This window comes from Bubalus bubalis, chromosome 3, assembly GCF_019923935.1.
Source record: "Bubalus bubalis isolate 160015118507 breed Murrah chromosome 3, NDDB_SH_1, whole genome shotgun sequence".
In the NCBI taxonomy this organism is placed as follows: Eukaryota; Metazoa; Chordata; class Mammalia; order Artiodactyla; family Bovidae; genus Bubalus; species Bubalus bubalis.
In genome coordinates this window covers 165,793,312-165,865,400 of record NC_059159.1, presented here as the reverse complement: position 1 = coordinate 165,865,400, position 72,089 = coordinate 165,793,312, and the positions used below count along the sequence as shown (strand labels likewise).

The following is a 72,089-nucleotide window of genomic DNA, read 5'->3' as shown; positions in this document are numbered from 1 at the left end:
GTCGTGTCTAGCGACCCCATGGACTGCAGCGCACCAGGCTCCTCCATCCATGGGAGTTTCCAGGCAAGAGTACTGGAGTGGGGTGCCATTGCCTTCTCCCTGTCTCTCTCTAGAGCCTGCCTTTCTCTTCAGCACCACAGCTTTATACCCACCTCCCACCTCCTACATCCTCTGCTCAAGTGACACTGAACTTCTCCCAATTCCTCAAACCTTCTGTGTTCAGCCTTCCCACCAAGTATTTGCATATGTTTTTTCCTTCTTCCTGAAATGCTCATTTCACTCTCTTTTACTTGATTAACTCCTATCATTGTTCTGAGCTCCTTAACAAAGTCCTTCTGGCTCTTCTGGCCTCACCTAGTCCCCTGCTGTACACTCTCACTCTCGCACCATCCTTAGCTGCATGACACTTTACTGTCCACCCTGGTTCTCCCTATAGCTCCTCTCCACATCCAAAGTCCTCAACAGCAGGGACCCCGTCAGTCTTACTCAGTGTTCAGTCCTCATAGTCTAGCACAGTTTCCGATATATCGGACAACTGTTCCATAGCTATATTTCTTAAATAAGTAACCAAAGAAAATCTCTTCAAACATGGGCCCTATTCTAGAGAAAAAATACCAAATAAGCTACCAAAAATTAAAAATTAAAAAGACTGAAAGCCATCTTCTCTTACAAATGTTTCACAGCACTCAAGAGGGTCAAGAATGTTGATTAAAGAGAGGGCAAATTTTCAAAAGACAAAATCCACCCCTGCCATTAGAGAATTTGGAAAAAGACAAGCCCTGACTTGTTTCATTAAACCTTTTCTATAAGTCAGATGTAATATTTGCTATATAATCCATCTCTTCAGTTCAATTCATTTCAGTTGCTCAGTTGTGTCCGACTCTTTGCAACCCCATGGACTGCAGCATGCCAGGCTTCCCTATCCATCACCAACTCCCAGAGCTTGCTCAAATTCATGTCCATGGAGTCGGTGATGCCATCCAGCCATCTCATCATCTGTCATCCCCTTCTTCTCCCATCTTCAATCTTTTCCAGCATCAGGGTCTTTTACAATGAGTCGGTTCTTTCCATCAGGTGGTCAAAGTATTGGAGTTTCAGCTTAAGCATCAGTCCTTCCAGTGAATATTCAGGACTGATTTCCTTTAGGATGGACTGGTTGGATCTCCTTGCAGTCCAAGGGACTCTCAAGAGTCTTCTCCAGCACCACAGTTCAAAACCATCAGCTCTTCGGTGCTCAGCTTTCTTTATAGCCCAACTCTCACATCCATACATGATCACTGGAAAAACCATAGCTTTGACTAGAGGGACATTTGTCAGCCAAGTAATGTCTCTGCTTCTTAATATGCTCTCTAGGTTGGTCATAGTTTTTCTTCCAAGGAGCAACTGTCTTTTAATTTCACAGCTGCAATCACCACCTGCCAATGATTTTGGGGCCCCTCAAAATAAAGTCTCTCACTGTTTCCATTATTTCCCCATCTAGTTGCCATGAAGTGATGGGACCGGATGCCATGATCTTAGTTTTCTGAATGTTAAGTTTTAAGCCAACTTTTTCACTCTCCTCTTTCACTTTCATCAAGAGGCTTTTTAGTTCTTCATTGCTTTCTGCCATAAGGGTGGTGTCATCTGCTTATCTGAGGTTATTGATATATCTCCCAGAAATCTTGATTCCAGCTTGTGCTTCATCCAGCCTGGCATTTCACATGAGGTACTCTGCATATAAGTTAAATAAGCACGGTGACAATATACAGCCTTGACGTACTCCTTTCCCAATTTAGAACCAGTCTGTTGTTCCATGTTCAGTTCTCACTGTTGCTTCTTGACCTGCATACAGATGTCTCAGAAGGCAAGCAAGGTGGCCTGGTATTCCCATCTCTTGAAGAAGTTTCCACAGTTTATTGTGATCCACACAGTCAAAGGCTTTGGCATAGTCAATAAAGCAGAAGTAGATATTTTTCTGGAACTCTCTCGCTTTTTCAATGATCCAGTGGATGTTGGCAATTTGATCTCTGGTTCCTCTGTCTTTTCTAAATCCAGCTTGAACATCTGGAAGTTCACAGTTCACGTACTGTTGAAGCCTGGCTTGGAGAATTTTAAGCATTACTTTGCTAGCATGTGAGATGAACGCAATTGTGTGGTAGTTTGAAAATTTGGGGCACTGCCTTTCTTTGGGATTGAAATGCAAACTGACCTTTTCCAGTCCTGTGGCCACTGCTGAGTTTTTCAAATTTGCTGGCATATTGAGTGAAGGACTTTCACAGCATCATCTTTTAGGACTTGAAATAGCTCAGCTGGAATTCCATCACCTCCAGTAGCCTTGTTTGTAGTTATGCTTCATAAGGCCCACTTGACTTAGCATTCCAGGATGTCTGGCTCTAGGTGAGTGATCACACCATCGTGGTTATCTAGGTCATGAAGATCTTTTTTGTATAGTTCTTCTGTGTATTCTTGCCACCTCTTCTTAATATCTTCTGCTTCTGTTAGGTCCATACCATTTCTGTCCTTTATTGTACCCATCTTTGCATAAAATGTTCCCTTGTTATCTCTAATTTTCTTGAAGAGATCTCTAGTCTTTCCCATTCTGTTGCTTTCTTCTATTTCTTTGCATTGATCACTGAGGAAGGCTTTCTTATCTCTTCTTGCTATTCTCTTACTATCTCTATAAGACTATTTGCTATTGGAATCCTGTCATAGCTGGAGACACTCTCCCTAGAGAGTTTATATCAAATTTCAGAGCACCTTAGAGCCAACTGAAAGACTTCTTAAACTCCTCATGCCCAAGCCACATCTCATATCTGTTAAATTAGAATCTCTAGGGTTAGGCCCCAGACCCCAGGATTGAGCTCCCACAATGTAAACTAAGTTTAAAAGTCAGTGGTTTAAATCCATGGTATCCATATTGTGCCCTGGACTAGCAACCTCAGCATCACAAGATAGTTACTAAAATGCAGATTTTCACACTCAACCAGACCTATTAAAACAGAATGTGCATTTTAATAAGATCCGAAAGAGATTGACAGGCACCTAATAGTTTGAGCAACACTGGTTTCCATGACTTTCCCCGGTCAGTGGAGAATACCCTGAACCCATTATGCTCCCCAGTTTCCCCCAAATTGCTTTTGGGAAATGAACTCTCCCTTCCCTTCTGCTGTATATACAAATGTGAGGGTCTGGACACTGCCAAGGGCATCGTTAAGCCACTATGACGGTATTCATTTGAAATGACTATCACTGAGTTTTTCAAATTTGCTTTTCTGGCCCAGCTCTCTCCCCTGAGAATCTTAGGCAAGAGCTGGGACAAAGTTCCGGCCAATATGTCGAAAGCTTTGGCCATGGTAGAGAGACGGGGATGTACCGTACTTTCCCTGTAGCCAAGAAACACAGAAAACAAGTCTGAGGTCAGCAGGTGAGAAGGGCAGCTTAGAAACCTGAGTTTGAATCCTGGCTCAGGCCATCATTGACATGAGGAGCTCCATGAGTTACAAACACTCTTTAAACTGAAATTTCCTCCACTGAAAAATAAGAAGCATAATCCTTCCCAAAGCTATGGGAGGACAAACACACCACAAGCTTGAAAAGCACACAAATGTGAAATAATTGTATTGTATTTCACAGTCACAGGGGAGTCTGACGGTGGGGAGAGGAAATGCTTAAGGGGGAATGAAGGTGAATGAAGGTTCCTCAAACTCACCGAAGCCATCTCTCATCTGTGGCCAGAAAAACTAGCCATTGACCAGCAAAGGTGTCCGTGAGACAGACACCCGGGGGGTGCTTTTATACTTTGGGGCAGGGGTTCCCAATCTCCAGGCTACATACCAGTACCTTCTGTCAGATCAGCGACAGCATTAGATTAAAAATAAAGTCCACAATACACATTTTGCACTTGAATCATTCCCAAACCTTCCTCCCACCCCCAGTCCATGGAAAAACCATCTCTCATGAAATCAGTCCCTGGTGCCAAAAAGGTTGTGGACCGCTGCTTCAGGAAAACTGGCCTGCATAAGCCAAAGGAATACTTGGAGACAGCGTATTGGGGGTCCTTTCCCTGGTCTCCCTCATGGCAGCACTGGACTACTGGTGTTGGCGTGTCTTTTTCCCCACTGAGTGTAGAATGTCTGGAAGGCCAGACTCCTTTTCTGAACCCCCAGTACCTAGATCTGTGTCTGGCACAAAGCCAGCACTCAGAAAAGTAGATTTCACCTGCAGCAAGACAGGGAGTCAGCGGATGAGGCTATCAGTGCAGCTGGTTTGAAGCAGGAAAATGCTGAATCGAAGCTTTATGCCTCTTGCCACTGGGAGGCTCCAAGGGAAAACCAGCTTAAGTATTTCAACATTCCGTTCCCTCCACCAGGGGCACAGGCACTGGAGACAGAACTGCCGTGACCTGACTCTGCCTTCTGCTCTCACAGTTAGTTTCCTTGTACCAGCTGGCCTGATGCACACAGCACTGGGTACAGAAGATGACAAGGGAAGAAAGGGCACCCGTCATGCGGCTGACCCAGCAAGATGAGGAAAATCAAGAAAACGCTGAAGGAGGCTTAATTTCAACGGCCGAAGTTACATTCTTACCCTCGAATACACAGTCTCAATTGGACCTGATTTGTCCATTCTCCTTGTTCACACCTAGCTTAATGAATCTATGTAATTGACAGGAAAAGGCAATGGCAACCCACTCCAGTACTTTTGCCTGGAAAATCCCATGGACGGAGAAGCCTGGTGGGCTGCAGTCCATGGGGTCTCAGTCGGACACGACTGAGCGACTTCACTTTCACTTTTCACTTTCACTTTTCACTTTCATGCATTGGAGAAGGAAATGGCAACCCACTCCAGTGTTCTTGCCTGGAGAATCCCAGGGACAGGGGAGCCTGGTGGGCTGCCATCTCTGGGGTCACACAGAGTCAGACACGACTGAAGTGACTTAGCAGTAGCAGCAGCATGTAATTGACAACACTTTCTGAATGCTTCTTTACCAGGTTCTGGACATCATATTGAAGCCTTCAAAGACTGTAGGCTCTTACATTCTCACACCATCTTATGAGAGACTGCCAGTCCCATGTTACAGATGAGGAGACTGAGACTCGAAGAAATGCATCAGCAAGTCCAGGGTTAAGCAGGTCAGGATATACATGCCCAAAGTCTGACTCGAGAACCACATCCCAAAGGACACTACACTGCTCTACTGTGAAGCCACTTGACTTCACACATGGGATTTCTTTCTCTACAAGGTCTGTGCCCTTCCTTTTTATCTTGGTTTGCTGACATCATTCATACAATCTCAACCCAAGCATTATTTCTCAAGAACCATTCCCAGGCTAAGTTAGGCATTCCAACCTGGGCCTTGGTAATCTCATCTTCATCAAAAACACTTATCATCTTGTACTATAACTATAATTATGTGTTTGCTTCACTTGTCAAGCCTGTAGGCTTCTTAATAAGATAAGGCTTAAACAGAGTACATGCCCCCTGCCCGAGTCTACAAAATAAAGTGATTTTTGCTTCCAAATTAATTTGGCATGGTCCTCCACCATTCATACCCTACTTTGGATTCTTGAAGCTTGTCACTCTACATCACTGAAACTTTATGGTTCATTCTGGCTGTTCTAGAAACTTTGGCTGCTTCTCCTCTTGGTCACTGTCACTGCTAAGTGGAGAACCATGAACCTGAAGATACCAGTCATTCTAGGCCTCACTCTGCAGTCAGGCAACGTCTCACTCCCCATTACCAGAATTATCCAGGCCTTTTCGTGACTGAGAGTCCTAACCTAACTTTTTCTGGACCCAGAGAGAGATAGAGAAAAGTGTGACCACCCCCAACCCAAAGTGCCAACTCATTTCCTGCCCAAAATTAACCACTTCCCAAAAACGAATGACTCTCTGGACATCCATTCCCTTCAGGGGAAAACCCCACCCCCACCTACCAGGCTGTCATCTTACCCTGTGACCCCAACCTGACAAACACCTAACAGCTCAATATCAGTACCCCCCCCAAAGTTTATGTGACTCATCCTTATCTACTAGCACCTTGTTGTTCTAGGATAGATTTTCTTTTTTTTTTTTCTGTTTTGGGGATAGTTTTTATTAGACATGGGAGTCAATTGGAAAAAACTGAAGCTAGAACAACTTGAGCATCCAAAAGGTTATTAAACCTTTGGAGAAAGCGCACTAGCGAAGGTAATATTTATGTACATATTATGCATATATTTCAACCTGGAGGGGATGAATACATGGGTGTATTCACTTTAAAATTTTGCTGAGCTGTACACTGATGATTTATGCACATTACTAAATTCGAGGAGAGTTCTTGATGCACAATGGGCATATGATAGATATTTGATGAATAAATGAAAGGTTTGTTGAATACCATCTTAGATGTCTGTACAGTACTTTCGAATTTACAAAACCACTCTTTCAAGTCACAGTTGAGGGAACTAACTTATGCACTCAGCTGGTAAGGGACAGAGTAGGGGGCCCCTGGTATTCTAATTTCTTGCCCAGATTATACTATATTCTGTCGTCAGCAAACAATAGCTTTGGGGCAGTTGCATGTTTTGTAGATAAAGTTTTATTGGAAAACAGCTGTGTCCACTCATTTACATACAGTCTATTACTATTACTGCTTTTGTACTACAATGATTACACAATGAGTAGTTATGACAGGGGCAGAGTAAATGGACAAAGTAGGTGATTAAACAGTTAATCCCACTAGGGGATTTTTAAAATATGGGAGACCCCTGTAAATTAATGATTACTCAAGAAAGTGGCTTTGTTTTAAGCCACAGTCATCAAGACAGTATGGTACTGGCACAAAGACAGAAATATAGATCAATGGAACAAAATAGAAAGCCCAGAGATAAATCCACGCACATATGGACACCTTATCTTTGACAAAGGAGGCAAGAATATACAATGGATTAAAGACAATCTCTTTAACAAGTGGTGCTGGGAACTCTGGTCAACCACTTGTAAAAGAATGAAACTAGAACACTTTCTAACACCATACACAAAAATAAACTCAAAATGGATTAAAGATCTAAACGTAAGACCAGAAACTATAAAACTCCTAGAGGAGAACATAGGCAAAACACTCTCTGACATACATCACAGCAGGATCCTCTATGACCCACCTCCCAGAATATTGGAAATAAAAGCAAAAATAAACAAATGGGACCTAATTAACCTTAAAAGCTTCTGCACAACAAAGGAAACTATTAGCAAGGTGAAAAGACAGCCTTCAGAATGGGAGAAGATAATAGCAAATGAAGCAACTGACAAACAACTAATCTCGAGAATATAAAAGCAACTCCTACAGCTCAACTCCAGAAAAATAAATGACCCAATCAAAAAATGGGCCAAAGAACTAAATAGACATTTCTCCAAAGAAGACATACAGATGGCTAACAAACACATGAAAAGATGCTCAACATCACTCATTATCAGAGAAATGCAAATCAAAACCACTATGAGGTACCATTTCACGCCAGTCAGAATGGCTGCGATCCAAAAGTCTACAAGTAATAAATGCTGGAGAGGGTGTGGAGAAAAGGGAACCCTCTTACACTGTTGGTGGGAATGCAAACTAGTACAGCCACTATGGAGAACAGTGTGGAGATTCCTTAAAAAACTGGAAATAGAACTGCCTTATGATCCAGCAATCCCACTGCTAGGCATACACACTGAGGAAACCAGAAGGGAAAGAGAGACGTGTACCCCAATGTTCATCGCAGCACTGTTTATAATAGCCAGGACGTGGAAGCAACCTAGATGTCCATCAGCAGATGAATGGATAAGAAAGCTGTGGTACATATACACAATGGAGTATTACTCAGCCATTAAAAAGAATACATTTGAATCAGTTCTAATGAGGTGGATGAAACTAGAGCCTATTATACAGAGTGAAGTAAGCCAGAAAGAAAAACACCGATACAGTATACTAACGCATATATATGGAATTTAGAAAGATGGTAACAATAACCCTGTGTACGAGACAGCAAAAGAGACACTGATGTATAGAACAGTCTTATGGACTCTGTGGGAGAGGGAGAGAGTGGGAAGATTTGGGAGAATGGCATTGAAACATGTAAAATATCATGTATGAAATGAGTTGCCAGTCCAGGTTCGATGCATGATACTGGATGCTTGGGGCTGGTGCACTGGGACGACCCAGAGGGATGGTATGGGGAGGGAGGAGGGAGGAGGGTTCAGGATGGGGAACACATGTATACCTGTGGCGGATTCATTTTGATATTTGGCAAAACTAATACAATTATGTAAAGTTTAAAAATAAAATTAAGTTAAAAAAAAAAAAAAAAGAAGAAGAAAGTGGCTTTGTTTAATCACAAAACCAAAGAGGCTTGCTTAGCCACAAAACTATGCAACAAAAGCAAGAGACATGCCCCAAGACAATAAAACAATGGGGCATAAGACCTACACGCTGCCCAGTGAGCTCAGTGAGTTCATGATCCCTAGGATGTGCTCTCTGCACAGGTTAAAAAAAAAAGAAAAAGAAACAATAATTTGTGGACCATAATTCTTGTCCCTACATAAGGGACAAGAAAACTCCTCTGCTGAACTTGGAGGAGGAGCTGATGATGGAAGCATGAAGTCTGCTCAAGAAAGACAAAGAACTTCTTCTCCCCCCTCCACTTTTCCTTTGATTATGGAAGTGTATACCAGTAAGTGGCATTTCTTACCTGCCCGCTTGTAAACCTCAGGCGTGTCCTATTCTAATAAATCACTCTTATCTATCACTTTGCCTCTCGCTGAATTCTTTTCTACACTGAGACATAAAGGACTATGGTATCAGAGGTCTGCAGAGCCCCTGAAATGACACCAATTGGTTTCAGTTAAGCTAGGATGTAAGAGAGGTTCTATGGCCTGCTAACCTGAAATATTCACTATTTGGCACTTTATAGAAAATGTTTGCCAACTCTGCCATATACTACAGGTGACTCCATATCTATTCAGATGTACATATTTACATACCACACACATACTTTTTAAATTCACTCACAAAGAGAACCATTTGGCCACTGTGTCTATCTGAACTTGTCAATACTGTTAGCTGTGGGAAGGGACTATCAAGTCTGCTGGAATCCTGTATAGAATACTTCTGGGCCAGTTCATGAGCTTTGACCATGGCAGTATCCTAACTTTATGAGCCACAAAGTATAAGAAAAAAAGGTTTGAGGCAAGTCTATCAAAAACAATGAGAAGAAATAACTTCCAGTAAGAGGAGACAAAATCATTAAAAAAGAGAAGAATTTTAAAATCACAACTAAGAGTGGAGAGTGAAAAAGTTGGATTAAAGCTCAACATTCAGAAAACGAAGATCATGGCATCTGGTCCCACCACTTCATGGGAAATAGATGGGGAAACAGTGGAAACAGTGTCAGACTTTATTTTTCTGGGCTCCAAAATCACTACAGATGGTGACTGCAGCCATGAAATTAAAAGACACTTACTCCTTGGAAGGAAAGTTATGACCAACCTAGATAGCATATTGAAAAGCAGAGACATTACTTTGCCAACAAAGGTTCATCTAGTGTGGTTTTTCCTGTGGTCATGTATGGATGTGAGAGTTGGACTGTGAAGAAAGCTGAGCGCTGAAGAATTGATGCTTTGAACTGTGGTGTTGGAGAAGACTCTTGAGAGTCCCTTGGGCTGCAAGGAGATCCAACCAGTCCATTCTGAAGGAGATCAGCCCTGGGATTTCTTTGGAAGGAATGATGCTAAAGCTGAAACTCCAGTACTTTGGCCACCTCATGCGAAGAGTTGACTCATTGGAAAAGACTCTGATGCTGGGAGGGATTGGGGGCAGGAGGGGAAGGGGACGACAGAGGATGAGATGGCTGGATGGCATCACTGAGTTGATGGCCATGAGTCTGGGTGAACTCCGGGAGTTGGTGATGGACAGGGAGGCCTGGCGTGCTGCGATTCAGGGGTCGCAAAGAGTCGGACACGACTGAGCGACTGATCTGATCTGATCTGAGACCTCTTTAGCTCACAGTTTTGTGAAAACCCTACACAGTCTTATAAGTGACCAACCCAGTTCAGTCTTGTATTAACATGATGGCTGATTCTGAAAATATTATTCTTATTTATTATTAATCTTGATGACTTCAGTTAGGAATAAAACCTGCCAGGAGCTTTCTAAATCAAGAACCTGAATTAATCTTTGAGGATGATGAGTTTTTTGTTTTGGGAAAAACACATTTGATGGTAACTTTTAGTTATGCAAACTGTTGTTTGTTGTTCAATCGCTTAGGCTCCTCTGTCTATGAGATTTTCCAGGCAAGAATACTGGAGCGGGTTGCCATTTCCTTCTCCAGTGGATCTTCCTGACCCAGGGATCGAACCTGTGTCTTCTGCAAATCTCCTGCATTGTAGGTGGATTCTCTACTGTTGAGCCACCAGGGAAGCCCATGAGATGATTAGATAGCATTACCAACTGAATGGACACGAATGTGAGCAAACGCCAGAAGATAGAGGGGACAGAGCAGCCTGGCGTGCTGCAATCCATGGGGTAGCAAAGAGCCAGACACAACTTAAGTAGCAACCGAACAACAACAACAATTTAATTTGCAAAACAAAGCAAAGATCTTTTTCTAAGTAAAAGAAGACTGAGATGCGAAGATTTTAAGTTCTTTATAATAATGAAAAGATTTTTTTTTTTAGTAGAAAAGAGTTGTATTTGAGCCAAACTGAGGACTTGTCTGGACACCTTCTTCCCAGATTAATCTGAGAAACTGCTCCAGAAAATCATGGTTCTCAACACAGTTTTATACCTTGTCAGAATAAAGAACACTAAACAAGTCAGGGATACATTTCTTAAAAAGACTTTTTAATGTCTCTTTCTAAAATAGGGATTCAGAATGCACCTTTCTAGGAAAATTATTGTTTGCTCTTAGGTACACGTGTATGTTTTTCTTCAATCAGCTACCAAGGGGGAGTTTGGATACAGATGAAGGAGGAAACAGACAGAACAGGCTCCATCTTGAAAGCAGGACTCCATCTTGGGGCTGGACTGTGGACTTTGAGCTATATGCCCAATATCTGTGGAGACGACATACCAACTGGAAAACCAGACCCCCCAGATGGAAGAACCCCAGGGCTCATACCTAGACTCTCCACTGCCTAAAAGAATAGCCAGCATCACCGACTCGATGGACGTGAACTCCGGGAGTTGGTGATGGACAGGGAGGCCTGGCGTGCTACAATTCATGGAGTTGCAGAGTCGGACACGACTGAGCGAATGAACTGAACTGAACTGAATTATCTGTGTAACCGAATAGAATCATACATTCTATTATGCTTATGGGGGTATGACCACAGACCTATTGATAATTGTCCACTGTTAACTACCTAGGCCTAAGGCATATGAATCATGGGTTAACTTTGATTGTAACTTTCTCTTCCTTTGTTCAGACTAGTTTCAGGGAATTTGGGGAGGTGGGTTTGGGCACGTACACTTAGGGTATATAAGGTTTTCACAAAAACTGGTTGGGGTCCTTGGCTAAGACGAGACTCTGCCTTGGGCCCGCCAGTGTAATCAACTGCACTCCACTATCTGCATTGTCCTTCTGAGTGAGTTTGTTTCCCAGAACACGTGGCTACAACACAGAGACTAGATGTAACTAGTAACTGGTAACTGGAGGGACAGAAGAACATACCTTCAACTCACACTAGTAAAGTGGACTTTACTGAATTCTATGTGAATTATGGAAACTCATATATAGCTATTTTCTTGACTGAATTATCCAGATTTCCAGAAATAAAGTATCAGACATAAGATCCTACTCAAACACGGGGCCAAACCCAACACTGTGGGTAGTGGAACATTACTGGTACCAATATGAGAGTCCCTTGGACTGCAAGGAGATCAAACCAGTAAATCCTAAAGGAAATCAACTCTGAATATTCATTAAAAGAATTGATACTGAAGCTGCAATACTTTGGCCATCTGATACAAAGAGTCAACTCACTGGAAAAGACCCTGGTGCAGGGAAAGATTGAAGGCAAAAGGAGTAGGGGGCAGCAGAGGATAAGATGGTCAGATGGCATCACTGACTCAATGGACATGAGTTTGAGCAAACTCACAGAGATGGTGAAGGACAGGGAAGCCTGGCATACTGAACTCCAAGGGGTCGCAAAGAGCTGAGCATGATTTAGCAACTGAACAACAGCAACAACAAGAGACAAGTATCATTATTGCTCCTCTTTGAATCACATGGCAGGTACTTATGAAGTATTTATTGACTGGAATAGAAGCTGAAATCACCTTAAAAAAACTTCCTATATGGAATTTTTTCAATTTTTTTCTATTCAATCTCTTTTAAACTGAAAATATTCTATCCAAAAACTCATTAAGTAAGCTCTATATTCATATTTTTTTTAAATAATTAACTTAAGGCTCCTTTTAAATAAAGGATTGACAAATATAGCCTTCTACTTCAGAAAACATGAGGTATAGGAAAAAATTATGAAAGATTTAAATTTAGTGAAATTAAAACTAGCTTCTAAATTTGAATTATTTCAAGCTTTTGTTGTCTCTGATATTTTTACAACCCCTAAAGCTGCAGAAAAATGACAGTAATGCAAATAATTCTTGTCCATAAAAATGCAAATTATGCTCCATGCAATGCAACTGATTATCATTCTGTGGAAATGTATGTATGTATATGAAACCCTTTTGGGTGTCATTTGGAGAGGGGGCTCTGAAGAGCCCCAGTACTATAGTCCTTTATATCTCAGCGTAGAAAAGAATTCAAGAGAGACAAAGTGACAGATAAGAAGTAATTTATTAGAACAGAATGCATGTGAGGTTTACAAGTGGGCAGGTGAGAAACACCATCCCCTGAAAACGTACTGGGATATAGTTTTATAATCAAATGAAAAGTGGAGAGGGGGAGAAGGTCTTCGTCTTTCTTGAGTAGACTTCATGCTTCCATCATCAGCTCCTCCTCCAGGCTGAGCAGGGGAGTTTTCTTGTCCCTACATGGTCAAGCTAGGTCTACCATAAAAAAAATTATGTTTTTATGTTTACAGAGAGTGTGTCCTAACTTACTGAGATCACTGGGCAATATGTGAGTCTCATGCCAATATTTTTTATTCTTTTGGGGCATGTCTCCTTCCTTTGTCACATGGTTTTGCTGCTAAGCAAGCCTGCTTGGGTTTGTGTTTAAAAAACCTGCTATCTTGGGTAATCATTAATTTACAGGAATCTCTCATATTTTTCTATTTATAATCCTCTAGTGGGATTAATTATTTAATCACCTACTTTGTCCCTTTATTATGTCCCTATCATATATATATATGAATACACATATATTCATAAATATACATATATATATGAACATATACATTCATTATATATATTCATATAATATATACATGAATATACCTATATCTTAGAATGTGAAGTCAAGTGGGCCTTTGAAAGCATCACTACCAACAAAGCTAGTGGGGGTTCTGGAATTCCAGTTGAGCTATTTCAAATCCTAAAAGATGATGCTGTGAAAGTGCTGCACTCAATATGCCAGCAAATTTGGAAAACTCAGCAGTGGCCACAGGACTGGAAAAGGTCACTTTGCATGCCAATACCAAAGAAAAGCAATGCCAAAGAATGCTCAAACTACTGCATAATTGCACTCATCTCACACGCTAGTAAAGTAATGCTCAAAATTCTCCAAGCCAGGCTTCAGCACTACGTGAACTGTGAACTTTCAGATGTTCAAGCTGGATTTAGAAAAGGCAGAGGAACCAGAGATCAAATTGCCAACATCTGCTGGATCATCGAAAAAGCAAGAGAGGTCCAGAAAAACATCTACTTCTGCTTTATTGACTATGCCAAAGCCTTTGTGTGGATCACAAGAAACTGTGGAAAATTCTGAAAGAGATGGGAATACCAGACCACCTGACCTGCCTCTTGATAAACCTGTATCCAGGTCAGGAAGCAACAGTTAGAACTGGACATGGAACAACAGACTTGTTCCAAATAGGAAAAGGAGTACATCAAGACTATATTGTCACCCTGCTTATTTAACTTCTATGCAGAGTACATAATGAGAAACGCTGAGCTGGAAGAACCACAAGCTGGAATCAAGATTGCCGGGAGAAATATCAATAACCTCAGATATGCAGATGACACCACCCTTATGGCAGAAAGTGAAGAGGAGCTAAAAAGCCTCTTGATGAGAGTGAAAGAGGAGAGTGAAAAAGTTGGCTTAAAGCTCAACATTCAGAAAACTAAGATCATGGCATCTAGTCCCATTACTTCATGGGAAATAGATGGGGAAACAGTGGAAACAGTGTCAGACTTTATTTTTTTTGGCTCCAAAATCACTGCAGATGATTGCAGCCATGAAATTAAAAGACGCTTACTCCTTGGAAGGAAAGTTATGACCAACCTAGATAGCATATTCAAAAGCAGAGACATTACTTTGCCAACAAAGGTCCATCTAGTCAAGTCTACGGTTTTTCCTGTGGTCATATATGGATGTGAGAGTTGGACTGTGAAGAAAGCTGAGCGCTGAAGAATTGATGCTTTGAACTGTGGTGTTGGAGAAGACTCTTGAGAGTCTCTTGGACTGCAAGGAGATCTAACCAGTCCATGCTAAAGGAGATCAGCCCTGGGTGTTCTTTGGAAGGACTGATGCTGAAGCTGAAACTCCAGTACTTTGGCCACCTCATGCGAAGAGTTGACTCATTGGAAAAGACTCTGATGCTGGGAGGGATTGGGGGCAGGAGGAGAAGGGGACAACAGAGGATGAGATGGCTGGATGGCATCACCGACTCGATGGCCGTGAGTTTGGGTGAACTCCGGGAGTTGGTGATGGACAGGGAGGCCTGGCGTGCTGTTGTTCATGGGGTCACAAAGAGTCGGACACGACTGGGCGACTGAACTACATATATTAATACATGTATGTCTCATACTTAAATGCATACATGTGCTAGTGATGGTGGTACAGATTCATAGCATTCTTGTAGTCCAGCTATTTTTAAATAGTATTTTTGTTCAATAAATAAGATTTTTGCTATTCTTAATCTGAACATTAAAATATAGAGAAAAGGTAAATGCTGCATTGAAAAGTAGGCCTTATTGTCCCTATTTCACTAAGAATCAGAGATGAAAATCACTTAGCTAATAAATACTAAGTAGAAAAACCAGGACTCTAACTCAGATTTTTAGGAATCAAATTAGTTCTTATGCTATTTCTTAAGAGAAGCTTTCTTCATCTTCTTCTCTGAATACTTAAAGAAGTAAAATCTCCACATAATAGAGACACATCCATTATTCCCAAAATATCACCACTTCAAAAAGGATCAGGCTAACGGTATTTTAAAAATACAGGTGGAAAAGAAGTACTGAAATCCCCATACGACCATTTTGCTATTCTATTACAGACACTAAATTTGACTAGCACAAAGAAATGTAAGAAAAGTACAAGACTCAGATGTGCTTTTATAGAGCTTAAGAAAATTAATTTGGAAAATAAGTTATACGTACCCCAAACATCCAGACAGAAGTAAAAGATGGTATATTAAAAAGCCCAACGAATGTGATAATATCAGCTAATAATAATATCTAATTTCTAATGAGAGCACACGGAGTCAGACATTCGTAGAAGTGGTCTGCATCCAAATAACTCTTTAAACCTCACAGGTATCCTATGACAATCGCCAATTTAAGATATGGAAATGAAGCCCTGAGAGGTTAGTTTACTTCAGGGCCTTTTTTGGGGTAGAATTTCTGTGATAACTGCGGGATGTGACTTTGCAGGGCCTTGACTTTGCAGGCCCATGGGGAAGAAGGCAATCCACAAGATAAATCAGCTGCACAGGTGTGGTGGCACTGAGGGAGAAACCAAGGGCTTCAAGCGGGAAACAGTGTTGGGACTTCCCTGGTGGTCCGTTGGTTAAGAATCCACCTTGCAATGCTGAGGATGCAGGTTCGATCCCTGGTTGGGGAACTAAGATCCCACATGCTGAAGGGCAACTAAGCCCAGGAGTCACAAGTAGAGAGAAGTTCACGAGCTGCAACAAAGATTCCTTGCTGTAACTAAAACCGATGCAGCCAAGAAAAAAAAAAGAAAGGAGGGAAGGGTGTTGAGCAGCTTTCTGTCTGAGGCTGAAACTGGACCAAAGCACAGCAGGAAGACTGTGGAGCAGGAAAGGGGAAGGCAAAAGGGCCGGGATAAGCAAAATAGGAAGGATGCTCAAATGGCTCATGAAGATCAGACCTTGAAAACATCCTGCCTTAACAGATTTTTTTTTAATTCTTCATGACAAACTTGTTGTATTTAAAAATAGTGTAGGCTTCCTTGGTGGTTCAGTAGTAAAGAATCCACCTGCCAGTGTAAGAGACACAGGTTCAATCCCTGATCTGGGAAGATCCCACATGCTTCGGAGCAGCTAAGTTCATGCACCACAACTATTGAACCTGGGCTCTAAACCCCGGAAGCCACAACTACTGAGCCCACATAACCACTGAAGTCCTCACGTCCAAGAGCCCATGCTCCACCACATGAGACGCCCCCATAAAGCGAAGCCCAGGCTCTGCAATGAAGAGTAGCCCCCAATCGCTGCACCTAGAGAAAAGTCTGTGCAGCAACAAAGACCCAACACAGTCAAAAATAAACAAATAAAATTCTAAAAAATATAAAAATAATGCAACAAGTACCAGAATCCTTTGATGGTCCTGTCCAAGTTTCAGGGGTGAGAGGAGACAGGAAATAGCAAGACCTTTCTTTTTGCACCCAGACTCTGGGACAAACAGAAAATTTAAGAAAAAATTAAGGCAGTTGGGAAATTAAAATATCAACTCTGTTACTGTGAAAGGCCAAGTCAGATAATGTCACTTGGCTTCAGAGTCAAGTACACCATCTCTTCTAGCTAAATTCCTTATCTAAAGAAAACTGCCTGTTTTTGCATGCCTGAACCCTGGAGAAGAACATGGGTCTGCCAAGAGGAAGATAAAGAGAGTATTTGAGACGAACTTGTTCACTATATTCTTCTCAGATTTACAAAGCATATAAAGCCTCTCCTTTGCTCCTGTGGCAGAATGAACCAAAGAGCAAAAACAGCTGTTACACTGTGAGCTTCCTGCATGTGAAAGAAACATCTGGAAAAGAGAAGTGCTCCCTATAAACACTCATCATTATTTTTAAAACTTCATATTAAGAAACAAAAGAATTATATTTACAAAAGCTTACAGTTAAAACCATACTCAGCGGTGAAATACTGACCATTTGTTCCCTGGTTGGCAATAAGACAGGTATGTCCATTACTACCACTTTTTGCAACACTGGACCTGCAGTCCTAGCCAGAGCAGTAGGGGAAGAAAAACCAATACGCTGTGCAAAGATCAGATAAGAAGTGAGCCTATCTTAATTAATAGATAATATAAATATTATAATTTTAAAATTGCAAATAATCTATAAACAAACTTAGCAACGTTGCTGGATAAAAAAGTCAACATAAAAATCAATTATATTTCTATAAACTATCAATAATTAGAAAACAAAATTCACAAAAATACACCCTTTCTAGCAGTACCCCGAAATATCAAATATATAGGAGTAAATCTAATGCAAGATGTATAAGACCTCTGCATTAGACATTATAAAATATTGCTAAGAGAAATTAGACTTAAAAGGAGAGATATTTCTGGTATATGAATTGGAAGACTCAATATATGATGATGCAAATTCTCCTCAAATGGACCTATAAGAATAAATTTTACCCTCATTAAGATGCCTGGAGGTATTTTATGTATGGAAATTAGCAGATTGTGAAATTTATTTGGAAGTGCAAAGAGCCTAGAATAGACAAGACAGTCTTGAAGAAAATGAGCATGTTGCAAGACTTACACTATCAGACTTCAATTTGCTATATGGTTAAGGTAATCAAAGAAGCAGCATCTAACAATAGATCTACACATACACGGTCATTTGAATTGTGACAAAAGGCTCAGTGGAGGAACAATGTCCTTTTTAATAAATGATGCTGAAACAATGGTATTAAAAATAAATGTTTTACCCCCTGCCTTGCACTGTACATAAAAGTTTATTTGAGATGGACCATGGCCCTAGATGTAAATAATAAAACATTAAACTTCTGCAATAAAATATAGGAGAATATTCTCACGATTTTGAGGTAGGCAAAAACATCTTATATAGGGTATGAAAGACACAACCATAGAGGATTGATATATTGGTGTTCATTTAAATTAGGAACTTCTTTTCATCAAAAGACAACATTATAAAAGTGAATAGAAATGCCACATAGATTTGGGGAGACATTTGCTACATATGGGTTCGATTCCTGGGTTGGGAAGATCCCCTGGAGAAGGGAACAGTTACCCACTCCAGAATTCCATGGACTGTATAGCCCACAGGGTCACAAAGAGTCAGACATGACTGAGTGACTTTCACTTTCACTTGTTGCTACATATATATGACAAAGAATTCACATCCACAATACATAAAACTCCTATAAATCAATTGAAAAGACAAACCAATCTAACTTTTAAATAGGCAAAAAATTGAACAAGACTTCAAAAAAAGAGAAAATCCAAACCACCAATAAGGATATGAAAAGGTGTTTTGATCATTAGTGGTCAGGGATATGAAAATTAAAACCACAATGAGATACCACACGCATCAGAATTGCTAAAATTAAGAAGACTGACGATATTAGGTGTCAGTGAGGGTGCAGATCAACTGGAAATCTCATAAATTGCTAGGAGAAGTGAAACGGGTACAAGCACTTTGGAAAACTGTTCTGCAATTCCTACTAAAGCCAAGCATATGCTTTTCCTATGACTTAACCATTATACTCATAGCCCTAATCTTAAGAGAACTAAGGTCATAGTCTACAGAAAGACAGGTAGAAGAATGCAGCACCTTTATTCATAAGTCCCAAAATGAAAAGAATTCAGATTTCCACCAACAGAAGAATGGATAAATAAATAGTGGTATATTCATACAATGTACTTAGGCAGCAAAAAAATGGTGTGTGGTGGAAGCTGCTGCCATGTACAGCAATATGAATGCATCTCAGACATTTTATTAAGCAAAAGAAGACAGATACAAAAGAATCCATTCCATTTCATTGGACGAATGTAATACATTCATATATCATTATATTTATTGGGTTGGCCAAATATATAAAGTTCAGAACAGCCAAATCTATCTGTTGATAGAAGTTGAACATTTATGGTGGTGGGGTGATTGAATGATGAAAATACCTAAATCTGATCTGAGTGATGGTTACACAGGTTATATACATCCCTAAAAACTCATCAAACTGTTTACTTTGTTTACTTAAGATCTGGGCATTTTTAATCATTTGGAAATTTAAATTTAGAAATATTTTAAAGAAGAAAAACGAAAAACACCCACTTGCTGTTATTTAAATTCTCCCTAAACATAACCTTTAGTAACTATTTGATGTGTATCTTTTTTCCTACGTGCATATATTTTTATCTTCCCTTCTCTCTGTTCGTCTATTTATCTACCATATTTTGTCATGCCTAGGTCTCTGTTGATTGTAAAATGCATCATTAGTTTCTGTACCACCAAGAAAGAGAGAAAAAAAATACTATTGGTAAACTGTAACACACCACATGTTATAAGACACATCTTGATTTCAGAGATTTGAAAATACGAAAAAATGTAAGCCTTAGAGTTGGTGAAATACACACACACACATATGATACACACACACACATATATTTTCTTTTACAAAAAGTGCAATCATTATATATATATATATATATATATATATATACACACACACACACACACACACCCCTATATACATATATAGGTCTGCAATTTACATATTTCTTTAATAATACACCAAAGACATCCTTTGCTCAAGTCATTGCCTACAGATCTGTATTTTTTTAATTTTACATTTATTTTTTAATTAACTTACTTTTTATTGAAGGATAATTGCTTTACAGAATTTTGTTTTCTGTCAAACCTCAACATGAATCAGCCATAGGTATACATATATCCCTTCCATTCTGAACCTCCCTCTCATATCCCTCCCCATCCCACCCCTCTAGATTGATACAGAGCCCCTGTATGAGTTTCCTGAGCCATACACAAATTCCTGTTGGCTGTCTATTTTACATACGGTAATCCAAGTGTCCATGTTACTCTTTCCACACATCTCACCCTCTCCTCCCCTCTCCCCATGTCCGTAAGTCTGTTCTCTATGTCTTTTTCTCCACTGTTGCCCTGTAAACAAATTCTTCAGTACCATTTTTCTGGATTCCATATATATGTGTTAGAATACGATATTTATCTTTCTCCTTCTGACTTACCTCACTCTGTGTAATAGGCTCTAGGTTCATCCACCTCATCAGAACTGACTCAAATGTGTTCCTTTTATGGCTGAGTAATATTTCATTGTGTATATGTACCACAACTTCTTTATCCATTCATCTGTTGATGGACATCTATGTTGCTTCCATGTTCTAGATTGTAAATAGTGCAGCAATGAACATTGGGATACATGTGTCTTTTTCAATTTTGGTATCCTCAGGGCATATGCCTAGGGAAGGGATTGTTGCATCATATGGTGGTTTTATTCCCAGTTTTTTAAGGAATCTTCATACCATCTTCCATAGTGGCTGTATCAATTTACATTCCAGATCTGTCTTTGTTGTTGTTTTTCTTCAATCTTTTAAATGACTGTCTAGTATTTTATAAAGAGGTAATTTTCAAACCACTTCTCCATTGATAAACAGATTGAAGTTTATTGCTGTTTCAACAGTATTACAATCAACACCCCTAAAAAGTGCCTAAGATATGTGCCTTTAAGTGCCTAAGATACAGTGAGAAATTTGTATAGATTAGAATCCTAGAAGTAAATTTAACGTCACCAGATATGAACATTTAAGATTTTAACTTACATCATAAATTATCACCCCTAAGTATTGAACTAGTTCACTATTCCCCTAACAGTGTATAGTGGTGCCCACCTCTTACACTCACGCCATCATGGGTCCTACCAATCTTAAATATTTTGGCTAATCTAAGGGGGATTAGATGACACTTCATTGACATTTTCTTTGGCATTTAAAAATTACCACATATCTATGATAGAAACTGCCAACACTAATATGAACTGGATTCTAGAAATCCTATCATATTAATTTAACATGTTTAAAAATAAGTTATTAACCATGCTATTCAGAAGACTACTGTTCTGAAAAGGGGTTGGGATTGGTTACAGTTTTGTACAGGAATTTACTGCCCTCAGAGCATCTGCCCTGTCCTACCAGCCTTTGCGGAGAAAAGTTGGTAGCGTCTCAGCACAAGAAGCTGCACTCTGTAGCCACGTCTGTATGACCTGACTTCAGACAGTTTGACCAGGGATAGGTTACCCCTGGGCAAGCCTACAGACTGGTCAGTCACCTATGAATGAACCTGGATAGCAGACTGCGCTCTACAGAGACAATGGGGAACAAATGGGTGCAGACCTCTGTGCTGCTCTCCATACCCCGTAATTTAAGCCAATCCCTCCCCAACAAACCCTTGCACTGTTACCCACTGGAAATCTCATTCTGGGGTCAGCAAACATCTACAAACTATCAGCTGTTCTTGGTGAGCCCTTTAAATCTTTTTGTTTTGTTGAAACATGGCTGTTCTCTGAGACACCATTCCTCCTGTGGCCCTCACAGTAGAGATGTGTTGTTCTCCTACACCCCATGCCATCTGTGCCCTGAGATTGGGTGGGTGTCTTGCTCATCCCTCATTTCTTCTCCCACACCCTTCCTCCCCCTTATTCTTATAAAACACTTAGGCTCTTGGGAGCTCACACCTTTTCCTTATAGCTATAGTCTACTGACCTCCTGACCACTTAGTCCTGAATGACCTGAGCTCCTGGCTCAGTTTTCCTCTTCACCCCAAGGTCTGCATCATGTCCACTGGGCTCAGGTCCTTCACCTGTTCTTGCACTCTATCTCAGCTACCCATTCTCAGCTACATCCTGGATCTCCCCAAAAGAAACCACGTACCATTTGTGAAATGTCAACTGAAACAACCCATACTCTGAACACACCTCCCATTGCTTCAAATCACAGCCTCCTGAACAGCAACCCCCCCCCCAATACACACACACACAAACAATTCTTTGACCTTATCCTTCAGTTCCCATCAGGTTCATCACTTAGTCTCCTTTGACTTCACTTCCCTTCTTACCCATCCTAGATTTCCTGGGTTTCATTTAAATTACTTCCTAGAAAATGCCCTCAACTTCCTCCCCATAACCCTCTCCTTCATCCTTGCCTGCACACACCAGCCATCTCTCCTCTCTTTTCTTGGCCCCAGCCTCGCTCCCTGCCTCCCCATCCACCCATCTAGGTCATCATAGAACACCAAGCTAAGCTCCCAGTACCATGCAGCAGCTTCCCAGTAGCTATCTGTTTTACACATGGTAGTGTATATATAAGAGTGCTATTCTCTCAATGAGTGAAAGTCACTCAGTTGCATCTGACTCTTTGAGATTTCTCCAGGCCAGAATACTGGAATGGTTAGCCTTTCCCTTCTCTAGGGGATCGTCCCAACTTAGGGATCGAACCCAGGTCTCTCACACTGCAGGCAGCTTCTTTACCAGCTGAGCCACAAGGGAAGCCCAAAATGAGAGTAAGAGAGATCTAAAGTATAAACCCACAGGATGAGGGGAGTGGCAGAAGAGACAGCAACAGGCATATGATGTCACCAGAATCTTGATTGGTGAGAAGTGTGGGGTGGTGGAGTGACAGCTGAGGCAACAGAACAGAGGAAGCCTCAGGGGATGGAGTCGCTCAGAGGCTGGTTGATGAATGCTGCAGAGTCCAGCAAGCTCAGGAATGGAATGCACGCAATAGCAAAGATGCCTTTGAAGGCCCGTGTGGGGCATGGTTGAACGAAGGTTTGTTTAAAACTTTGTATGGTGCAGAACATAATAAGAAGAGGTGACAAGAATACACAGAAGAACTGTACAAAAAACATCTTCATGACCCACATAACCACGATGGTGTGATCACTCACCTAGAGCCAGACATCCTGGAATGTGAAGTCAAGTGGGCCGTAGGAAGTATCACCTTCAACAAAGCTAGTGGAGGTGATGGAATTCCAGTTCAGCTATTTCAGATCCTAAAAGATGATGCTGTGAAAGTGCTGCACTCAATATGCCAGCAAATTTGGAAAACTCAGCAGTGGCCACAGGACTGGAAAAGATCAGTTTTCATTCCAATCCCAAAGAAAGGCAATGCCAAAGAATGTTCAAACTACCGCACAATTGCACTCATCTCACAGGCTAGCAAAGTAATACTCAAAATTCTTCAAGCCAGGTTTCAATAGTATGTGAACCATGAAATTCCAGATGTTCAAGCTGGATTTAGAAAAGGCAGAGGAACCAGAGATCAAACTGCCAACATCTGTTGAATCGTCAAAAAAGCAAAGGAGTTCCAGAAAAACATCTACTTCTACTTTATTGACTACGCCAAAGCCTTTGACTGTGTGGATCACAATAAACTCTGGAAAATTCTCAAAGAGATGGGAATACCAGACCACCTGACCTGCCTGTTCTCTAGACCTCCTCAAAAAAGTGTCATCCCATCAACTCGATGGCTCAAACCAGAAATCACCCTTTCACTGGTGTCCAACATCCAAGTAACCAGTAACACTCTCTCATGTTTTTTCTCTTTTCTTCATTTCTACTCTCAGCACTGTAATCCAAGCTACCATACTCACCTGGATTTCTGGAATCTGTCCCTCCTGTTCTCATCACTTGCTTGCTGCCTCCTCCACAACCCTGATGCATTCTCCATCCATGAAAATGGATCTTATTGAAGTAAAACTTCAATCACATTGGTGTATTGGTCTAGCACACTCCACCCCCACCACACACACACACACACACACTTTAGGGTCTACCACTCGTTCATTACATTTGGAATCCCCAGAACATAATTCCATATTGGCACATAAGTGGAAGACCACAAATATTGGTTAAATAAATTAATGAAGTGGACCTATGGGGAATTCCAGGATCATTTGTAATCCAGGCAGGGCAAGCTGAGAAATTATTAACAGAGTTGGAAGGAAGCCAGAGCACACATGTAAAGGGAGGCAAAATAATAGCCAAGAAGTAGTAGGCAACTTGAAAAAAAAGAAAACTCATCATAGTTGGAAAGTGTCTGGCATAGGGCCTGACCCTTAAAGGCATGACTATTATTAGAGTGATTTGGTGGTGGTAGTTGAAACTGTGGTAGTATTCGGTAGTGTTCTGGGGAAGCCCTGAGCCTTCTGGCACCCCCAAGATCAGCCAATCTTTTGGGGATCAAGCTGTGTGACTGGGAAGAAGTAGAAGGCTGGTATCTTCTTACTCCTCAGTTCAGTTCAGTTCAGTCGCTCAGTCGTGTCAGATTCTTTGAGACCCCATGAATCGAAGCATGCCAGGCCTCCCTGTCCATCACCAACTCTTGGAGTTTACCCAAACTCATGTCCATTGAGTCGGTGATGCCATCCAGCCATCTCATCCTCTGTCGTCCCCTTCTCCTCCTGCCCTCAATCTTTCCCAACATCAGGGTCTTTTCCAATGAGTCAATTCTTCACATGAGGTGGCCAAAGTATTGGAGTTTCAGCTTCAGCATCAGTCCTTCCAATGAACACCCAGGACTGATCTCCTTTAGGATGGACTGGTTGGATCTCCTTGCAGTCCAAGGGACTCTCAAGAGTCTTCTCCAACACCACAGTTCAAAAGCATCAATTCTTCGGCGCTCAGCCTTCTTCACAGTCCAACTCTCACATCCAAACATGACCACTGGAAAAACCATAGCCTTGACTAGACGAACCTTTGTTGTCAAAGTAATGTCTCTGCTTTTGAATATGCTATCTAGGTTGGTCATAACTTTCCTTCCAAGGAGTAAGCGTCTTTTAATTTCATGGCTGCAATCACCATCTCCATCTGCAGTGATTTTGGAGCCAAAAAAAATAAATAAAGTCTGACACTGTTTCCACTCATTCCCCATCTATTTCCTATGAAGTGACGGGACCAGATGCCATGATCTTAGTTTTCTGGATGTTGAGCTTTAAGCTAACTTTTTCACTTTCCTTTTTCACTCTCATCAAGAAGCTTTTTAGTTCCTCTTCACTTTCTGCCATAAGGGTGGTGTCATCTGCATATCTGAGGTTATTGATATTTCTCCTGGCAATCTTGATTCCAATTTGTGCTTCTTCCAGCCCAGCGTTTCTCATGCACATATCTTTATGGCAGGTTGAGGGATCTCCTGATTTCCCTGGAATTTGGGTTGTTTATTCAAGTAGTTCTCTAATACTGAACATATGCTGAGCTGACATGGGATGGTCTCTGTTCTTACAAATGGAAAAATAACACAGCTATCACACATTCATATGGCTCCTCTTAGGGTTATTGTTTTGTTGTTTGCAAATCTGGCCCTGGTTCTGGCACACAGTAGAAGTCTGAAAAGTCTATCTTGAAATGAATTCAACTGATAAGAATGCCCTAAGAAATGGATTAATTCTAGATTTTTTTATGATTCCCACTCTACCTTTCTTTTAAAACAAATTAAATTCTGGTGATGTCTATTTTTTAGCAAATGCAGCTGCGGCTGCAAAGTGTCCAAAGTCATTTCTAGAGCAGTACTTGGATAGACAACCCAGACTCCAGGAAATTTTTAATAGAACACATGTCAGGAACGTCCCATACATGAGACTGCATGCTACATCATGATGGACAGAAGGGGCCTTTTCTGGAAGGCACCAGTAATGCAACCATATGCCTTGAAAACTGGCCTGGCCCAAAGCACCTTTCATTGCTACCTTCCAAAAAAGGACTGTAAACAATGACCTATTTTTTTCAAGTTCTAAACCTTCTTGTTTTGGTACAGCCAATTAACAGTGTTGTGGCAGTTTCAGGTGAAAGCAAAGGGACACAGCCATACGTGTACATGTATCCATTCTTCTCCAAACTGTCCTCTCATCCAGGCTGGCACATAATACTGAGTAGAGAGAGTTCCGTGTGCTATACAATAGGTCCTTGTTGGTTATCCATTTGGAATGTAGCAGTGTGTACACGACATTCCCAAACTCCCTATCCTTTCCCCTCCCCCAGGGAACCATAAGTTTGTTTTCTAGGTCTATGAGTCTCTTTCTGTTTTGAAAGTAAGTTCATTTGTATCATTTGTTTTTAGATCCTGCATATAAGGAATGTCATATCATATTCCTCCTGTCTGACTTACTTCACTCAGTATGACACTCTCCAGGTTCATCCATGTTGCTGCATATGGCATTATTTCATTCTGCTTAATGGCTGAGTAATATTTCGTCGTATATATGTACCACATCTTCTTATCCATTCCTCTGTTAATAGAGATTTAGGCTGCTTCCATGTCTTGGCTACTATAAACAGTGCTACAGTGAACACTGGGATGCATGCATTCTTTCAGATCATGTTTGTCTCCAGATACACGCCCAGGACTGAGACTGCAGGGTCATAATGGTAGCTGTTTTCAGTTTTTTAGGGAACCTCCATATTGTTCTCCATGGTGGCTGTACCAGTTTACATTCCCACCAGCAGTGCAGGAGGGTTCCCTTCTCTCCACAATTCTCCAGCACTTGTTGTTTGTGGATTTTTTGATGAAAGCCCTGCTGACCGACGTGAGGTGATATTGCCCGGTAGTTTTTATTTGCATTTCTCTAATATCTACTGATGTGAACACCTTTTCATGGGCTTCTTGGCCATCTGTGTGCCCTTTTTAGAGAAATGTCTATTCAGTTCTTCTGCCTATTTTCTGAGTGGGCCTTTTTATTTATTTATTTTTTTTTTGATGCTGTTAAGTATCACAAGCTGTTTGTAAATTTTAGAAACTAGTCCCTTATTGGTCACATCATTTGCAAATATTTTCTGCTAATCTGTGGCTTGTCTTCTTGATTTGGTTTTTGTTTCCCTTGCTATGCAAAAGCTTTTGAGTTAAGTTTAAGTAGGTCTTATTGGTTTATTTTTGCTTTTTTTTTCCCCCCATTATTCTGGGAGATGCGCCAAAAAAGATGTTGCTGTGATTTATGCCAGTGTTCTACCTATGCTTTCCTCTAGGTGTTTTATAGTGTCTGGTCTCATGTTTAGGTCTATAATCCATTTTGGGCTTATCTTTGTGGATGGAGTTAAAAGATTATCTAATTTCATTATTTTACATATGGTTGTCCAGTTTTCCCAGAACCATTTGTTGAAGAGGCTGTCTTTCCAACCTTATGTAGTCTTGCCTCCTCTGTTATAGATTAATTGACCATAGGTGCATGGGCATAGTTTTGAGTTTTCTATCCTGTTCCAACAATCACCTATTTTTGTTTCTTTGTCTGATAAAGGAGGAGACTGAAGTTCCTAAACCTAAACCAAGGAATACCAACCAAATAAAAGTGAATCAATGGTTTGGACTTTTCAATTCTCTCACATCTGAAGTCCTATCCCATAACTCATGGACTCCAAACCATGCAGATGAACATTCTGTGAAATCAACCGTGACGAACTGGAAACACCGTGGGCATTAGAGCCAGAACTCCAATCACACCTCTCTACTGTTTTGAGTCCTTGAAAAAGATGCTTAACCTAGCTAAGTCTGTCTAATCACCTGAAAAATGGGTATAATTATGCCAATCTTGCAGTGTGTTTGAAAGGTTTTGAGATAATGTTCATGAGACCCTGCTGTTTGACTCACAGGAGACACTTAATACTGAGAACAACCAGACAAGCATTGTACACTGGCAGCCTTCTTTCTCTGGACCACAAGACCCCTGAAGAATGTAGTTGCATTTTCCTGATTTTTTGAGTTGACTGTTTTTCATTTATTTCCACTTTTGCTTATTTAATAATGAAAATAATTAGGGCTCCTACTTTTCTTTTGGGTAAATCCCATATATTTTGATATAAATTATTTTTATCCTCCAAATTTACTTCATGAAATGTTATGACATTGTAAGTTTGGCCTAAAAAGATCTTTGATATTTTTTAAAATTTTTATTGAAGGCAGAAAGATTTTTATATTATTATTGTACTTTACGGTTCATCCTTTATCACACTGTGCAAAATAAATATGGCCTATACAAGTATTAAACAATAAAAATATAATGCAAGCCACAAATGTGAGTCACATATATAGTTTAAAATATTCTAGTATTGACACTAGAAAAGGTAAAAAGAAACGGGTAAAATTAATTTTAACAATATTTTTATTTAACTCAATATATAAAACATTTGAATATTATTCAATATCAAAATTTTAATGATATATTTAACATTACTTTTTCTGGTACTAAGTCATTGAAATCTGTTGTGTGTTTTATACTCACATCCCATCTCCATTAAAACTACCCACATCTCAAGTGCTCAATGGCCAGATGTGAACTGTGGCTACCATATTGGATTTTTTTTTAGGTTGCTGTTAGTAGCTCATCAAGTGGTGTCCGACTTTTTGAGAGCCCATGAACTGTAGCCTGCCAGGCTTCTCTGTCCATAGATTTCTCCTGGCAAGAATACTAGAATGTGTAGCCATTCCCTTCTTCACAGGATCTTCCTGACCCAGGAATTGAACCCAGGTCTCCTGCATTGCAGGTAGATTCTTTACTGTCTGAGTCACCAAGGAAGCCACATTTCTGGTGCTCAATGGCCAGATGTGAATTGTGGTTAACATATTGGATCAGTTCAGTTCAGTTCAGTCGCTCAGTCATGTCCGACTCTTTTTGACCCCATGAATCGCAGCACACCAGGCCTCCCTGTCCATCACCAACTCCTGGAGTTCACTCAGACTCACGGCCATCGACTCAGTGATGCCATCCAGCCATCTCATCCTCTGTCGTCCCCTTCTCCTCCTGCCCCCAATCCCTCCCAGCATCAGAGTCTTTTCCAATGAGTCAACTCTTCGCATGAGGTGGACAAAGTTTTGGAGCTTCAGCTTTAGCATCATTCCTTCCCAAGAAATCCCAGAGCTGATCTCCTTCAGAATGGACAGGCTGGATCTCCTTGCAGTCCAAGGGACTCTCAAGAGTCTTCTCCAACACCACAGTTCAAAAGCATCAATTCTTCGGCACTCAGCTTTCTTCACAGTCCAACTCTCACATCCATACATGACCACTGGAAAAACCATAGCCTTGACTAGACGGACCTTTGTTGGCAAAGTAACGTGTCTGCTTTTTAACATGCTGTCTAGTTTGGTTATAACTTTTCTTCCAAGGAGTAAGCGTCTTTTAATTTCATGGCTGCAGTCACCATCTGTAGTGATTTTGGAGCCCCCAAAAATAAAGTCTGACACTGTTTCCACTGTTTCCCTATCTATTTCCCATGAAGTAATGGGACCAGATGCCATGATCTTCTTTTTCTGAATGTTGAGTTTTAAGCCAACTTTTTCACTCTCCTCTTTCACCTTAATCAAGAGGCTTTTTAGTTCCTCTTCACTTTCTGCCATAAGGGTGGTGTCATCTGCATATCTGAGGTTATTGATCTTTCTCCCAGCAATCCTGATTCCAGCTTGTGCTTCTTCCAGACGAGCATTTCTCATGATGTACTCTGCATATAAGTTAGCTTAGGTCAATATTATTTGTTTTTTAAAGAAATTATTAGGAGGAGCCAAGATGGCAGAGGAGTAGGACGGGGAGAACACTTTCTCCCCCACAAATGCATCAAAAGAGCATTTAAACATCGAGTAAATTCCACAAAACAACTTCTGAATGCCGGCAGAGGACATCAGGCACCCAGAAAAGCAACCCAACTCTTCGAAAGGAGGTAGGAAAAAATATAAAAGACAAAAAAAGAGACAAAAGAGGGAGGGACGGAGTTCCGTCCCGGGAAGGGAGTCTTAAAAAGAGAGAAGTTTCCAAACACCAGGAAACCTTCTCACTGCCGAATCTGTGCCGAGCTTTGGAAGCACAGAGGGCAACATAACGGGGAGAAAAAAAAAATAAAAAATTAAAACTCACAGATTGCAAGCCCTATGGTAACTCCCCCAGCGGAGAAGCAGCGCAGACGCCTGCACACGCCATTAGCAAGCGGGGGCTGGGCAGGGAGGCGCAGCGCGGGCTGCATCGCTTAGAGTAAAAATCTGGCCTAAATACCCTGAGCGCTATCTGAGCGAAATAATTTGGGCTAGCAAACCAGACTGTGGGATATCTACCACGCGAAAAGCCAGCGCTAACCTAAGACACCGCCAGGCCTGCGCACGGAACAAAGGACTGAACAGAGATAGCTGGCTGCATACCTTCTCCCTCTGGTGACAGGCAGCCAGAGCCGGAAGGGGGCAATCGCAGCCCCAGAGAGACATCATCTATAAAACTGTAAGCAGGCGTCTTTGCTAACTAAAACTTCTTGGGGGTCTGGACGGTCAACATCTGCCTGAGAAGGTGCGCCGGTTTTACACCCAGATAACCGAGTGGCGGGGAGGCGATAAGTTGCAGCACTGGCGCTCGCCAAACACCCCATCACCTGAGCTGCTTGGACCTGGGAAGAGCACAAAACGCAGGCCCAACTGAGTCTGCGCCTCTGAGGACTACCGGAGTGCCTGAACCTGAGCGGCTTGGACCTGGGAGGTGCATGCTGCCCAGGGCCAGCCTCGGATTGTTCCCAGCGGAACAACCTAGAGCCTGAACAGCGTGGGCAGGGAGGCTACACGCACCGTGAGCGGGGGCAGACCCAGTGTGGCTGAGGCACTGCGAGCGCACACCAATGTTATTTGTTTGCAGCATCCCTCCCTCCTTCCCCACAGCGTGGCTGAACAAGTGAGACTGAAAAAATAAAAAAATAAAAATAAGTGTCCTCCACTGACCCCTTTGTGTCAGGGCGGAAACCAGACACTGAAGAGACCAGCAAACAGAAGAAGCTATAACAGAGGGAAACACCTTGAAAGCTACAGGCAATAGATTAAAACCCTGTGGTTACTACGGACTACATAGGAAGGGGCCTATAGATCTTGAGAAATATAAGACGGACCAAGGAACTAGCCAAAAATGAACTGAACCCACAATACTCACAACAAAACCAGAGAAAGTCCTAGATATATTTTTACTATTTTTACGATCATTCTTTCTTTCTTTCTTTCTTTTTTAAATTTTTTTAAAAAAATTTTAAGTCCTCTATTGTTCCTTTAATTTTCATTTTTATAACCTATTTGCAAAAAAAAAAAAGACCCTATTTTTTTCTTCTTCAGCAAACTTCATATATATATATATTTTATAATTTTTTGACCTTGTTTTTTTTCTTCTTCTTCTTTTCTTTAACATTGTAGTTTTGAAATTCCAAGCTCTACTCTAGATTTTTAATTTTAGCTTTTTGGTATATGTTATCAATTTTGTACCTATAGTTTTTTTTATAATTTCTGTGACTTTTTTTTTCTCTGTTTCTTTCTCTTCTTCTTTTATATAACATTGTATATCTGAAATTCCAAACTCTACTCTGGATTTTTAATTTATGCTTTTTGATATTTGATATCAATTTTGTACCTGTATTTTCTTTATAATTTTTGCGACATTGTTTTTGTTTGTTTGTTTGTTTTCTCTCTTTATTTTTCTTCTTCTTCTTCTTTTTTTTTAACATTGTATTTTTGAAATTCCAAACTCTACTCTAGATTTTTAATTTTTGCTTTTTGGTATTAGTTATCAATTTTGTACCTGTATTTTCTTTATAATTTTCGCGACCTTGTTTGTTTTTCTTTGTTCGTTTTTTCTCTCTTTCTTTTCCTTCTTCTTTTCTTTAACATCGTATTTTTGAAATTCCAAACTCTACTCTAGATTTTTAATTTTTGCTTTTATGTATTTGTTACCAATTTTGTACCTTTAAGAACCCAATCTTCAGGACCCATTTTTCACTAGGGAGCGAGATTACTGGCTTGACTGCTCTCTGTCCCTTTGGACTCTCCTTTTTCTCCACCAGGTCGCCTGTGTCTCCTCCCTAACCCCTCTCTACTCTACCCAACTCTGTGAATTTCTGTGTGTTCCAGATGGTTGAGAACACTTAGGGAACTGATTACTGGCTGGATCTGTCTCCCTCCTCTTTCATTCCCCCCTTTTATCCTCCTGGCCACCTCTGTCTCCTTCCTCCTCCTTCTCTCCTCTGTATAACTCTGTGAACATCTCTGAGCAGTCCAGTTGTGGAGTGCACATAAGGAAGTGACTACTGGCTAGCCCACTCTCTCCACTATTGATTCCACCTCATCTCATTTGAGTCACCTCTAACTCCCTCCTCCCTCTTCTCTTCTCCCTGTAATGCTGTGAACCTCTCTGAGTGACCCTCACAGTAGAGAAACTTTTCATCTTTAACGTAGATGTTTTATCAATGGTGCTGTATAGAAGGAGAAGTTTTGAAACTACTGTAAGAATAAGACCGATAACTGGAAGCAGGAGGCTTAAGTCCAAACCCTGACTCCAGGGAACTCCTGACTCCAAGGAACATTAATTGACAGGAGCTCATCAAATGCCTCCATACCGACACTGAAACCAAGCGCCACACAAGGGCCAACAAGTTCCAGGGCAAGACATACCAAGCAAATTCTCCAGCAACAAAGGAACACAGCCCTGAGCTTCAAGATACAGGCTGCCCAAAGTCACCCCAAAACCATAGACATCTCATAACTCATTACTGGACATTTCATTGCACTCCAGAGAGAAGAAATCCAGCTCCACCCACCAGAACACCGACACAAGCTTCCCTAACCAGGAAACCTTGACAAGCCACCTGTACAAACCCACACAGAGCGAGGAAACGCCACAATAAAGAGAACTCCACAAACTGCCAGAATACAGAAAGGACACCCCAAACTCAGCAATTTAAACAAGATGAAGAGACAGAGGAATACCCAGCAGATAAAGGAACAGGATAAATGCCCACCAAACCAAACAAAAGAGGAAGAGATAGGGAATCTACCTGATAAAGAATTCTGAATAATGATAGTGAAATTGATCCAAAATCTTGAAATTAAAATGGAATCACAGATAAATAGCCTGGAGACAAGGATTGAGAAGATGCAAGAAAGGTTTAACAAGGACCTAGAAGAAATAAAAAAGAGTCAATATATAATGAATAATGCAATAAATGAAATTAAAAACACTCTGGAGGCAACAAATAGTAGAATAACAGAGGCAGAAGATAGAATTAGTGAATTAGAAGATAGAATGGTAGAAATAAATGAATCAGAGAGGATAAAAGAAAAACGAATTAAAAGAAATGAGGACAATCTCAGAGACCTCCAGGACAATATTAAACGCTACAACATTCGAATCATAGGGGTCCCAGAAGAAGAAGACAAAAAGAAAGACCATGAGAGAATACTTGAGGAGATAATAGTTGAAAACTTCCCTAAAATGGGGAAGGAAATAATCACTCAAGTCCAAGAAACCCAGAGAGTCCCAAACAGGATAAACCCAAGGTGAAACACCCCAAGACACATATTAATCAAATTAACAAAGATCAAACACAAAGAACAAATATTAAAAGCAGCAAGGGAAAAACAACAAATAACACACAAGGGAATTCCCATAAGGATAACAGCTGATTTTTCAATAGAAACTCTTCAAGCCAGGAGGGAATGGCAAGACATACTTAAAGTGATGAAAGAAAATAACCTACAGCCCAGATTATTGTACCCAGCAAGGATCTCATTCAAGTATGAAGGAGAAATCAAAAGCTTTTCAGACAAGCAAAAGCTGAGAGAATTCTGCACCACCAAACCAACTCTCCAACAAATACTTAAGGATATTCTCTAGACAGGAAACAGAAAAATGGTGTATAAATTCGAACCTAAAACAATAAAGTAAATGGCAACAGGATCATACTTATCAGTAATTACCTTAAACGTAAATGGGTTGAATGCCCCAACCAAAAGACAAAGACTGGCTGAATGGATACAAAAACAAGACCCCTACATATGTTGTCTACAAGAGACCCACCTCAAAACAGGGGACACATACAGACTGAAAGTGAAGGGCTGGAAAAAGATTTCCCATGCAAATAGGGACCAAAAGAAAGCAGGCGTAGCAGTACTCATATCAGATAAAATAGACTTTAAAACAAAGGCTGTGAAAAGAGACAAAGAAGGTCACTACATAATGATCAAAGGATCAATCCAAGAAGAAGATATAACAATTATAAATATATATGCACCCAACACGGGAGCACCGCAGTATGTAAGACAAATGCTAACAAGTATGAAAGGAGAAATTAACAATAACACAATAATAGTGGGAGACTTTAATATCCCACTCACACCTATGGATAGATCAACTAAACAGAAAATTCACAAGGAAACACAAACTTTAAACGATATAATAGACCAGTTAGACCTAATTGATATCTATAGGTCATTTCATCCCAAAACAATGAATTTCACCTTCTTCTCAAGCGCACATGGAACCTTCTCCAGGATAGATCACATCCTGGGCCATAAAGCTAGCCTTGGTAAATTCAAAAAAATAGAAATCATTCCAAGCATCTTTTCTGACCACAATGCAGTAAGATTAGATCTCAATTACAAGAGAAAAACTATTAAAAATTCCAACATATGGAGGCTGAACAACACGCTGCTGAATAACCAACAAATCACAGAAGAAATCAAAAAAGAAATCAAAATTTGCATAGAAACAAATGAAAATGAAAACACAACAACCCAAAAACTGTGGGACACGGTAAAAGCAGTCCTAAGGAGAAAGTTCATAGCAATACAGGCACACCTCAAGAAACAAGAAAAAAGTCAAATAAATAACCTAACTCTACACCTAAAGCAACTAGAAAAGGAAGAAATGAAGAACCCCAGGGTTAGTAGAAGGAAATAAATCTTAAAAATTAGAGCAGAAATAAATGCAAAAGAAACAAAAGAGACCATAGCAAAAATCAACAAAGCCAAAAGCTGGTTCTTTGAAAGGATAAATAAAATTGACAAACCATTAGCCAGACTCATCAAGAAACAAAGGGAGAAAAATCAAATCAATAAAATTAGAAATGAAAATGGAGAGATCACAACAGACATCACAGAAATACAAAGGATCATAAGAGACTACTATCAACAATTATATGGCAATAAAATGGACAACGTGGAAGAAATGGACAAATTCTTAGAAAAGTACAACTTTCCAAAACTCGAACAGGAAGAAATAGAAAATCTTAACAGACCCATCACAAGCAGGGAAATTGAAACTGTAATCAAAAATCTTCCAGCAAACAAAAGCCCAGGTCCAGATGGCTTCACAGCTGAATTCTACCAAAAATTTAGAGAAGAGCTAACACCCATCCTGCTCAAACTCTTCCAGAAAATTGCAGAGGAAGGTAAGCTTCCAAACTCATTCTATGAGGCCACCATCACCCTAATACCAAAACCTGACAAAGATCCCACAAAAAAAGAAAACTACAGGCCAATATCACTGATGAACATAGATGCAAAAATCCTTAACAAAATTCTAGCAATCAGAATCCAACAACACATTAAAAAGATCATACACCATGACCAAGTGGGCTTTATCCCAGGGATGCAAGGATTCTTCAATATCTGCAAATCAATCAATGTAATACACCACATTAACAAATTGAAAAATAAAAACCATATGATTATCTCAATAGATGCAGAGAAAGCCTTTGACAAAATTCAACATCCATTTATGATAAAAACTCTCCAGAAAGCAGGAATAGAAAGAACATACCTCAACATAATAAAAGCTATATATGACAAACCCACAGCAAACATTATCCTCAATGGTGAAAAACTGAAAGCATTTCCTCTAAAGTCAGGAACAAGACAAGGGTGCCCACTTTCACCATTACTATTCAACATAGTTTTGGAAGTTTGGGCCACAGCAATCAGAGCAGAAAAAGAAATAAAAGGAATCCAAATTGGAAAAGAAGAAGTAAAACTCTCACTATTTGCAGATGACATGATCCTCTACATAGAAAACCCTAAAGACTCCACCAGAAAATTACTAGAACTAATCAATGACTATAGTAAAGTTGCAGAATATAAAATTAACACACAGAAATCCCTTGCATTCCTATACACTAATAATGAGAAAACAGAAAGAGAAATTAAGGAAACAATTCCATTCACCATTGCAACGGAAAGAATAAAATACTTAGGAATATATCTACCTAAAGAAACTAAAGACCTATATATAGAAAACTATAAAACACTGGTGAAAGAGATCAAAGAGGACACTAACAGATGGAGAAATATACCATGTTCATGGATTGGAAGAATCAATATAGTGAAAATGAGTATACTACCCAAAGCAATTTACAGATTCAATGCAATCCCTATCAAGCTACCAACAGTATTCTTCACAGAGCTAGAACAAATAATTTCACAATTTGTATGGAAATACAAAAGACTTCGAATAGCCAAAGCGATCTTGAGAAAGAAGAATGGAACTGGAGGAATCAACCTACCTGACTTCAGGCTCTACTACAAAGCCACAGTTCTCAAGACAGTATGGTACTGGCACAAAGACAGAAATATAGATCAATGGAACAAAATAGAAAGCCCAGAGATAAATCCACGCACATATGGACACCTTATCTTTGACAAAGGAGGCAAGAATATACAATGGATTAAAGACAATCTCTTTAACAAGTGGTGCTGGGAATCTGGTCAACCACTTGTAAAAGAATGAAACTAGAACACTTTCTAACACCATACACAAAAATAAACTCAAAATGGATTAAAGATCTCAACGTAAAACCAGAAACTATAAAACTCCTAGAGGAGAACATAGGCAAAACACTCTCTGACATACATCACAGCAGGATCCTCTATGACCCACCTCCCAGAATATTGGAAATAAAAGCAAAAATAAACAAATGGGACCTAATTAACCTTAAAAGCTTCTGCACATCAAAGGAAACTATTAGCAAGGTGAAAAGACAGCCTTCAGAATGGGAGAAGATAATAGCAAATGAAGCAACTGACAAACAACTAATCTCGAGAATATACAAGCAACTCCTACAGCTCAACTCCAGAAAAATAAATGACCCAATCAAAAAATGGGCCAAAGAATAAATAGACATTTCTCCAAAGAAGACATACAAATGGCTAACAAACACATGAAAAGATGCTCAACATCACTCATTATCAGAGAAATGCAAATCAAAACCACTATAAGGTACCATTTCACACCAGTCAGAATGGCTGTGATCCAAAAGTCTACAAGTAATAAATGCTGGAGAGGGTGTGGAGAAAAGGGAACCCTCTTACACTGTTGGTGGGAATGCAAACTAGTACAGCCACTATGGAGAACAGTGTGGAGATTCCTTAAAAAACTGGAAATAGAACCGCCTTATGATCCAGCAATCCCACTGCTGGGCATACACACTGAGGAAACCAGAAGGGAAAGAGAGACGTGTACCCCAATGTTCATCGCAGCACTGTTTATAATAGCCAGGACATGGAAGCAACCTAGATGTCCATCAGCAGATGAATGGATAAGAAAGCTGTGGTACATATACACAATGGAGTATTATTCAGCCATTAAAAAGAATACATTTGAATCAGTTCTAATGAGGTGGATGAAACTGGAGCCTATTATACAGAGTGAAGTAAGCCAGAAAGAAAAACACCGATACAGTATACTAACGCATATATATGGAATTTAGAAAGATGGTAACAATAACCCTGTGTACGAGACAGCAAAAGAGACACTGATGTATAGAACAGTCTTATGGACTCTGTGGGAGAGGGAGAGGGTGGGAAGATTTGGGAGAATTGCATTGAAACATGTAAAATATCATGTATGCAACGAGTTGCCAGTCCGGGTTTGATGCATGATACTGGATGCTTGGGGCTAGTGCACTGGGACGACCCAGAGGGATGGTATGGGGAGGGAGGAGGGAGGAGGGTTCAGGGTGGGGCACACATGTATACCTGTGGCAGATTCATTTTGATATTTGGCAAAACTAATACAATTATGTAAAGTTTAAAAATAAAATAAAATTTATAAAGTACAAAAAAAAAAGAAATTATTAGAGTATTTTTAGGCTTAGAGTATGGTAGAATTTTGTTCCATAGGTGCTTTAAAAAAAAGGTTTATTCTTTGTAGGTCTCAATGTATTTCTACTAGAAATAGCTTTTAGATTGCCTTTATGCCCTCTTTATCTTAACTCTTGTATCTACTGGATCTGCCAAAGTATAACAAATGTTCCCACTACAAATTTGATTCCATCAGGGTTTTTGCTCTTGCTATTTATATTGATGTTTTCTGATGATTTCACTTTCTGTATTTTAGTACTATGTTTATTGATGCTTATATTCATGCCAGTATATTCCATTACAGCATGGAATTCACATACTCCATCATTATAAAAGGTTCTTTTTGACCTGTTTAGCATTTTTTGCCTTGAGTTCTAATTTCCTGATATTAACACTGAGATCTCTCTGGATTCTTTGGGGTTTCCTTGGCCTGTATACCTCTGCCCAGTATTACACTTTCAACTCTCTATGTTGCTTCATTTTACATCTAGTCTCTAAATAGCTTTAGTAAGCTCAGTAGTGAATCTGTGGGCTTACAGACTCCGATTAAAGAACCATCTCTCTTCTACAGCCACTGTAACTATCAAGCCTTGGAGAACCACAAAGCTCTTTAGCCTATTCTTCTTAATAACATTAATTCCCTATAGCACACTGCAGTCTGAAAAATCACTTTCTTATCTATTATCTGCTTAATCTTCACAACTACCTTTGAAGTAGAAAGAGCAGATACTGTCACTCATGGTGAATCTGAACATACAGTGCAAGCTGCTCAAGTATTATAGTCCCAGGTGTAAGTTAGCTCAGGTGCTTCAGAAACTAATTTAGTGGAAAGAATGTGGGTCAGCAAACATGCAGATGGGGGAAACAGGGTGACTCCTGGAGTGTTGCATCTTTCTTGTTTTTTCTTAGGTACAGAGAGGTTTAGTCTTCTGTTCATTCAGAAAACAGTTATTGACTATACTGTATATGAAGAACTTTGTCAGGCAATGGGAACACAAAGTTGAATAAGACATCATTCCCGGGGCTTCCCTGGTGATGCAGCGGATAAGAATCTGCCTGTCAATGCAGGAGACACGGCTTTGATCCCTGGTCGGGAAGATCCCACATGCTGTGGAGCAACTCAGCCAGTGAACCACAACTACTGAGCCTGTGCTCTGGAGCCTGGGAGTGGCAACTACTGACCCCACATGCCCTGGAGCTTGCGCTCCACAACAGAGATGCTGCCATAAGAAGAAGCCCACACGCTGCAGCTAGAGAGCAGCACCCACTCACTACAATTAGACAAGAGCCCGTGCAGCAACAGAGACCCAGCACAGCCAAAAATAAAGAAATAAACTTTAAAACCATAAAGGACATCATCTCTGCTCCATGGCACTCACAGTATAGTTTAATGATTCTCAAATTTGGCTGATCGTCAAAACTGACTAGAAACAAACATTTTTGATTAAGGAGTCCCTTGGTATCCCTCAAGATATTCTGAAGAACCACATGGCTAAGGCCCAGAAATCTGTTTCAAGTTTCACAGTCCCACACAGAATGCTGAAGACTGGCCATTCAAGGGAAACAACGAACTACTGGTATGTTTAGGAATTCTGACCACAGTTTTCCTTACACTATGGCATTCAGTCTCACAGTGACGCAGAAGTGGGTTATCTTCACTCACAAAGGTCAGAATGAGAAGCAAAGGGATTTCCCAAACCCATAGCCAGTGAATGGTGAAGTGGAGCCCGGAACTGAGCGGAGTTCATTTCTCTAAGTCCTGCAGTCTTTACTCTCCACACACACGTCACGAAACCAAAGAAAGGAACGTGTGCGTGAGCTGCTCTCTTCAACCCCATGGAATGTAGACCAGAATGGTAGTACATAAACAAAGAGTAGAGGAGGAAAGAGAGAAATTCCTAGCCTTATTACTAAGAGACTGGCCAAGAGCCTACCACAGTATCTGGCTTATAATAAGAGCTCACTCAATAAACATTTTTCAACTGAATTGAAAGACTTGTGCTGACTACCAATGGAAAAGGGCCAAGCTAGATGAACGCTGTAATTCCCCAAGTCGAGAACTCAAGCCCTGGGATGATGCTAATAGCCAGTCAGTCAGTTCACCCAGAGAAGGCAATGGCACCCCACTCCAGTACTCTTGCCTGGAAAATCCCATGGATGGAGGAGCCTGCTGAGCTGCAGTTCATGGGGTCACACAGAGTCGGACACGACTGAAATGACTTAGCAGCAGCAGCAGCAGCAGTTAGCTCACCAAATGCCAGGTACTGTTAAAATGTTACATTAAATATATATGTTACATCTATACATGTAAAATAAAAGTTAATCCTTACAATAACTGTATGAGGAGGGAATCATTATTAAACCTATTTTCTAGATGAGAAAACTGAGGGACAGAGACGTTAACTAATTTATTCAAGGCCACAAAGCTAAAAACTGTTGGAGGCAGAATTTGAATGCAGCCAGTCTTGCCCCAGATACCATGCTTTTAACCACTCCATACAGTGACTCTGTAATATATTGGATTTCCAGCCTTCACCATTTTCATGGTCAAATAAATTATGGTAGTTTTAGGGTCTACATTTTTTTTTTTCCAGCTGTACCATATTCTCCACAGCCCCAAAACTCAGCTAGGAAAATTACATTTAGTCACTTCGCCTTTGACTTGGCCTGATTTTAGCATACATCAGGCTACCTTATGCTTTTCTGCCTCAGGGACTTCTCCAAAACCATGGAAACCTGCTTAGCCTTAATTCAAGTACAGCCTGCTGGTTTGAAGATGTTCACACTCCCAGAGGCAGCCTTCATCCAGAGGCGGTGAGGGTTGATGAGTAGATGTCATTATCCATAAGAGGAACAGTTCTGAGACAGGTTTCTCAACATCAGCACCATTGACATTTGGGGCTGAACTATTCCTTGTTGTGGGGGGTTGTCCTGTGTATTGTAGGATATTTATCAGCAACCTGGATCCCAGTAGCCCTCCCCAGTTGTGATATCCATAAATATCTCCATACACTGCCAAATGCCACTGAGAAAAATCACTTGGTTAGAAACCACTGAACTATATGGATTGACAGAGGGTGCCCAAGGCATTAAGCCCAGCTGCCCACAACAGTGACTACTTCAGTGACATAGCCTTTACTGGTTTTTCTCCCATCCCTTCTTTCCACTTCCTGGGGTCACCTTCCATATAAACATCTCACCTAAAACCTTGCCTTGGGCTTTGTTTTCAGAGGAACTCAAATTCAGATATTAGATTAACAAATAGTCCTTAATTATACTGATATAAAAGATCATAACTTATGAAAATTTATGTCACTAATCTTCTAAAAAGACAAAGTGGTGAAGAATTAGTCCCTTGGACAGCAAGGAGATCAAAGCAGTCAATCCTAAAGGAAATCAACCCTGAATGTTCATTGGAAGGTCTGATGCTGAAGCTCCAATACTTTGGCCACCTGATGCAAAGAGCTGACTCGCTTGAAAAGACCCTGATGCTGGGAAAGATTGAGGGCAGGAGGAGAAGGGGACAACAGAGGATGAGATGGTTGGATGGCATCATTGATTTGACGGACACAAGTCTGAGCAAACTCCAGGAGATAGTGAAGGACAGGGAAGCCTGACATCTGCAGTTCATAGGGTCGCAAAGAGTTGGACATGACTCAGTGACTGAACAACAGCAAATCTAAAAGCAAAGGAAAGACTCACACATGATTCTGTCTGAGACTTTCAGACAAACCCTCATGGCTCACAGGAGTTCACACTTCCAAAACCACGGACTGGATGACAACCCTGTGCAAGAGGAAACTTGCTTGAATTCTCTCACTTCCATTAGGAGGGTGAGTCATGAATGGAGGACATCTAGGGTTTTACAGGTTCAGGAGCAATGGCTTTCAACTCATCTTCGACTTTCCTGAACCAGGATCCCTGAGGTGTCTGAACTTGTTGTATTTTTAATAAAATTAGGTAGTCCCGATGCATGGAACATAACATCTGTTCCAACAAACCCATTCACAGGTACAGATTCTGAGTGAGGTTGAGGGGGCAAGCAACTCACGCAAGGACCCACAGAGAATATGAAGCTGACTTTCAGGACCAGCTCTTTTGCAGCCGTGAACTTCTTACCGTCATTGTTCCATTCCCCGGGACGGGGGCCAGGAAGATAAGAGGCAGACTAAGGGGGCAGGAAGGTCTTGACTGTTTGCTCTGCTCTGGAAGCTGCCCTTCGTGAGGACCCAGATGTTCTCTGATTCATGCCAATGGTTTGCATAGAAAGTTCTTGCTCCGGAAATGAAGGTCAAAAGGCACAGTGCTAGGAAGCAATCCCTCACCCAGAGATCTGTTACCTTTTCCAAATTTTGCACTCTATTTCTGTCTCCATTAAATACAGGTAATTTTTCACCTTCTTTGAATTTTACCATCCAGGTATATTATTTGTTCTTTAAAACTTCACTTCATAAAAAGCATTTCCTTTCTTCTTTCCTTAGGTGAACCAAGCCAAAATAATTATAGAGTAGAAAGAATAAAGATGCATTAACAAAACTAAGCTGGAACACTACCAAGGGACACAAGACAGAAAGGAGAAAGCACCCACTGCAACCACAATTATAAGAGGAAAATACTGACAGCTAGTTTTTATTGAGATACTAAGCATATCGTTTTATCTACCTGTCAGAACAACTTCATGAGGTGGGTATCACAGTTATCAACCCTATTTTATGAATGAAGAAAACAGATCCCATAGAGAACAAGCTCAGGACTATCCAACCTAGCAGGAAGATGAACCAAGAAGGTCAAGCTTCAGACGCTTCTTTTCTTCCGAATTTCAGATATGCCTTCCTGACTACTCAGACTGTTTTCTAAGTCCCTGCACAGACCCTCTTCCACTGGACCACATTACAAGCATAGTTCTTTATAGGTGCAGTTTAACCCTTTGGCTCTATAAACTACATTTTCTTTTTCTAAAAAGGAGCCAGAGAAATGTCATAAGTGAGGTTTATACTTTTCCAAAAATGCATCTGGAAGGGCTCAACAGAGCACATCTTTCTTCAAACAGATAGGGAAGCTGAGGCCCAGACGGGGCAAGGTGTTTGCTCAAGGTCACACAGCAAGCCAGTAGCCAGAGGCAGCTCAGAGTTCACGTCTCCTGGTGCCTGGTCCAGCGAATGAGGAAGAGCAGAGAGAGATAGTAAGCAGTAAAGACAAGTGGCCTCTCACATTTTTCTGACTCCGTGACATCCCAAAACTTAGAGTCCCTGATTTCATAAATGGAAAAACAAACATTTTCTAAGTAAAATGAAACTGATTTTCCTGTGGGATCAAGTGGCACATACGTCACAATTATGCAAAAAGTTCTCAGGAATAATGAGGCCCTGGTATGACTTTGTTTCTCTCCTTCCTTCCAAAGTTTCCAGTTAAGTGAAGCCAGGGGATTACTTCCTGTGGGGCCTCAAGCAGATGCTATCAACTTCTGCTGTGATCTGAACAAACACTGGTAGCCCGAAGCAACAGTAAATGTTCTTTTATTCTTCTTCAAAGCAAGTGACCTCCACCCCACCAATAAACACACCCTGTCTGCACTGCTGGATTCTTGGCATCTTGAAACTAGATAAACACTGTTATCTGACACAGATATGATATTCCTAACTGATTCCTAGACTGTCAGAAACACAGTGCAACTGATGAAAAATTACTAAAACCCCTGCTAATTTTACTCAAATTATCATTAGTCAACGTTTACTTTCATCACTTTGTTGTCATTGATTATGTCACTGTGGGTAGGGCCTAAGCAGTGGCATTTTTCTAAAGTTTCCCTGTGTGCACCATTAAGGCTGGAATCACTGGAAATGGGGCAAGTTACATTTCCCAAACTTGCATATAATTAAAAAAAAAAGAAAATCACCTAGTATGACTGATAAAGACACAGAACACGAGGCCCCTCTCCAGATTAGTACATCTTGGATGAAGCCCTGGAATCTATGACCTTAACAAGTCCTTACAGATAATTCTGTTATTTGGGAAAGTTTGGGGTCTTGCAAGTTTGGGAAACACTGAATGATGGCACAATTGCACTCATCTCACACGCTAGTAAAGTAATGCTCAAAACTCTCTGAGCCAGGCTTCAGCAATATGTGAACCATGAACTTCCAGATGTTCAAGCTGGTTTTGGAAAAGGCAGAGGAACCAGAGATCAAATTGCCAACATCTGCTGGATAATCGAAAAAGCAAGAGAGTTCCAGAAAAAACATCTATTTCTGATTTATTGACTATGCCAAAGCCTTTGTGTGGATCACAATAAATTGGAAAATTCTGAAAGAGATGGGAATACCAGACCACCTGATCTGCCTCTTGAGAAATCTGTACGCAGGTCAGGAAGCAACAGTTAGAACTGGACATGGAACAATAGACTGGTTCCAAATAAGAAAAGGAGCACGTCAAGGCTGTATATTGTCACCCTGCTTATTTAACTTATATGCAGAGTACATCATGCGAAATGCTGGGCTGGAAGAAGCACAAGCTGGAATCAAGATTGCCGGGAGAAATATCAATAACCTCAGATATGCAGATGATACCACTCATAAGTGGCAGAAAGCGAAGAGGAACTAAAGAGCCTCTTGATTAAAGTGAAAGAGGAGAGTGAAAAAGTTGGCTCAACATTCAGAAAACTAAGATCATGGCATCTGATCCCATCACTTCATGGGAAATAGATGGGGAAATAGTGGAAACAGTGGCTGACTTTATTTTGGGGGGCTTCAAAATCACTGCAGATGGTGATTATAGCCATGAAATTAAGATGCTTACTCCTTGGAAGGAAAGTTATGACCCACCTAGACAGAGTATTCAAAAGCAGACATTACTTTGCCAACAATCCCCATCTAGTCAAGGCTATGGTTTTTCCAGTAGTCATGTATGAATGTGAGAGTTGGACTATAAAGAAAGCTGAGTGCCAAAGAATTGATGCTTTTGAACTGTGGTGTTGGAGAAGACTCTTGAGAGTCCCTTGGACTGCAAGGAGATCCAACCAGTCCATTCTGAAGGAGATCAGCCCTGGGTGTTCATTGGAAGGACTGATGCTGAAGCTGAAACTCCAATACTTTGTCCACCTGATGCGAAGAGCTGACTCATTTGAAAAGACCCTGATGCTGGGAAAGATTGAGGGCAGGAGGAGAAGGCGACGACAGAGGATGAGATGGTTGGATGGTGTCACCGGCTCAATGGACATCAGCTTGAGTGGACTCCGGGAATTTGTGATGGACAGGGAGGCCTGGTGTGCTGCAGTTCATGGGGTTGCAAAGAGTCAGACACGACTGTGCGACTGAACTAAACTGAACTAAATGATGGCACAGATTTGTAATCACATCCAGGAGACCCATCACAGCAGATGACCAGCATCTTAGAAGACATAAGGAGGTTTCCATCAACCTCAGAAGAAAACCCAGGAGTTCCCCTCCGTGAGACTCTTCCATGAGGCAGGCCTCTTTCCATCCCTATATGCTGGACAGTGACAGTGATTCACCTCCACAAATCTGCTCACTTATTCCCCCACCCAGCCTGGCCCCTTCCTCTCAAACTGGGCTCTCTTAAGCCTGACTGTCCTTCGGGGTTGAAGTCCAGTTCCAGAATTCCTTATCATACCAATCCACACTGATTTCTCCCTTGTCTGAGCTCCTATATCATGAGAGCTGCTAATGATGATGTAACTATATTCATCCTGATTTGCTTAAGCATTCCACACAGGTGTCTTGCCTCCCTGGATTATAAATCCTTTGGGGGCTCTGCTAAGACTAGAGCAGATCCTGGGTATCACTGGTAAAGGAAAAGCTGCATGAATGAATGTCAAGGTTAAGCTCAGGGAGGAAAGGCTGTCTTGCTCCCCACTGTACTCTCAATGGTCCATGCAGCACCGGCACACAGCAAGCATTCAACAAATAGCCACTGAATCTGTGAATAACTAAATGAATACACTTCAAGCATTAAATAAATATTCAGCACATACAGAGATGAAATCATGATCTAAGAGTATAACCTAAATATAACTCATGACTTAGATCTTAGTCTATATCCATGGTTCTCACACTTTATGGTCTCAGAATCTTCTTTCACTCCTAAATTGATTGAGAATCTTAAAGAGCTTTTGCTTACATGGGTCATACCTACTGATATGGAGTGTATTATGAATTCAGTTCAGTTCAGTTGTGCCCGACTCTTTGTGACCCCATGGACTGCAGCACTCCAGACCTCCCTGTCCATCAGCAACTCCTGGAATTTACCAAAACTCATGTCCATTGAGTCGGTGATGCCATCCAACCATCTCATCCTGTGTCATCCCCTTCTCTTCCTGCCTTCAGTCTTTCCCAGCATCGGGGTCTTTTCAAATGAGTCAGCTCTTTGCATTAGGTGACCAAAGTATCATGAATTAAAACTGATCATTTGAGAATATTTATTTTAAAACAACAGGAATAAATCCATTACATTGTAATGGGTTAACACAAACAACATATTTTTATGAAAGTATTTTTCAAAAGGGCTTCCTTGATATCTCAGTTGGTAAATAATCCATCTGCAATGCAGGAGACCCCAGTTCGATTCCTGGGTTGGGAAGATTCACCAGAGAAGAGATAGGCTACCCACTCCAGTATTCTTGGGCCTCCCTCATGGCTCAGCTAGTAGAGAATCCACCTGCAATGTGGGAGACCTGGATTCAATCCCTGGGTTAGGAAGATCCCCTGAAGAAGGGAACAGCTACCCACTCCAGTATTCTGGCTTGGAGAATTTCATGCATTGTAGTCCATGGGGTTGCAAAGAGCAAAAACAAAAATAACTTACTGTGAAAAGTCGCACTTTTTTTTTTTTTTTTCATTTTGGAGATCTCTTTAATGTTTGGCTTAAGAAAAGCCAAAAGTTTTTCAGGTCTGCTTCTGCATTCAACTTGCTGCCTCTGGAAAACTCCACTGTGCACTTGTGAGAGGATGAGTGTGAAAAATTTCTATAATATCGCAGTATCACTATGAAAATAGTCTTGGCCTCATGGACTCCTTGAAAGGGTCCAAGGGACCCCTAAGGATCCCCAGACTACACTTTGAGAATCACTGCTAAGCGTATTTCATAATACATGTTCTACAGACAGCAGGGAAAATAAATCAAAGGATTTATTTTTCTTTTTTCAAAAGAGATTTACAGTTTTATCCCATTAGGATAAATCCTTTTATTCTAGGATGCCATTGGTAGAGAAATTGGCAGGCACATTCTCATTAAATGATTAAAATACCATCAAGAAGGTAGTTCCGGTTCCAGCGTGGGGCATTCTCGTTGCTGGTGGTCAGTTGTTGCGGTTGGTGGGTAGTAACTGAGCCAAGATGCTACGGAATCTTCTGGCTCTCCGTCAGATTGCTAAGAGGACCATAAATACTTCTTCACGCAGGCAGTTTGAAAATAAGGTTCCAGAGAAACAAAAGCTGTTTCAGGAGGATAATGGAATTCCAGTGCATCTGAAGGGTGGGATGGCTGATGCCCTCCTGTATAGAGCCACCATGGTTCTTACAGTTGGTGGAACGGCATATGCCATGTATGAACTGGCTGTGGCTTCATTTCCCAAGAAGCAGGATTGACTTGAGTTTATCCTCCCAGCAATCAGTTGATTCAATTCCATTCAGCTGTCTGTGGACCAGTAATCTGATACATAACTGAGTTCTTTGGGGATCAATATTTATTGACTTGTATTAGCTGCCACCAATAAAGCAGTCTTTACCATGAAAAAAAATAAATAAATAAAATACCATCAGTTCAGTTCAGTAGCTCAGTCGTGTCCAACTCTTTGCGACCCCATGGACTGTAGCCTACCATGCTCCTCCATCCATGGGATTTTCCAGGCAAGAGTACTGGAGTGGGTTGCCATTTCCTGCTCCAGAGGATCTTCCTGACCCAGGGATAGAATCCGGCTCTCCCACATTGTAGGCAGACATTGTGACTTTACTGTCTGAGCCACCAGGGAAGTAATATCATAGTTGTTAAAATCTACAAAAAGCTTATCTTCGCAAAACAGAAAATTCATCACAGCAGCACAAAACTGCAGTTTCTGTAATGTTCCTTCTAACTTACCTCCCATCATCTCTCTGCATTCTTAACTGGGCCTTCCAGATCATCAGGAGTTCTAGCAAGAAAACCAAGAGTAATGTGAGATGGCAGAAGAATAAAGCTTTTAATTCTTATAACTGGAGACGTAGCCCAAAAGTTTCCCCACCCAAGTCTTTTCCTTTTTGTCCTCCTGTCCCTGAAAACTTAAGGTTGCTTAAAAAGTAATTTACATTGAATGGCTTTGAAAGAACTACTTATCTCCTTGGTGGTCAGTGAAAATACAACTCAGAGTTCATTTCACTGTGCAAGTTGAGAAATCCAACTACTTGGATTTAAATCCTGGTTCCTCTACTTAATAGCTTTGTGACTTAAAGCAAGTTTCTGAAACTCTCTGGCCTCAGTTTCCCATATCTAAGATGAAAATGATCACTGTACCTATCTCTTAAAAGTATGATAAGGATTAAATTAATTCACATATGTAGAGTACTTAACGGAGAAGGCAATGGCACCCCACTCCAGTACTCCTGCCTGGAAAATCCCATGGATGGAGGAGCCTGGTAGGCTGCAGTCCATGGGGTAGTGAAGAGTCGGACACGACTGAGCAACTTCACTTTCACTTTTCACTTTCATGCACTGGAGAAGGAAATGGCAACCCACTCCAGTGTTCTTGCCTGGAGAATCCCAGGGACGGGGGAGCCTGCTGCGCTGCCATCTACGGGGTCACACAGAGTCAGACACGACTGAAATGACTTAGCAGTAGCAGCAGAGTACTTAAAATAGTGCATGATGTGTAGCAAATTGTCAATAACTACTGGCTATTATATATCTTTTAAAGTTTATTAAGAGGAACTAGAAATGTACATTTCTACAATTGATTCCATTCCCCATAATTTAGCATGACTTATAAAGATTTGTTTGTAGTTGCAATTTCAAGGCTGAATTCACTTAAAATAGCTAAAAGGGTTGATTGATTGAAGTACCATCATGGAGTCATCTGCTAACAAATCAAAACTGAGGCTTGAAAATCCATACTACAAAGAGACTGTGGAAAACACCTCCTTTCCCAAAAGTGTTTTTGTATGTAGTGGTTATCAGCCTTGCTCCAGCAAGTGCTAAATGGCAATCAAATTTAAGTTGACCCCCAGGTTAATTGCACACCAAGAGGAATTGTTATGGTCAGGCATTTATTGAGCACTAACAGATTCAGCAACTCACACTGAGCATCCCTCCACATAAACTCTAGGAGGTGATGAGGGCTGTGGAGAGCCCCACATGCATGGGACAGTGAGTGATACAAGTAAGACATCCTAAACACTCAAACACAGGCAGTAAATAAAAATGCTTACAAAAGAGGAAAGAGAAGGTCATTCTGACTTGAGGCACCTGGGAGGACTTTGCTAAGGTGGTAGCTCTGAGGTGGGTGTTGAGAAATGGGTGAGATTTCACCATAAGGGCATGAGAGAAAGCAAGAAAGGACATGGCAGAGAGCAGGATTCGGCACAGTAGACTGCTCTCATAGGAGCAGAAGGCAACAGTGAGAAAGGATGTTTGGAACAGAACAGAGCACATTTTACATTCTAGGCTTAGAAGTCTAGAGGCCACTGAGCAAGCCAGAGGGCAGCCTTAGTCACAAAGGCTGTGAAGCTGTGTTATCCACACCTTAGTGTTTGTCACTGATATACTGCAGGATGGATGAAAGAGAGGGCACTGGAGGGAGGAAAACTTTTGTGAGACCATGGCGACGTCCAAAGAGAGCCATAGTTGGGGCATCTGCAATTGGAAGAGGAAAAGAGGATGCGACATTTATTCTAAAAGAATACAGTAGACTGGGGACTGATGAGATGTTTGGTGGGAAACTGTTCTGCACTAGACCAGGGATGAGTCTGTTATAAAGGAAAGAATTTTGGCAACAGCTCCAAGAAGGTAAATTTGGAAAGTATATGGGACTGAAGGAAAAGAAAGAACTCACGATTGCCTGATCCAGAGCAAAGGAATGGGGAAGGAAATAACAGGACCACTAGAAAAATAATAAACAAAGAACTCTTACAATTTGATAAGAAAAATGAATATGCCAGGAGAAAAATAGGCCATGGATATAGACAAGAAAATTATAAAATAAAAATTTTAAATGGCCAAGAAATACGGAAGAAATGCCCAACTGAATTAAAAAGCAAACATAAACAAAAATATGAGATATCACATTTTGTGTCTAAGATTGGAAAAAAAAAAAAAATACAAAGATTGGTGAGGCAGACACTTGGTTGTCTACCCAACAGCATTTTTCCTTGCTAGCAGAACTCTGGATTTGTTGAGTTATCCAGACTCTTCTGACTGGCTTCATTTTTCTAGATCCCAGTCCCACCCTATCCCAGTAAGGAAGAACTTGGATTAGAATGAGCTTCCATTCGTATCAGTGACTGACTTGGGAAGGGATATATGCTCCCATTCTGGCTAATGATATTTGACAGAAACATATTGAGAAAGATGAGAAAGCCTTTAGGAGCAGTTTCATAAATCTTGAAAGCTCAAGGTATTTCAATACTCTCTGTACCCCTAGATACATGAGGATACAATGAGCTGCTTCAGCTCTGTTGAGAAAATGAGGGGACCCAACCAACACGCTGAAAATGGAACAGAGGAAAGGCAGAAATAAGCTGGTATCTGATGTCATTTGGCAGCTGAATTAACCTATTTTGAAATCTTCCTATCTTGGGACATCTTGTTACGTAAGATTTTTTTAAGTCTTATTATGTACATGAGTTTATAGAGAGCCTTATTTTCCTGAAGAGCTTTCAATACATTTCATTTCGGTTAATTATGAGAACAATTTGTATCTACACAGTAGGTGCTTAATAAATATTTGACGAATGAATGAATAAATGAGGGTGATAATGGGGCATGCCCGGAAGGACCATAAACTTCAAGTTGGAAAGGACCTCAGAGATCCTGTTGAATCTGAGTATGTTCACCAGTATGGAAATGGAAAGTGGAACAGGGTTTGGACTTCCCCTGACCAGACTCCGTCTAACTCACCACTTTCCCCCAGAACTGTGGCTCCCAAGGTCCAGTTTCCATTTGGCATTGGTTCAGCCAAATAAGGTTCAGGAGTCAAGATCTGCCATCATGGGTCACAGGACTGGCTATTTGCCAAAGGCCCTGGTTGCACTAATCATGAGAGAGGATGGATCTCCACCCAGGAAAATTGAGAAAGTGCCCAAACTTGGTATGTAGAGGAGAATCCCTTCCTTCATTTTTTCCTGGGGGTTGCAGCAGAATATGGTGGCAGAAATCCAACTGGGAGAGTATGCTGGGAGTGGCCCTGTGAGTTCCTCTTTCATCACATGAATTTGTTCAAACCGGTTCTGTTAAAAGTTGTGGATCCCACTGGTGAGATGACGAGCACAGACACTTTCTCTCACAGAAGCAGTTCTCCTTGTGTCATCCTCAGTATTCCCTCCAGATGAGGAATTTTCTCTTTTTATTGTTGCATAATTCATGTTCTTGGATTCTGAAATTGGACATGAAATATGCCCTGTCTTCCCTTGAAATTTAAAATTCAAATGTAAGTGAACTACAGAGAAAAAATTTTATGCCATAAAGTAAAAATAAATTCCATGGATTTAAAATTTTAGATCTTAAAAAACTATAAAAGTTGTAAGGAAAACATAAATCAATATTCATAACATCTTGTAGTAGTGATATGCTTTATATATAGCACTTAAGGTAGAAGTCATAGTCCAAAAAAAAAAAATGAATGGATTCAGCTATAATTTTTTTTTAACTCTTGGAGTGGAAACCTGAAGCCTGGGAACCAAGAGTGGGAAGGTGACTAACTTGTCACTAAGCTGTTTTTATGCCTGGAGATTAGCTCTTCTCTTTTTTTTTTTAAGATAATGTTTTTAATTAATTTTTAATTTTTTATGTATTTATTTTTGTCTGTGCTGGTCTCTGTTGCTATGCGGGCAGCAAGTGGGGGCTACTCTGTAGTTGTGGTGCATGGGCTTCTCTGGTTTCAGAGCTTGGGCTCTAAGGTGTGTGGACTTCCACAATTATGCCACACAGGCTTAGTTGCTCCACAGCATGTGGAATCTTTTCGGATCAGGGATTGAGCCCACCTCCCCTGCATTGGAAGGTGGTTTAACCACTGGATACCAGAGAAGTCCCTAGATGAGCTTTTCAAATAATAAAATAATAATGCAAAAATTTAAACTTCCATAGTCAAAAAATGAAAGACAAATTATATTCCAGAAAGAAAACATATTTGCAACATCTATCACAGAATAAGCTACTATATTTATTTCATGAACTAATAAATAACACCACTTTGCAGACAGACAAATCAAATCAGCTCCAAGACTCCCTCTTGCCAAATGCAAGACTGAGGCCATGTTCTCTCTTTGCCTCAGTTTCTTTCTCTGCAAAATGAAGATAATACCTCTTAGAGTACAACAAGTAAAATATCTGATCTTTGTCCCCAGGTCCTGGTACAGAGCTCCTTAAGCCCTGAGTTATAAGGGTGTGAGAAGCGTGACTTGTTCTAACCAGTGGCTCTTGGTGGGCCCCTCAGAGAGGATGGGGATGGTCACTAGAAAGACCAACACTTGATTAGAGATTTGTTACTTTCAGTCCTGTCCCCCAGTCTCTATGAAGAATGAGGATGGAGACTAAGTTAATCACCAATGGCCAGTGATTTAATATACCATGCTCAATGATTAATGAATGAAGTCTCCATGAAAACTTCCAAACCACAGAGTTTCGAGAGATTGAGAGTTGGTAAACACGAGGTCTGTCCATGGGAACAGAGGCTCCTGCACCCAAGACCCTTCTGGACTTCACTCTTTGGACCTCTTCATCTGGCTGTTCACTTACATCTTTCATAATAGACCTGTAACAGTAAGCACAGTGCTATTCTGAGCTGTGAGCCAGTTTGGTGATCCATCAAACCTGAGAATGGGGTTGTGGGAACCCCAATTTACAGCCAGTCTCTCAGTCACCTGATACTTGTAATTAGCATCTGAACTGAAGGCAGTCTTGTGAAACTGAGCCCTTAAACCTGTGACTGATGCTAACTCTGGGTAGTTAGTGTCAGAACTGATGCCTAGTTGGTGTCACAGGTAGAAATGGGATCTTGGAAAAAACATCACACGTTCAACGTCAGGAGGAAAAATGTCCCTTACGTCCTCACAGAGTAACCATGTGAATTAGATGAGATAATTGAGGCAAGACATTTAGCAAACAGTGGACCTCAATAAAATATTAGTATTATCATTGCTACTAGGGAAAAAAAAGATGAACCCAGAAGTTGGAAAATATATGAAGGTCATTACAGGTAGGTAATTCATGAAAGAAGAAAAATAAATCATCAATTAACAAATAGGATGCTGAACCTCATCAGTCATCAAAGAAATGCATCTTCAAATAAGATATCATTCTCTCCTTGCTTAATTGCCAAGTATTAAAACTAATGGCAATGCCTAGTGCCAGGGGTTCACTTCAGTGGTGTATATAACATCTGCTACGGCAAAGAGGTAATGTGTGTCAAAATCTTAAACACACACTCTTTGACTCCAGAATTTTATTTCTGAGAATGTATCCTAAAGCAGGAAAGTAAAACATAAATTTGCACAAATATTTAACTGCAAGAATGCTCATTATGGCACTAGTCGTAATAGCAAAGAAAAAAACAAAGCCATCTAAACGGCCTGCTTCCAGGCAAACCATTAAGCAAAGTGTGATTCATAGAAGAGTATCATGCAGCTATTACAACAAAAATACTTAATAGCAAGAAAGAGTTTCATGATATAGAAAGTGATTAAAGAAAGGTTATAGAACATATAATATTTAGAATTATATATATATTTGATAAACTATAAAGGTATATATCAAAATATTATAAAATTATGGCAAAATTGTAGGAGGCTGTACTTTGTGCCTTACTGGTAAATTCTGAAATATTTACAATAAACAGTTACTTTTGAAATGCTTTTTTTAAATTATGTTTATAATTCAATCTTTACTAAGATATTATTAACATAAAGAGTGAAAATGTATCAAGACTATTCTAAAAAACTAAGATAAAACAATTATTCAGGTGGGTTTTTCTCAGCCTACTCTCAGTTTTTCTTTTTTACTAATTTGGTTCTTTATATATCACACCTTCTGTATCCATTCATCCATTAACGGATACTTAGACCATTTCCGTATCTTCGCCACTGTAAATCATGCTGCAGTGAACAGGTGGGCACAAACATCTGTTCAGATTAGTTTTGTTTTTTTTTTCTGATAAATATCCAAGAGTATGGTGACTGTAAAGAAATAGCCAGAAAAGCTGATTTGGTCAAAAGCTGGTTAGGCATTTTTCTTAATTTATAAAGAGAAGTAATGAAGTTTTAGTGAGTTCCTGCTATCCTATTCATGTTTGTGTGTAGGAGATTAATACTAACTCCATACCCAGTGGTCTAACCCTAAGGCCCTGAACTCATGGCCCCAAACACCCTCAGAGGAGAGCCATGGGGGCCTCAGTAGTCTGAATCTCAGTTGGCACTGGCCATGGGGAGGCGGTGTCTTAGTCCATCTGGGCTGTTGGACAACCTACCACAGACCGAATGACTTATAACCAGCAGTTACTTATTTCTCAAATTTTGACAGTCCAAGATCAGTGTGCCAGCAGTAGACGTCTGAGGACAGTCCTCTTCTGGATTTCAGAATTACTGCATCCTCCCATGGCAGATGGAGATGGAAATGGCCACCCACTCCAGTATTCTTGCCTGGAGAACCCCAGGGACAGAGGAGCCTGGCAGGCTACAGTCCATCCGGTCGCAAGAGTTGGACACAACTTAGCGACTAGATCACCTGTGGCAGAAAGAGGGCACCAGCTCTCCAGGGTCCTGTTATAAGGGTCCTTTCACAGTCATGACCTAATCACCTCCCAAACGCCCCACCTCCTAATGCTGTCGCATTGGGGGTTAGGATTTCAACATAAGAATTTTGGAGGGACACAAGCATTCAGTCCATTGCAAGCAGGTTCTCTCTCCAGATTTTCTCCTAGTTAAAGACACAAAATTTTCTATCTTGTTAAACATTCTACATACCCAGAGTCAGCCAATTAACTGAAAAGCTGAAAACAACAAGTAGAATTTTTAGCAGAGCAGTACTTTAATAAATGAAAAAAAAAAAAAAAAAGAATTGCCTAATGCTCCTTCTTACCACCATCATTTCCAGTATGCACACTTCTATTTTAGGGGAAAAAAAAATTCTGAGGAAAGGGGATGAAAATTGGAACAAGAACTGAGAGTAGCCTTCAAGGACACGTCTGACCCTGTGACCAAAACCTAGAGAATAATCTCCCTTCACCTCTATGCCTAGCCCTTGACTACCAGGATCATTCTAGGCCCCCTGCCTAGCCAAGGCTTTCTCCCAGGGAAGTTCAGGAAACCCTCACTCCCTGCAGCAAACAGTGGCTACTGATCAGTGCATTAACAATTTAAAGGTAATGAACAATCAAATCTGCCTCTCTCTGAGCTCTCTCTAGATGCCAAACAACGTGCTGGATTGTCCGCCCGCTAATCTCATTTGGCTCACAACAATGCTAAGGAGCAGGGTCCATAACTGCTGTTGTCTGTTGTCTCTGTTTTAAGGCAGAAAAAAAACTGAGGCTTAGAGATCTCAAATAATTCATCCAAGATCTCAAGGCTACTGAGTGGTGGACCTGAGACTCTTGTCACCTTCCCACCTCCCCTCTCTCTGTACCCACCTCTCTCTAATCTATTTTCTGGTCTGGCTGAGCTGGTTGTAGTTCACCTGAAGGCACCAGGCATTTCATGTCTTCTGCACCTTTGCTGAAGCTGTGGTTGTGGTCCCTGTTCAGAGAGTCCTGGCCTCCCACCCCCTTGATTGGCTGGCTGACTCCCACCCATCATGTAAGAGCAGGTTGACAGTTCTGCATCTACGAAACCCTCCTAAACCAAACTCTCAGATTAAATCATTCTTGACCTCTGGGCATGCCACAACCATGCTTATCTCTAGGTTTCATAGATATGATTTTCCCTCCACCAAAACAGTCTTTATTTACATGCACAGACGAATACATGTACATGGGTGCTCATATGCATGCACATAAATGCCTCTTTCCCCTAATCCTACTTCTCCTTCAGGTATCCTGCAAGTCCAGCATTCTGAGAAATCTTCCCTGAGCCATGCCCACAGCCGCACACATGGGACTTCTTTCCTATCACACCATCCATACCGGTTTGTCATTGTTTCTACAAAACAACTGAACTCCTTCAAGGCAGTGACCATCTCACCATCCTTGGGTAAGAGTCAGGCACATAACAGGTGTTTAATAAATGTTACTTGAATAAGTGAATGCTCCCTCTATCTGCTTCTTCTTGTTTGTGCCCCTAAACTATGGAAACAGAGAATTATGTGTCCCAATATCGTGCTTCCACTTGGTTGAGTTGTCATTGAAACCAGAGGTCCCACGCTTTTATGGTAGGAAATGAAGAATCCTGAAATTCTTCCCAGGACTTCTTTTGAGAATGAAACACTCTGAGGTAGACAATATCATTTTTCCAAAGACTAGAAGCAACCTGGATGGGGGAAGGTGGAGAGCAATAGTCAAGAGGAAGAAAGATCTTACTGAAAATTAAAGCTGCTATTATATATCCAATAATCATGAAAAGGAGCTTATTTCCAGGAAATATGAGATATCCTCACATATATGTATTTGCATATTTAATATATCTCATATAAGAGATACTCCTTCAACAGCAATGGTTCATGGTGATATAATTTTACCTTGACATTAAGATGCTTTCTTTGTTTGTTTGCTTTGGGGAATTGTATTTACTCACCTTGTATTTGTCACGCGAAATTAAACTTATTTAATATGTTTGTAGGGCTTCCCTAGTGGCTCAGATGGTAAAGAATCTGCCTACAGTGTAGAAGACCTGGGTTCAATCCCTGGGTCAGAAAGATCCCCTGGAGAAGAGCATGGCAACCCACTCCAGTATTCTTGCCTGGAGGATCCCATGGACAGAGGAGCCTAGCAGGCTATGGTTCATAAAGTCGCAAAGAGCTGGACACAACTGAAGCAACTTAGCACGCACTCACACACCATGCCTGTAACAGTTAACCCACTGACTTAAGATCTCATCCATCTCATCATATTTAATCCAAATGGTAGTTTAAACGGCCCAAGTTCTCTTGGAATTAGGAAAAACATTTGCAAGTTTGTTCTTCTTTAGTTTATGTAATTAAAATAAATTACTTTATATGAGTCATTTTTCAAACTCAATGTAGTTTCAAACTTAATATCGACAGTGATAAGTTATGTTGAAAGCATGAACCCGTGATATGATGTGGTGAAAATGACACTATCTCTGTGGTTTTCCTCCTCAAAACCTATAACTCTAGTCTAATCATAAGAAAAATATCAAAGTCCAATGAAGGGTACTCCATAAAATACCAATTCACCTCAAAACTGCCAGCACCATCAAAAACAAGACAAGTCTGCAAAAAGGTCAGCGCCAGGAGGCGTCTGAGGAGATATGATGACTAAAACATGATGTAATACCCTGGATAAGATCCTGGAACAGAAAAGAAAAAAATCATTAGGTAAAAACTGAGGAAATATGAATAAAATATGAAATTTTGTTAATAATCTTACACCAATAATGGTTCCTTAATTATGGCAAATGTACCAAACTAATATGTTAGTAAGAGGGGAAAATTGGTTATAGGTATATGGGAACTCTTTGTACTTTGTAATTTTTCTGTAAATCTAAAGTTATTCTAAAATTTCTAGAATAAGTGTTTTTGTTTTTTTTTAAAGAAACTCAATGTAGAATTATAACATTTTTCTATGTCTCTTTTTCTTCCCATTCCAAAATTATTGCTGTCCTGTTTTGCTTCTCTCCTCTCTTCTTTTCCTTCCCAGTTTTAATAAGCACAGGCCTCAAGCAACTCCCCCAAGTGATCCTATAAATGGCTGGCAGCAACAGACTGAGGGCAGGTGAGTATAGATGGTAGGCTGATTGGATTAACGTGCTCATGTATCACACCCTTTGACATGAGCTTCTTAGTTTATTTCTCCACTCCTTGGATCTGGGCTGGCCTATTGACATGCTTTGGCTAATGAGATGTTAGCAAACAGGAAGCAATCAGAGACTTGAAAAAGGGTTTGAGCATTTCAACTTGATTCTTCTATTTCTGCCCCTGCCATGTGACCGTGGCCTGAGCTAGAAGGCTGCTGGAGGATGAGAGTCATGTGGAGCAGAGCAGAGGCACGCCATCCCAGATCAGCCAGCCTACTCCCAGACATGTGAGCATGCGCCCCCAAGACCAGCAGAGCTACGGAACTGACTCACTGCTGTCCACAAACGCCTGAGCAAACCCAGAGACGGTCAAGTCCAACCCAGACCATCTGAATCGCACTGACTCCCGGGCTAAGTAAATATTTTGTGGTTGGTTGTCACAGATTTTTGTGGCAATACACAGCTGATGCAACACCAACTAACATGCAAATATTGGTCCATTTCAACTGGAAAGAGATTCCTTGGTAGCAAAGACAGATAAAGGGAAATTCCAGGAACTCCTTCCCCCAGAAGAAGAGAGCAATGGCATCCCATGACCAGGCCTTTAATTACCAATCCTAGCTTCATCTCTAACCACTTCCAGCATTTATCCTTATACTCGATGTACAGCTCCTTCGTGTGTAAAATACTGACAATGACAGTATGTATCTCGTAAGAGTTGTGAGGCTCAAATTTCGGTAGATCTAAATTGCTAAGAGTACCCGGTACGTATAGTAGATACTCAACAAATGTTAACTAATGCTTGTGGTAGTACAAACAGCAGCAGAATTCTCAGACTGTCTACCCAGGAAGTTCTTTCCACTCTTTTTCACCTGGGCAATTTCTAATCCTATTTTAAGCCTCTTGTCATCGCCTCCAAAAAGCCATGCTTGGCCCTGGCACAACCTAGCTTTGCACTCTTCCTTTGAACTCATAGAGCTCAGTATTCCAACCTTCCCCTGAAGCTTGGGATGTGATTTGATTTTCAAACAACCTCTATGTACTAATAACTGCCTTTCTGCCCAGACTGCAAGTTTCTTGAGGACAGAGACTATACCTCATTGTTCACTGAGTAAGGCAAATATGTTCAGAGCTACAGACACTATGCCTCTTAAGACCTGGATGAGGTTGTCTTGAATCCCCATCACTCATCTTGAGGAAAGCTGGGGCACCTCCTCGAGTTTTCTGACAATTCCCAGGGACCTGACACTTTCATGACCCCTCTGAGCCCCAGCTCCTACCAACAGAATCAGTTCATTTACACCTTGTCCTGCTTATTGGAGGCACTCCCTCACTTCCTTAAAAGTCAACGCAGGTCTGGAATTGACTCATTTCCTCACTTGCTGTATATTAGCTCACAGAACCTTGACACGTGCAGTGGACTCTGCAAGAGGTTTACAGAGATGACAGGAGTGAAGATGGTGCCGCATGACAATAGTCCAAGCATGTTAAAATTCCATGGTAGACAACCCCGGGCTTCAAAAAGTTCCTCAGCTGCCTGCCAACATCAACCCTCATGCCTCTCTTCTCTCCTCACCCTCTATACCCAAATTCCTGCTGGTTTGTTACTCATTCAGCTCCTTCTTTTTCCTTATCTCTAACTAGACCCCTTAATCTTGAAGTGAAGAGCCGACTCACTGGAAAAGACCCTGATGCTGGGAAAGATTTCAGGCAAAAGGAGGAGGGGGCAGCAGAAGATGAGATGGTTAGATAGTGTCATCGACTCAAAAGACATAAATCTGAGCAAACTCCTGGAGACAATGGAGGACAGAGGAGCCTGGCGTGCTGCAGTCCACTGGGTCACAAAGAGTCAGACACAACTTAGCAACCGAGCAACAACAGCAAACAGGCCCCTTAGGGAGGGCTCACTCACAACCCCAGGTGCAACTTATCCCCAGGAGCAATTCTTGGGTTAGTTTCTAATTCTCTTCTTACACTGCTACCCAGAACAGCACCAAGTTCATGGCAGGCACCCTATCAATTTAAGTCCGATTTTCAGGAAACATCCAGACAGACTCAGGTAAGAATGGACTCATGTAAGACTTACGAGAAAGGAAACAAAGTCCAAACAACAGACTGAGAGGTTTGCTCATGATTCTTATAAACCTGAGTCTTATGATATTTGTCATCATTCAAAGGGATGAAATCTAATTGATAACAAGATACATGCAATGGAGAGCAGGCATTAAAAGCAAGGTCTTTGGAGTCCAGATGACCTGGGATCAAATTCTAGTTTTCTAAATAACCATCTTCATCACCAAGTAATTAGCTTCCCTTAGCCATAAAATGCAAATAACGGCACACAGGCCACGGCCTTGTTAGAAAGAGTAAATGAGAAGTAAGCAAAACGTCCTGCACAGTCCTGCTGCTGCTGCTGCTGCTAAGTCGCTTCAGTCATGTCCGATTCTGTGCGACCCCATAGACGGCAGCCCACCAGGCTCCCCCTTCCCTGGGATTCTCCAGGCAAGAACACTGGAGTGGGTTTGCCATTTCCTTCTCCAGTGTATGAAAGTGAAAAGTAAAAGTGAAATTGAAGTCGTTCAGTCGTGTCCGACTCTTAGCGACCTCATGGACTGCAGCCTACCAGGCTCCTCCGCCCATGGGATTTTCCAGGCAAGAGTACTGGAGTGGGTTGCCATTGCCTTCTCTGCCCACCTAGTCCTAGCCTCTAGTAAGTGTGCAAAAATAGTTTCTCTCATCTAATGGGAAGATGAGTCTTCATACCTAGGAATCCCAGGAAAGAAAGACACCCCAAGAGATAGAATAGAGGTCCTATGGTATTCTCTTATCTCTCTCTTATGCATCCAGAATTGTACTAGTTACAAACCACCCTTGGAAGAAATGAGAAAATGGTTGGTTGCTCAAATCATGTTCTGTGTTAGTGGCACAGATGAGGCTCCCAGTTGAGAAAGGCTGGGATGGAAGGAGGCAGGACTAAGGAGGTGGATTTCTAGACATATGATATGAGAAGGAGAGTTTCTTAGATATTTTAGGCCTGGGAGGAAAAGAATGATCTAAAACTTTAAATACTTGAAATTCCCTATGATCTCCTCACCTAAGCCTCTCCTATGGTTCATCTTCTCTCAGAAAAATCACATCAAGGTCCCAACGTGAAGGACCTCAGATTCATGGCAGGTCTCAAGATTCCTCAAAGACTTTTTTACCTTAATTTCAATTGTAGTTTTTATCACAGACCAGTACTATCAGGATTAAAGATGGCACTCATCTTGCGACTTTTAACTTGTGCCAATAACCAAAAAGCATGCTTTCCAGGGAGCTCAGTGAGTGCCATATATGACCAACTATAAAGCAAGTCCATATATAGGGAGAAGCTTACAATCCCTGACAAAATATCAATAAAAATCTCCCATCCTCATGTATATTGTAATAACTTTAATTAAAATCTTCATGCTCATCTTCAACATCACTGTCTTTGTCATCAATAGAGCCATTTTTTTGGAGTCATCAAACTCAGTTCTTCAGAGTGTATCATCTATAATTCTGCTTCAGAACTATGTGCTGATCCACAAATCATACTCACACTTCAGATGCAATCCAAGGCAGCAAGTCGCATTTTCAGAATGCTGGGAGACTTTGTTTTTCTTTATCTTCTGGTGCATAATTGTATACTCAAAGCATAATCACACTAATTCTATTGTTTAATAAAACCATCTGTTTAATTTTCACCCATCACTTACATTCTAGGAAGGCAGAACCCAAGAAAAATTATTGAATATGGTTAGATTTATTTGCTTATCATTCTAAATGACTACATCAGGTTATATTTGGGCATACAGAGTAATATTTTTTATGAAGTCTGTTTCATCTTACAAATAGCACAAATGTATTACATTGTTTTGCAGTACAAGTTCAAGCTTGTTAAATTTCTACAATTAATATAACATATAAATTCTGTATTTTTGCTTTTTAATCTTTGCTTAAACTGTAAGGCCCTCACCATTGTAAATAAAACATGCCTACATCATTCATTCTCCCCAAATACAAAGATGTCCATCTCTCTTGTCTTTTTGCTTTCTCATTCACCACTCTGAAATTCCTTCATTCATTCATGGAACTCATCAAGTGCCTTAGCTCATGAACATCAGAAGAAAGACTGACCTTATGTTGCCATGACTTAACAGCATGGGATACAAATTTATTTCATAACATTTGACATTTTCACTAAACTTACGTATGATTTTTTCTTGTTCTAATTCAAGTAGAGTTGAGTAATTTTTCCTGTTCTCTAAATAGTGCTTAGATTAGGTTCCTTTATCAGTCTCTTGACTTTTCAGATAGCTCTCAGTATGACCAAAAATAGAAAGGCTGGAATGAACCAAGCACTGAAGGGGAATTTAGGACCAGGCCCTGGTCCAAGCAATAAGTTCATGCTAGAAAAATGGTGACAAAGAATAGGCAACAAGAGAAACTGGCTAGCTATTTGAACCCTATCTTTCAGGCAATGGGGAGCCACCAAATATTTTTTTAGCTGACAACAGACATTAAAAAATAAAAATCCACAGGCCATTTAGTAAAACATGGCCTTTGGGATCCCAGAAAAGAATGTATTCATATCTCGTCACTTAATGATAAGATCTTAGACTGCTCACTTCCCATAAGCTTCTGCTATTTAAGCAAACATAATTATATAGACCTCAAAGAGTTGGGGAGAAGGCAATAGCGCCCCACTCCAGTACTCTTGCCTGGAAAATCCCATGGACGGAGGAGCCTGGTAGCCTGCAGTCCATGGGGTCGCTAGAGTCAGACACGACTGAGCGACTTCACTTTCACTTTTCACTTTCATGCATTGGAGAAGGATATGGCAACCCACTCCAGAGTTCTTGCCTGGAGAATCCCAGGGACGGGGAAGCCTGGTGGGCTGCCATCTATGGGGTTGCACAGAGTCAGACACGACTGAAGCGACTTAGCAGCAGCAGCAGCAGCAAAGAGTTGGTGGAAGGATTTTAAAAGGCAATGACCATAAAATGCTTAGCATAGCACCTGGCATAAAATAGGTGCTCGATAAATGGTGACTGTCAAATCATATCATGAAGTCATGTTTGGGGAAAATTAATCTACCAGAGGGTGTATGCATGAGGGATTAGAGGCAGAGAGATCACTGTAGCTTACAGGAAAGTTGGGAGGATGGCTTGGCATCCTGCAAGGTTTGGGGATAAAGAGGACAGAGGGGCCAACATACAGGCAAGACTAAGGAGGACCCTGATAGCCGAGCCCCAGCTGATCAGCTACTGAGAGAATATCAGTGCCTCCAGGAGTGTCGGGACAGGGGGGAAGAGGAGGGGAGAGAAAAGCACTACAGATGACCCAGAGAGCCCAGCTAAACAGCTGGACAAGGAAACCTCAGTGCTATTCAGAGGGAAGGTCAGGATAGGGAGAAGAAGAGGATAAACTTGCTTCTAGACACAGTGGGTTTAAAGTCATGGTGGTAAAGCCAAGGAAATGTTTACTAGAAAGTTGGAAACATGAAACTCTTGGGAGATAAGTCACAGGGAGGAAAAGAGGCTCTGGAACATCTTCCATTGAGGTAAGAATCAAGATGGTGGAAACAGAACTGTCCACAAAGTGGGACATCTGGAGCATGTGGAGTTGATGCGACAGACTTTCTTACCCACTGGCTTTATTCTGCTCTGATTTTCTTTCCTTCTCAACTCAAAATTCCAGGAGAACAGAGAGACTGTGAGCAGGGATGCTTATCAATGTATCTCCAAAGCCAAGTTCAGGGTTGGGCATGGAGCAGGCTTTCCTTGAATATTGTTCTTCTAATCCATCACACACCTGGAGGAGGGCATGGCAACCCACTCCAGTATTCTTGCCTGGAGAATCCCCATGGACAGAGGAGCCTGGCGGACTACAGTCCAGGGTGTCACAAAGAGTTGGACATGATTGAGCGACTAAGCACAATCCATCATACATGGGATAATCAGAGAGACCATGACAAGTCCAGGCTCAAGGCTAAACATTTAATATTCCTGTCTTTTAAAATCCACTCAACAACTCTTTGAGGGGTATGTTGTGCTATTATTATGCTCACCTAAATAACAGCAGTTTATGCAAGATGAGATCTCCAAGATCTTGCAGCTATTGGTCTCTCTGATTATCTCAGGCAGTTCTGAAGCTCTAATCATCCCTTCTGAGGTCTTTGATTCATATATACTAGGGAAATAAATTACTAATGGAAAACATCTTTCAAGACATATAGAGTTTTGTTTGGCAGCAGAACTACAGGCAGCAGGTCATGGGCAGGGATTTCAGAGCAGAAGGGGTGGATGCCGCCAAAGGCAATGAAATGGTCAGAACTCCAGAGGACAGAAGCACTGCTCCTGCCTGTGTGTGTGCCTCCAGCTTGGGGAAGCCACTCCATTGGCCTGGATTACTGAAACAGGACCCCACTGGGGCAGGGGGAGGGGGTCTATCAAAGAGGATTTAGGCCATGTCCTTGATAGAAGGGCAAGGAAGGCAGCCTGAGGAGGAAGCCAGGTTAGCTGAGACCACACCTGCTTCTGCAGCCCCTCCCTGCCAGGCTGGGGACTCTCCAAGCTCACGCCTCACCAGCTCTGCAGGGCTCTTTCATCTCTTTCATTTCTAGACTCCCAGCCTGATGTTTGCTAGTACCAAAGTGCCACTCTCATCATTCCACTAGAATGAATGCCATCTTCTGGGCATACTTTTCAAGTAGAATCAATACTCACCTCTCTTTACAAATGGCAAGAGGGGAAGAGAAGGCAGACATGGAAAGCCCAAATCTTCTGATCACTGAAAACCAATTACAGTCGGATAAAGCTGTGGTCAGACTCATTCAACAAGCAAGCTTCCTGAGGGACTTTCCTCTGTAGGTTTCTAGGCTTTGCAAGATGTTTCTCCCACCATCATAACAGGGGAAATAACCCCAGCTAGCCTAAGGAAATCAACATTGCATAGATCAAAATGATTGATCCCTTCTACCTTCCACAAGAGTTCTATTGTCTGAGCCAAAATATAGGCTTCAGGAAATATCTCATTAGCAACTTCAATGTGGCTGCAGTAAAGCACTCTAGAATGGTCTGACCTTGCCTTTGAAGAAGAAAAACAAAAATTTCCCCAACAACTAGCTGTGCCTCTCCTCGCTCCAAAGAAGAATGAAATCATAATAAATCATACACCTCCCCTCAAACATTAAAAGCTGTCCACGGGGTGTAGAACAGAATTACCTGTGTGAGCGGTTGATCTGTAGCTGAGATAACTCCCAAACATAGGGATTTAAACCACAAACCCAAACAGGAAACCACGATTTGAGGAAACCACATACACGCTGGTCTCCAATCGGCTAGCCCTGGAAGCAGAAACAATCTGAGGCCTGTGTCCAGGGCCACTTCTCCTATTGGGTAGCAATATCAAATTTGACAACTGGTGACCCAGCTTCTTCTGAAAGAGGGGAGAGAAAGGGAGTTCTGATAACCCTAGAGGAGGATACTGCCAGACCTGGGCAAGGCCTGGTAACTACGGGAGAGCACACAGTCGCCACCCAGTTTTCTGAACATCATAACCTCAGAGCAAGACCTGTGTGTTACCAGGCCTAAAGCTGACTCTTGGCTGACCAACACCTCAAAAGCAGGGATCTTGCCGCTCTTCTCCACTGCTGGATCCCAAGCACCTAAGATAGTGCCTTGGGCTCAACATGCACTTGAAAATTCGGATGGATGAATAGATGCCCCAATTTTGGTTTCCATTTGGCATTAGTGATTAATTTTAGTGAAAGACACCTGATATATCACTGACCCATATATATCCATCTCATCTGGGGGTGCAGATGTGCAGGGTGGTCCATAGGGTGTCCACAACTTTCCTCCCACCAGCATGTCAGAAAAAGTACTGATTAGGGGTCAGATGGACCTGGCCTCAAAGCCTGGCCCTACCTCTTTCTCTCTGGGCAAATTTGGGCAAGTTATTCCACTTCCCTGAACTGTGGGTTTGCATCAGTAAAATGGAAACAGTAACACTGACCTCATAGGGTCTTTGTGAGAATTAAACAAAATGGGTTATATCAAATGACTCACAGTACCTGGCCCACAGCAGGTGTTAAATGTTATATGCCACTGCTGGTGTTATATCACCACCAAGGCAGAGGAAGGGAGGGCGGCCAGAGAGTGGCCACCCTCCTAATGTCTACTGCCTCCATTCTTCTGCATTCTTCTCCAGACATCATTACCCTGCTGCCCAAGTTCCTGCTGGCAGGGTGAAGACCAAGCTGTGCATTCAGGATTTCAGAGCCACTTATCACAAACTTTCACCTATCTTCGCCAGTGCTGGGCTAGAAAAGGTTTAATAACTGGTTCTCTAAGGGAGAAAATGGAGAAGGCAATGGCACCCCACTCCAGTACTCTTGCCTGGAGAATCCCATGGATGGAGGAGCCTGGAAGGCTGCAGTCCATGGGGTTGCTAGGAGTCAGACATGACTGAGTGACTTCACTTTCATTTTTCACTTTCATACATTGGAGAAGGAAATGGCAACCCACTCCAGTGTTCTTGCCTGGAGAATCCCAGGGACAGAGGAGCCTGGTGGGCTGCCGTCTATGGGGTCGCACAGAGTTGGACACGACTGATGTGACTTAGCAGCGGCAGCAGCAAGGGAGAAAAAGGGGCCTTGATTTGTGGCTTTTGCATTTCCATGGTGTAAATATTTCCCCCATGTCCAATGTCAAACTGCTGAAGATATGGAGCACAAAGTTGGTAAGAGATGACTAATACATATCACTATATTGTATTTCACCATTCAGATACAACAGACGCAAACAACCTAAAGAGTAAAGTAATCATAGTAACAGTAAAATGTAACAAAATGATTAAGAAGTGGTGTCTTGAATATTCCCTTACCTCTATTTTCATTATAATTCATTCGATTAGAAGTTTATATGGTTTTCAATAGTGGCTGTGTTTCACAACCAGCTTGCAAAATTCCTGAAACTTTAACAAATGGGCCAGTGTGAACTGACTCCAGCACAGGGCTGATTCTGGTCTGCTTCTGCCCACAGGAGCACTATCACCAGAATGGAGTGTGGGCAAATTCAGCAGGCCTGAACATCAAAAGACTTCAAAGACCAACAAGACGTCGCCAGAATTCAAGGCAAGTTTTAGGGAGACAAATTTGACTTTCTCTAAAAATGCCTCCAGGAGAAAGTAGTCAATCTTTGGGGTCTTTCAGTGAGGAGATTAATTGACTTCCTAGGTTCAGGGGAAATCCAGCATAAGTCAGTACACTGGAATACCAGAGACTGGATCTGTAAAGCTAGGGTGAGGCAGAAAAGAAGCGTGGGTCACCACCTGCCTCTGCTGCCACGTGGCTATGTATCTTCAGGCAAGTGACTTCATCTCCCACAGCCTTAATTTCATCATCTGCAGAATGGGGACAGTACCTACTTATAAGTGTGGCTGTGTGGCTGATGAGCTCATATATTCCAACTGACTCTGTGAACTGCAAAGCATCATAAACACGTAAGGCATTTCTTCTATGTGGGGGATGAGACAGAAACCGGAGTGAGAAAGAGCTGGGTGGGAAGGAGGAAGAAGGTAGCCAATTTAGACAGCGGACAATGGAAGAAACCGGGAGGCAGAGGCTGGGAGTGGGAGGAAGATAAGGGAAGTGGGGGTGAGAGAGGGCAGAAAGCAGCCCATTGCATCTGGAGTGATTCCTCAGTGCTTTTCCAGCCCTCTGGCCACACTCACTGCAGCAGGTTCTGCCTTATTTCTTAATAGTTTCCATGCTCATCTAGGACACTTTTACACCATCCCGAACACCAAGAATGGATTCTGGCTTTCTTAGCCTGTACCCTGTGGCCTTCCTGACCCACACGTACCCCTCCCTCATCATGGGTAGAACCATCTTAACTACAGCTGGCATTAGCATTATCTGACGCCCGGAGCTCTATTTTGACAAAAATCCTTCTTGAGCTCAACCGTGTTACTGTCTCTGTCATACATGAAGCTGGAAATAGTGTTGGGCCTTGAATGAGAAAAAAATGAAAATCAATTTCAAATCAAGGCAATGGTTTGCTTTAGGGGTGCCTTTGTTAAGCAGGCATTTTCATACAAGGATTCTTAAGACCCGTCTCAAAAATACTGCATTCTCTGGCCAAGGTAGGGGTAGAAATGGGACAGATGGGTTGATGTTCAGCGCTGAAGCTTTTCAGCAACAGAATAGGCAATTCAGGAGATGAGTGTCTTCTCATTACAGGAAGGATGAAGAGGAGATATTGTCTTCAGCGTGTCAGAGAGGTGTAGAGAGTACCCACCAGGTTGGCTTCTCAAGATTCTTCCAAACCTGAGACTCTGCTACAGTCATTCAAATATACCAGCCTTGGCTCCCATCCTTCAGGCTTTACAGCGTAGTTTCTTCACCCTTTGGCAGGGCTGTTATGAAAACTGGGACATTCCCTCCCCACCACAGACTCAGCCAATAGGATTACGAGGAGTAAACAAAATGGCATTCCTCCTGAGGACACTCATTTCCCAGGGTACCTCCAATCTCAACCATAGTTACACTTTATTTTTGCCTTTGAGACCACCATAAGAAACTTGGGTTCAGAAATACTTAACTTGATTTGACTTTATAGACGGGGAATCCCGGGGCCCCCACTCCATCTCCCTGGCCTCTGCCTTAATCATCTCTCACCTGGACAAGTGCCACCGGCTTCCACCAGCAGCCTTCCCGCCAGCCTCTCTCACTCCAACCTATCCTCTGCATGGGAATGATTATTTTGAAATGCAAATGTAACTGTGTTCCTCCTCTGCCTGCAATTTTTCCATATCTCATCACTAGGAGCTTCTGTACACAGGAACAGAAGTCCCAGTGAACCTGGTTTCACTGCATCTGTATGATCTGTGCCCTCCTTCTGCCCTGCTTTCTTCCCCATACAGCCTATGCTGGAGCTGCACCCCCTTGCAATTGACTGTCCAAAGACACCACGCTCCTTCCTGCCTTCACGCTTTCAGGAAGTTACTCTCTCCTTTGAGAACAGTGCCATCTGGCACACCATTACCCCTACTCACCTGGTAAAGGTCTCTGCTTCTCTTAATGCCTATCTCAAATACCACTTCTCCTTTAATGTCCTCCCAGAACCACTCAAGCAGGTTCAATTCCCTCCCGCTTTCCTATTTCCACAGACTCTTGTATTGATACAGACTCTAGTTCTGCAGGCATCACTCATCTCTGCCTTCAGATCAGATCAGATCAGATCAGTCCCTCAGTCATGTCCGACTCTTTGTGACCCCAAGAATCGCAGCACGCCAGGCCTCTCTATCCATCACCAACTCCCGGAGTTCACTCAGACTCACGTCCATCGAGTCAGTGATGCCATCCAGCCATCTCATCCTCTGTCGTCCCCTTCTCCTCTTGCCCCCAATCCCTCCCAGCATCAGAGTCTTTTCCAGTGAGTCAACTCTTCGCATGAGGTGGCCAAAGTACTGGAGTTTCAGCTTTAGCATCATTCCTTCCAAAGAAATCCCAGGGCTGATCTCCTTCACAATGGACTGGTTGGATCTCTTTGCAGTCCAAGGCACTCTCAAGAGTCTTCTCCAACATCACAGTTCAAAAGTATCAATTCTTTGGTGCTCAGCCTTCTTCACAGTCCAACTCTCACATCCATACATGACCACAGGGAAAATCATAGCCTTGACTAGATGGACCTTTGTTGGCAAAGTAATGTCTCTGCTTTTGAATATGCTATCTAGATTGGTCATAACTTTCCTTCCAAGGAGTAAGCGTCTTTTAATTTCATGGCTGCAGTCACCATCTGCAGTGATTTTGGAGCCCCCCGAAATAAAGTCTGACACTGTTTCCACTGTTTCCCCATCAATTTGCCATGAAGTGATGGGACCGGATGCCATGATCTTCGTTTTCTGAATGTTGAGCTTTAAGCCAACTTTTTCACTCTCCACTTTCACTTTCATCAAGAGGCTTTTGAGTTCCTCTTCACTTTCTGCCATAAGGGTGGTGTCATCTGCATATCTGAGGTGATTGATATTTCTCCTGGCAATCTTGATTCCAGCTTGTGTTTCTTCCAGCCCAGCGTTTCTCATGATGTACTCTGAATAGAAGTTAAATAAGCAGGGTGACAATATACAGCCTTGATGAACTCCTTTTCCTATTTGGAACCAGTCTGTTCTTCCATGTCCAGTTCTAACTGTTGCTTCCTGACCTGCATACACATTTCTCAAGAGGCAGATCAGGTGGTCTGGTATTCCCATCTCTTTCAGAATTTTCCACAGTTTCTTGTGATCCACACAGTCAAAGGCTTTGGCATACTCAATAAAGCAGAAATAGATGTTTTTCTGGAACTCTCTTGCTTTTTCCATGATCCAGCGGATGTTGGCAATTTGATCTCTGGTTCCTCTGCCTTTTCTAAAACCAGCTTGAACATCTGGAAGTTCATGGTTCACATATTGCTGAAGCCTGGCTTGGAGAATTGTGAGCATTACTTTACTAGTGTGTGAGATGAGTGCAATTGTGCGGTAGTTTGAGCATTCTTTGGCATTGCCTTTCTTTGGGATTGGAATGAAAACTGACCTTTTCCAGTCCTGTGGCCACTGCTGAGTTTTCCAAATTTGCTGGCATATTGAGTGCAGCACTTTCACAGCATCATCTTTCAGGATTTGGAATAGCTCAACTGGAATTCTATCACCTCCACTAGCTTTGTTCGTAGTGATGCTTTCCAAGGCCCACTTGACTTCACATTCCAGGATGTCTGGTTCTAGGTGAGTGATCACACCATCGTGATTATCTGGGTCATGAAGATCTTGTTTGTACAGTTCTTCTGTGTATTCTTGCCATCTCTTCTTAATATCTTCTGCTTCTGTTAGGTCCATACCATTTCTGTCCTTTATCGAGCCCATCTTTGCATGAAATGTTCCTTTGGTATCTCTGATTTTCTTGAAGAGATCTCTAGTCTTTCCCGTTCTGTTGTTTTCCTCTACTTCTTTGCATTGATCGCGGAAGAAGGCTTTCTTATCTCTTCTTGCTATTCTTTGGAACTCTGCATTCAGATGTTTATATCTTTCCTTTTCTCCTTTGCTTTTCGCTTCTCTTCTTTTCACAGCTATTTGTAAGGCCTCCCCAGACAGCCATTTTGCTTTTTTGCATTTCTTTTCCATGGGGATGGTCTTGATCCCTGTCTCCTGTACAATGTCACGAACCTCATTCCATAGTTCATCAGGCACTCTATCTATCAGATCTAGGCCCTTAAATCTATTTCTCATGTCCACTGTATAATCATAAGGGATTTGATTTAGGTCATACCTGAATGGTCTAGTGGTGTTTCCTACTTTCTTCAATTTAAGTCTGACCTATCTGCATCTCCTGGGGTTGTGAGCGCTGAGACTGCATTATACTCATCTCTAAGAGCTCCCTGGTGGCTCAGCAGTAAAGAATCTTCCTGCAGTACAGGAGACACAGGTTCGATCCCTGTGTTGGGAAGATCCCCTGGAGAAGGAAATGCAGCCCACTCCAGTACTCTTGCCTGGGAAATTCCATGGACAGAGGAGCCTACTGGGCTACAGTCCATGGGGTCATAAAAGAGTCGGACACAACTTAGCAGCTAAACCAAAAAGTGCCCTGGAGGGCTGGAAACAACACCCGGTTCGTCTCAGAATGGCTTGTCCAAGGTCATACAAGTAGAAGAGGTCACATGTGAACCAGCTCTTGATAAGCTCACTTCCTCACCTGCTTTCATTCAATCTCTCAGCCCTAATGTTTTCACCTTTCTTAATTTCTTCCTTCTACCCTTTTGCGGATAAAAATCTGACCTGAACAGCCTGAAGCTCCAACTTTCGGTTTTACTTAGGTGCTCTTCCAAAGCAGTGCAATGAACAACCATGCTCCTCTCTCTGCACCTCCATCTACCTCAGTGGTTTCTGGATTCTGCTCAGATCATCAAGAAGGCACACAATGCTACTCCCAG

The 72,089-nt window shown here is 41.4% G+C and overlaps 1 protein-coding gene across 1 annotated transcript; it reads left to right on the top strand.

Annotated features, from left to right (window-relative positions):
* The first annotated feature begins 47,246 nt into the window (after positions 1–47,246).
* Positions 47,247–47,753, top strand: LOC102400348 (cytochrome c oxidase subunit 7A2, mitochondrial-like). Its single transcript, XM_044940510.2, has one exon. The coding sequence runs from the start codon at positions 47,350–47,352 to the stop codon at positions 47,599–47,601; it is 252 nt and encodes an 83-aa protein (XP_044796445.1). The 5' UTR covers positions 47,247–47,349; the 3' UTR covers positions 47,602–47,753.
* Positions 47,754–72,089: the final 24,336 nt, after the last annotated feature.

Excerpts from the sequence above, each read along its gene's own strand:
- LOC102400348 (XM_044940510.2), top strand. The coding sequence starts at position 47,350 with ATGCTACGGAATCTTCTGGCTCTCCGTCAGATTGCTAAGAGGACCATA.